This window comes from Gigantopelta aegis, chromosome 11 (genome assembly GCF_016097555.1).
Source record: "Gigantopelta aegis isolate Gae_Host chromosome 11, Gae_host_genome, whole genome shotgun sequence".
In the NCBI taxonomy this organism is placed as follows: domain Eukaryota; kingdom Metazoa; phylum Mollusca; class Gastropoda; order Neomphalida; family Peltospiridae; genus Gigantopelta; species Gigantopelta aegis.
The window spans coordinates 2,101,840-2,173,928 of record NC_054709.1 but is presented as its reverse complement, the minus strand read 5'-3'; the positions used below and the strand labels follow the sequence as shown (position 1 = coordinate 2,173,928).

General features: G+C 37.9%; 3 protein-coding genes across 4 annotated transcripts; all 3 read right to left on the bottom strand.

The window, feature by feature from the left end:
- Nucleotides 1–2,378: 2,378 nt before the first annotated feature.
- LOC121385487 (cytochrome P450 2B2-like) lies at nucleotides 2,379–13,062 on the bottom strand. The gene is made up of 8 exons (XM_041516186.1): nucleotides 12,690–13,062; nucleotides 10,630–10,852; nucleotides 9,384–9,477; nucleotides 8,545–8,704; nucleotides 7,589–7,725; nucleotides 6,101–6,197; nucleotides 5,225–5,425; nucleotides 2,379–2,554 (listed from the first exon to the last, which is right to left on the bottom strand). Exons 1-8 carry the CDS (start codon nucleotides 13,060–13,062, stop codon nucleotides 2,379–2,381), a joined length of 1,461 nt encoding a protein of 486 aa, XP_041372120.1.
- Nucleotides 13,063–29,406: 16,344 nt separating this feature from the next.
- Nucleotides 29,407–33,552, bottom strand: LOC121385236. The gene is made up of 3 exons (XM_041515819.1): nucleotides 33,444–33,552; nucleotides 31,604–31,950; nucleotides 29,407–30,483 (listed from the first exon to the last, which is right to left on the bottom strand). Exons 2-3 carry the CDS (start codon nucleotides 31,941–31,943, stop codon nucleotides 30,323–30,325), a joined length of 501 nt encoding a protein of 166 aa, XP_041371753.1. The 5' UTR covers nucleotides 31,944–31,950; nucleotides 33,444–33,552; the 3' UTR covers nucleotides 29,407–30,322.
- Nucleotides 33,553–42,487: 8,935 nt separating this feature from the next.
- On the bottom strand, nucleotides 42,488–67,842 carry LOC121385635 (protein kinase C-binding protein NELL2-like). Of its 2 annotated transcripts, XM_041516389.1 has the most exons (15): nucleotides 66,772–67,842; nucleotides 52,442–52,591; nucleotides 51,483–51,985; nucleotides 50,556–50,808; nucleotides 49,965–50,138; nucleotides 49,164–49,253; nucleotides 48,816–48,911; nucleotides 48,326–48,418; nucleotides 47,823–47,918; nucleotides 46,555–46,650; nucleotides 45,996–46,091; nucleotides 45,374–45,469; nucleotides 44,626–44,722; nucleotides 43,925–44,041; nucleotides 42,488–42,775 (listed from the first exon to the last, which is right to left on the bottom strand). In XM_041516389.1, the coding sequence occupies exons 1-15, from the start codon at nucleotides 67,250–67,252 to the stop codon at nucleotides 42,718–42,720; spliced, it is 2,496 nt and encodes an 831-aa protein (XP_041372323.1). In that variant the 5' UTR covers nucleotides 67,253–67,842; the 3' UTR covers nucleotides 42,488–42,717. The 2 variants fall into 2 exon arrangements, with proteins under 2 accessions (XP_041372323.1, XP_041372324.1); XM_041516390.1 differs by lacking the exon at nucleotides 49,965–50,138.
- Nucleotides 67,843–72,089: the final 4,247 nt, after the last annotated feature.

Sequence of the window (72,089 nt, the reverse complement as noted above, 5' to 3'; positions counted from 1 at the left end):
GCCCATATTTTCGAAGCCATCATAGTGCTTCGAAATCGTAAAACCGTCGTAGGTTGTGACGTCACTACAACACACGCCATAGTGACGTCATAGCTTACGATGATTTTACGATTTCGTAGGCTAAGATAGCTTCGAAAATATGGGCCCAGGGCCGTAGCTAGGATTTTTTGTTTGGGGAGGCAACTGAGTAGTTAATAGTCTAAAACTCCTTAAACGGTTGTGAAGAGAATTTTCTTTAAGTTTCTATAATTTTTTCCGGATTGTTTTTTCCTTGCCCCCCCCCCTCCCCCCCCCCCCCCCCACCCCCACCCCCACCCCCGCGCTAGCTACGGCCCTGTACTTGGAATTAATTTTCACGGGCTGAATGTGGAGTCTGCGACCGTAATATACTTGTATTTAGTATGATGTTGTTGTACAACGTACACAAGAGGTTGATTTCCGTCATATAATCATCTCAGTTTGGTGTTTTAAACACAATTATAACTAGCACGTAATGTGTAGGTTCTTTGGTATTAAATTTCCATGTATTTCAGTTGTATGCAAATGTAATTAAAAAACATAATGTAAAAACGTCCTGACCGTTTACTTGGTAAAGTTCATTAAATTGTTGTATTTGCGATATGTTTAGTTTTCTTAAATAAATTATGGTGAAACTATTTATTATTACGTAGCTCAGTGGTAAAGCGCTCGCTTGATGCGCGGTCGGTTTGGCATCGATCCCCGTCAGTGGACCCATTGGGCTATTTTTCGCTCCAGCCAGTGCACCTCGACTGGTACACCAAAGGCCGTGGTATGTGCTATTCTGTCTATGGGATGATGCATATAAAAGATCCCTTGCTGCTAATCGAAAAGAGCCGACCATGAAGTATCTGTGTGGTCCTTAACCATATGTCCGACGCCATATAACCGTAAATAAAATGTGTTGAGTGCGTCGTTAAATAAAACAGTTTGGTGTTTTAAACACAATTATAACTAGCACGTAATGTGTAGGTTCTTTTGTATTAAATTTCCGTGTATTTCTGTTGTATGGAAATGTAATTAAAATATATAATGTAAAAATGTCCTGACCATCTACTTGGTAAAATTCATCAAATTGTTGTATTTGCTATGTGTTTAGTTTTCTTCAATAAACTATGGTGAAACTATTATTAAAGGATTTTTTTTAATAATATAGTTTTCACAGAAGAATGCATGGGCCGATCTGGAGGAGGGAATTGAGACCTTTTAAAAGCTCAAACATTCAACAGCATCCTTTACATAACAGTTTGTTTACAATTTTCATTTTTGTGAATGTCAAAAGTTTATTGGGTGCCTTTGTCAGGTGTTGGTCCATGAGCCATTTTGTCCATGGTCTCCTCCCTAAAATACGGCTTGGATCCGCCCTTGGAATGTAATAAGTTAGTGGTATGCAGGCGCGGATGCAGGATTTCTGAAAAGGGGGAGGGGGGAGTCCAAATGTGATGACTGACGTCTATATAATAATCTCGTGTCTCCTTAAAGGTTATGGTCGGTTTTCAAAAGGGGGGTCCGGACCCTGGACACCCCCATCCCCACCCCCAACCCCACCCCATATCTCCCCCCCCACCCCATCCCCCACCCCCCCCCACCCCCCCCCCCCCCCCCCCCCCACACCCCACCACACCCCACACCCCGATCCGATACTGGTATGGTTGGATTCGATTGTAATCAGTTTAGATCAACGACTCTTCGTTTGGTTATCCCATCAGTTAGAATGTATATTTTATATTTGAACGCAGTAAAAGATTTGCATTATTAGAACTATCGATTTTCCTACGTTTATCTTGAATACCGTAATATCTCTTCAGTATGTTACCTTTATAATTAGGTACACTTGAAAAACCAAACCCAAAGCCAGCGGATTTCAACTGTTTGTGTGCTGGTGTTTGATCTTCTACTAAAACAGTAGGAATAGTTACAGTTATTAATCGATTATGGGTTTTATAATCGATCACCACGTGGCTAAAACTCAATCGATCGACTTTCAGTTATAATCGATCATCGGAACATCGTTGTATTGAATACACATACATTGTACTATAAAGATATTTATTAAAAGGAAGAAAATTAGTACACTTAATTGTTAGTAAACAAATTAATTTTATATTTTGCCCATGTCCTGTATTAGTCTCCGTAGGTATCGTATATATCAACCATTATATATACACGTTACTCCTGTAGATATCGCATATATCAACTATTATATAATTTATTATATACATCAGTCACTGAAGATACGTCACACTTCGAAGTTAATGAATGACGTTGTTCAATCGTTAATATTTAGATTTTCTCTGTCAGTATCGTCACTAGTGTTAAACTTAGAGGATGGTTCAACCTTCGTCACAGAACTGATGACGTCATCTTTGTGTTGCTATGACGTTGTATGGGGCGGGGCATGGTGCCGCGTCTCGGTCATATTCCAGGCTCAGTACGTCACTTTCCAACTTTGTTAAACTAAAATCTCGCAAGATGTTGGCGAAGAATAAAAATGATGTCATCTCAGAAAGGTGGTCCACCATCTGACTACCGACAACTGAAAAAAAATCATTATTATCAGTTTACGGGGAAATACTCCAATAAAATTAGATAGGGGAGGTCGGCTTTTTTTATTTGTTATTATTTTATTTAGGTCTCACTATACAGATGCAATGTGCCCAATATCAAATGAAGATTGCTAATAGAACGTGTTCTCGTTGGCACTAACCACCTTTGCGAACGTATATTATATAACTATTTATTTTCGTCCCAAAATTGAGAACATTTACGTCTCTCTCTCTCTCTCTCTCTCTCTCTCTCTCTCTCTCTCTCTCTCTCTCTCTCTCTCTCTCTCTCTCTCTCTCTCTCTCTCTCTCTCTCAAGTTTTAGAACGCTCTGTTCTTGACATCATTGAAGGAAGAAATGTTTTATTTAACGACACACTAATCACATTTTAATTACTGTTATAATGCGCCAGAAGAGAAGAAATCCGCTGCCACCACGCAATGGGCTACTCTTTCCAGTTGTGTGTATGTATGAGTGTGTGAGCGCGCGTGCGTGCTTATGTATGTATGTGTGTGTGCATGTGCGTGCGTGCGTGCGTGCGTGCATGTATGCATACATGTAAGTATGTATGTATGTGTGTATGTATGTATGTATGTATGTATGCCCACAAATGACTGTCAGGTCAGGAATTAACGTGCTTATATCAATTTAATGTTCAAGCACGCTCGTTGTGAGCACGATTTCTGACAAGAGCCAGAAACTGTACTGGAACGACAGGGGGGGGGGGAGTTAATATAAAACTGCACAGAATTCTTGCCACAAATACATTTCTATATATGATAAACTATTCTGAATCAAATAAATGCTCATTCTGCAATAAACTACCTGAAACTTTACAACATTTGTTTTACGATTGTGACAAGGTACGAGAGCTTTGGAAAAGTTTAGAAAATTGGATATTTCATGAAACGGGATTTCGCATTTCACTAACAAAACATTTAGTGATTTTTGGGATGATTGATGGAAAAATGGCCCAAAATATAAACTGGTTAATAATTAATACTAAATACTATATTTATACCATGAAAATACTTAAAAGAAATTTATGTATCAATGCGATTAAAGTTATTCTACGTAAAAAATTTCAAATAGAAAAATATATATATTTAAAAAATTGCGAATATGATAAATTTTATAACAACTGGTCCAAGTGGCTTGATCTACTAGCTTAAACAAAATACATATTGACACAGACGTATACAATTAACAAACTATATTCTTTAAAAAAAAATCGGTCTTTTACTCCATCCAAACGTTTATTTCTAGCGTTACACACCTGTCCAAGCACTCGTCTAGTTCCTTTATCTTCTACTTCTCATTTCCTTTCTTCTCTTTTTCCCTTTTCTACTTCTTTTCTACTGTCTTCTTTCCTTCCAAACTTTCTTTTATTTTTGTCTCTCATTCCTCAGACCAAATGTTATTTAGAAATAACGTATGGGCGTGTCAACTTAATGTTTGAGTTTTAAAAAAAATTATGCCTAAATCTCACATTTATGAAAGATTATGCTATACAAAAAGTAAATATTTTTGGTACAATATATATGTATGTATGTATTTATATATATAAAGCTAAACCTCTATTCTATGTACATGAATGTTAGTGTATATGTGTATTATTGTAAATGTTGGTTTAAGATTGTATAATATGTGTATGTATTATGTACTATTGTAACCATGTGTATATAATATAATTATGTATATTAGCTCATTGTAAGGCAATGATGCAAGGCGCCCCACCCTTGTCATTGTTAAATTGATCTGGGGGTAATAAAAAATGTATTTAAATAAATAATAAAAAAAAAAAAAAAAAAAAAAAAAAAGAATATATATAAAACTTTTTTTTTTTAAAGGTTAAAAACGTTTATACAAATGATTAAATAAAAAATACTTAATTGATGGTTAAATAAACTTTCTTTACAAGGACGTTGAAAAGGATTATACAAAAGGTTAAAAAAAAAAAAAAGGTTTCTACAAATGATTATGTAAAACGTAGAATATTGAGAAGCTTAATCGGGTATTTATGTGACAATGTCGGAGGAGAGGAGAAGGGAAGGTTCGCGCCATGTTCAATTATTTCCCCGGGCCCTTCCATCCACCACCTCCTCCACAGATGTAAATGTTAGGAAATGGAGATTGATGAATGACATCACCTCCATATTCACTATATCATGAGCCAGCATAAAACTATTTCAATTAGCCGTAAGGGATATTTTATATGCACTATCCCACAGACAGGACAGTACATACCACGCCCTTTGTTACACCAGCTGTGGAGCGAGCACTGGCTGGATTTATAACTGATGTCCGACGGTCTGCTGTGATATGCTGAACAGACGAAATACAGTGTCAGTTTTGAGTCAGTGGAAGGCTTTGAGCAAGTGAATTGGTGCGTTTTGGGTAAGAAGAAGGCTTTGGGAGAGTTAATGAGTAAGTTTTGGTGAGTAGAATGATTTGAGTGAGTAAATTTGTGAATGTGAGCTTTGGGTGCGTGGAAGGCTATGAGTGAAGGAGTTTTGCGTGAGTGGAATATTTTGAGTGAGTGAATTGGTGAGTGAGTGAGTGAGTGAGACGTCAGTGAGTGAGTGATTAAGACATGAGTAAGTGAGTGGGTGAGTGATTGAGTGAGCTAGTGAGTTTAGTTGGACAGGCCAATGAGACTCACATTCATCTATACGAGGGTCCGGTTCATTAACACGCCCAGCCGAGTCGACGTGACGTTCCGGTTGGAATCGCTCAGGATGGACACACGTCACTGGATCGGTGAGCACGGGTCGGAGGTCAAACAGAACGAGCGCCTCTCTCGGTATCGAGTGTCCGCCAATAGTTGTGTCTGTTGTCACAGTGTACGGCGAGGACAGCGTCACTGGAAATTACATGTGGCCATTATTATATAGACACATAAAAACACACTCTCTTCTTTACTTTTTCCTCTCTCTCTCTCTCTCTCTCTCTCTCTCTCTCTCTCTCTCTCTCTCTCTCTCTCTCTCTCTCTCTCTCTCTCTCTCTCTCTCTCTCACTAACCACTAACGATTAACAACTAACCCACTGTCCTGGACAGACAGCCCAGATAGCTGACACATATTTCCCACCCCCATCCTCCGCCTCCACCCAGTTGCTACTATCTTCTGACAGGTCCTTTAGAAGGAACATACTGAACCATTAATTCATCCATGCACCTCTGCAAACATTCAAAGAAACCTTAGTACTGCAAACTGGTGATTAACATATGGATAGTTTGATACTGAGAAGAGAGAGAGAGAGAGAGAGAGAGAGAGAGAGAGAGAGAGAGAGAGAGAGAGAGAGAGAGAGAGAGAGAGAGAGAGAGAGAGAGAGAGAGGGTAGAGAGGTAGGGTGGGTGTGTATTTGAAAATAGAAGAAGGAAAAGAGTTAAGAGTTATTTTGGTTTAACGACACTACTAGAATATATTGATTTATTAATCATGGGCTAGTATTGGATGTCAAACATTTGCAATTATTAATAAATGAATGTGTTCTAGTGTTGTCGTTAAACAAAACAAACTTTCTTTCTTCTACTCACTAATGTTTGCATAGCGTTTCACTTCAGAAATCGTTGCTCTAACATAGGGTAGAGCTGGTCTGTTGGAAAACCTTATTTCTTCGTTTTCTCCTACAATCTGAAATTGTGTTACCAATCATGTAAATGAATACGTTTAGTGTTATGTACACGTGCGTACAATGTATATAATACATCAACGATAATAGTTGTGGCTTGGTAAACTAATACGTTTAGTGTTATGTACACGTGCGTACAATGTATATAATACATCAACGATAATAGTTGTGGCTTGGTAAACTAATACGTTTAGTGTTATGTACACGTGCGTACAATGTATATAATACATCAACGATAATAGTTGTGGCTTGGTAAACTAATACGTTTAGTGCCATGTACACGTGCGTACAATGTATATAATACATCAACGATAATAGTTGTGGCTTGGTAAACTAATACGTTTAGTGCCATGTACACGTGCGTACAATGTATATAATACATCAACGATAATAGTTGTGGCTTGGTAAACTAATACGTTTAGTGTCATGTACACGTGCGTACAATGTATATAATACATCAACGATAATAGTTGTGGCTTGGTAAACTAATACGTTTAGTGTTATGTACACGTGCGTACAATGTATATAATAAATCAACGATAATAGTTGTGGCTTGGTAAACTAAAACACAATATGGCATAAGGACGTCTGGACTATTTTTAAATTATTTTCTTATAATTACAAATTTTCCGAATTTATACGATTTACTGTATTCTGATTGGCTGTCGTCATTAAAAAACCAAGCGTTATCCTTCCATAAACCTCATAAAAATACGTCATCACGGAAGACCAAGATCGAAATAACTGCACAACACCAACAGTCACTACACGTAAACAAAAGTTAATATCAAGGTCACTTTGCGATAGAAAAACACAAGACAAATCTGCACATGAAATTGTTTCATTTTTTTTTTTAAAGTTATAAATAAGATATATACACTGTTTTTGTTGATTCAATACTTATTTTTATTTTTAGCGGACAATTTCTAATAGTATGTATACATGCTTATTTACAGAACATGGTTGACGGTAAGAACGAAAGAAATTATTTTTGAGTGTTTTAGGGTACACTTCTTGTACTGTTTGTAATTATAAGAATTGTTTCTCATTTTTTAGGAATTTATCGATGTATAAAAGTCACAAATGTAGTATAAAATCGCTTCGCTACGCTACGCGATTTTATACCATTTTAGACTTTTATACATCGATAAATTCCTAAAAAATGAGAAACAATTCTTATATGGTAGGTATGAAACATTCTGTTGTGTATCTCCTAGGAGAGTGGCAGTCCTCCTAATTACGAACACCTCTTAGTGTCCATCAATCACCAATTTGCCTAACATCCTTTTGACTCTGCCTTGTGCAGATATACGATTTTGATATGGGAATAAGGTTATGTCGTTCAGATTTAAAACCATTTTATAATTAAGAAAATAAATTAAAGTCAATCTACCGTGTCGATTTCCTCTTGACATTTTCGTTGGACTTTCGGGTGAACTGTAACCAGCAGAAAAGCCCATTGGAGAACACACGTCACGTGGTTTGGAGCGGTTAACAACAAAGTCGACAGACTTTGCAGATACGTCGCCTCTGTAAAGAGAAATATTTTCATCTATAATCTCACTAAATGTTTTGGGGGTTGTACACTCCTCGTAGACGTATGAGTTGAAAATAGCGGTAATTATCTTTAAAATCACAGGCACGTGATAGACGAAATAGGAGATGTTAACCAATCCCCTTCCTCCCCTCTTCTCCCGTCTTCTCCCCACCCACCCCCACCCCATCCCCACCCGCTTTTCACCAAGGTAAGCTGTCTATAACATATTGACAAATATTAAACAAAACTGATTTTGTGACCCTCTATATTCAGTCATATTATTGTTATTTCGATTTGTGAAACCTTCGACTCCTTTCGACTCTATCCTGTACAAAGATACACTTTGGAATGCGGTAACCGTTTTGTTCTTTGGATTTTTAAGGTTAGGTGATGGCGTCTTTTAAATATATCACAATATTTGACTTTACTTTCAGACATATATACATGTTCAGATTTTAACTTTTGGTGATCGCATATTTTAAATATATCACAAAACTTGACTTTACTTTCAAACCCAGTTCTTTTCAGATTTCAACTTTAGGTGATGGCGTCTTTTAAATATATCACAATATTTTACCTTACTTCAGACATATACATGTTCAGATTCAACTTTAGGTGATGGCGTCTTTTAAATATATCACAATATCTGACCTTACTATCAGGCATATATACATATTCAGATTTCAACATTAGGTGATGGCGTCTTTTAAATATATCACAATATCTGACCTTACTTTCAGACATATATACATGTTTAGATTTCAACTTTAGGTGCTGGCGTCTTTTAAATATATCACAATATTTGACCTTACTATCAAACATATATATGTTTCTTCTTTCGAGCTGTACTTTGATGAATAGGTCAGTGAAGTCCCGGATGTTGTCACCTTTATATGAGGCTCTATGACTGGTCAGGATTGTGTTGACAGTGTCACGTGACTCGGAGTCTAACGTTAGTCGGCGATGCACGTTCTGAAAACCAAATACAATTGTCATTTAGTACACGTGTTAATATTTCAGGGAGGAATCTGGGAAGGTAGGTAGGTAGGTAGGTAGATATACAGATAAACAGGTAGAAAGATATATTAGACAGACAGACAGACATATATATTAGACAGACAGACAGGTATTAGACAGACAGACAGGTATTAGACAGACAGATATATTAGACAGACAGACAGATATATTAGACAGACAGACAGACATATAGATGCAAAAAAGTATAAATTCAATAACAAACAGCACTTGATTCCCCCACCCAAACCTGTGGAATTAAAATCAAACAAGCAAAAACACACACACACACACACAAAAACATGCACACACACACACACACACACACACACACACACACACACACACACACACACACAAAATGAAACAATAAAACAAAATTAATTAAAAACAAATCTCACAAAAAAACAAAAAAGAAACCTCACACAAAAAACACAAATAAAAATAACATTGGATAGTAATATAAGCAGTATGTTTTAACCGTTGGAAAGCTTAAACGGAATGATATATTTAAAAACAAAAAACCCACAGGAAAAGAAAAAAAAGAAACAAAAACAGGAACATGATTGGTTTTACATCCCCTTATAGAAAGCTAATAAGATTACTTTAACTTTGAGACAAGGGTGGGTATCCTCACCTCTTCATCGCTGGGTAGCACCCTGATAGAAGGAATAGAATCCTGGAAACAGGACTTGGGAAATAAAGTATTTAGTACGCTCCTGAATGATGATCTGAAACAGATACAAGAGAATAAGAATCAATATTCCTGGACCGAGGCCTGCCTCCCCCCTCCCCTCCACACACACACACACACACACATATACACACACACACACATACACACACATACATCACCACCACCATCACCAACACCAACACCACCACCCTCATTTCGATGACGAAAATTACGTTTTTTGTTCCTATTCTATATAAATAAAAACAAGTTTGTTTTGTTTAACGACACCACTAGAGCACATTGACTAATTAATCATCGGCTACTGGATGTCAAACATTTGGTATTTTTGACTCGTAGTCATCAGAGGAAACCCGTTACATTTTTCTTAATGCAGCAAGGGATCTTTTATATGCACTTTCCCGCTGACAGGAAAGTACATACCACGGCCTTTGACCAGTTGTGGGGCACTGGTTGGATGGATCCTGCGACGCAAGCACTCAACCGACTGTGGTAAATCCTGCCTCTCTACATAAATAAAGGTGAAAATATGGCTGTAGAGGCTGTACCTGTAACCCCCCCCCCCCCACCCACCCCACCCACACCCATATTATTGTCCCCTTACCCTCCCCCAACTCCTGATATTGATCATTCGGACCTAATATTGGAGCTGTAATGATTTGATACAGTAACATATCGCGATACGACGTCTACGATACGACTCGTCGATTTCTGACAGCCTTATCGCGATACGACATCTACGATACGATTCATCGATTTCTGACAGCCCTATCGCGATACTTCATCTACGATACGATTCGTCGATTTCTGACAGCCTTATAGCGATACGACGTCTACGATACGATTCATCGATTTCTGACAGCCTTATCGCGACACGACATCTACGATACGATTCATCGATTTCTGACAGCCCTATCGCGATACTTCATCTACGATACGATTCATCGATTTCTGACAGCCGTATCGCGATACGACATCTACGATACGATTCATCGATTTCCGACAGCCTTATAGCGATACGACGTCTATGATACGATACATACATATAATAAAATGGCCGACCCTAATTTTGCACAGTATAGATATATTTTTATTTATTTATTTTGACCCCAATTGAGACGTCACTGATAATATCTCCCATACCGTATTGGCTGTTTTGTCAGTTTTTTACAAAATGTTATATATTTACTTTGATCCCACTGTGACGTCACAGATAATATCTTCCATACAAGCATCAATAAGTTGTCCAAGCGGCACCCCGCTGCCTGGTTTCTTCTTCAGCTTCGCCGTAAGCAGTTTCGCCTGATTGGATATTTTCATTTCAATTCCAGTGGTTGGAGTTATCTGCTCCTGGTAACTGATTGATTTCTTCAGCATTGCAAACCAGGTGGCGTTATTGAACCATCTTTCCTCTATCAAAATAAAAGCAGAGGTAATTTAAAATTGGTAGGAGAAACTATATAAGAATTGTTTTACTGAGTGATATATATTTCGTAAATGACAAGAAAGTTTAACACATTTCGATATAAACAGTGATGTAATAAAGAAAACAGTATGGAAAGCAGATTTTTATGCAAATTAGTTTAAATGTCATGTCCAAATAAAAGGTATTTTGTAAAATTAAATTGATATATAAAAAAAGTATTAAACGACAACACTCTAGCACATTGATTTATTAATCATCGGTTATTGGATGTCAAACATTTCGTAATTTTGACATAGTCTTAGAGAGGAAACCCGCTACAGTTGTCCATTAGTAGCAAAGGATCTTTGGTATGATTCACCCCCACAGATAGGATAGCACATACCATGGTCTTTGATACGCCAGTCGTGATGCACTGACTGGAATGAGAAATAGCCCAATGGGCCCACCGACGGGGTTCGATCCTAGACCGACCGCGCATCAGGCGTGCGCTTTACCACTGGGCTACATTCCGCCTGGAACCTGAACGAGAAGACGTGTAATAAGTGTGTGTTTCGTCTAACGACTGAGTTAGAACACATCTCATACGTTTACGGTCGCAGACCCTAAGTTTCGACCCGTCAAAATCGACAATGAGTTTGGTTAATCGACAGACCTGCAGCGCAGTTGGATAAACGTTCAATAAAGTGAAAGGAAAGTCCAACTTTGAAATGGATAAAAATCTTCTTAAAAATAGTCTAGAGCTTGTCTCCATAACCGTTACTTCTCAGAGGTATGTGTGTTTTTAAAAATATTAAAAATGCATTTCGCGGCATTACGAACACCGGGATGACTAGAAACACTCGGATGTTTAAAAAAAACCTACTTTTATTGAAATATATTTCAACTTAGAGAACAAATATACAAAATATATAATAAATATGTCATTTGGGACCATGTGATCATGTACGTTATTTGAGACAACGTGAGTATGTTTGTATCAAAGTTTAAGATAAACACACAAATGAATACATCTTTACACAGAAAGACAATCGGGACCAATATCTTCCTTCGAGAGAGCGTCACGTTTGAGAAAACAGAGTTTGAGATAGAGTAATATCTGATTTCAGTCATTAAAAAATGCTTTAAAATTGGCGTTTTGAAAACCGTGTGGTATATGAGCACGTAAAACTAGTTACCTACCTACCTAAAATTAAAAAATTCGCCGTAGTGTTTAAACAAACTAGAGTCAGTCACTTTAAGAAGAATTAAAGAACCAATCTAATTAAAATTAGCTCCACTGGTTAATTACCTGTGGATCTAACAGCAGCCCGTTGGAGCTCATGTCCAGTTGACCTTTCATTCGACCAATCAAAACCTTACTTGCAAAACCATGCCAGTAATTTGAAAAGAATTTGAAAACATTCGGGATTATGCCGAGGGTATATGAAATGATTCGGGTGAATTACGAAGTATGCCGGAAACAAATTTCAATATAACATTTTGTATAAAAAGATTTTCAAGATGAAAAAAAAAACCGTGATGGTATAGCCATAAAATCTGTTTATGCTAGTATATAATCCAGAGTTTATTACTGCACTTTTCCCTCTGTTCTTTAATGTTGAAATAGACCATCTAGTTCGCCTATTGCATAAATAGTCTCGCCCAATATTTTTAGAATTTGTATGCTCCCGAATAACGCTATAAAAGGCGAAGTGTAATTGGTCGATATTTAAATTGTTATTTATAGATCAAATGTCACCTGGACATGGGAGTCCACGCAATGCTGTTAGATCTGCTGGTAGACCAGTAGAGCTAATTTTAATCAGATTGATTAAAGAACTTACTTCTGACAACGGATCGATGGAGTCGGTCCGTCGCCCACTGCCAGCTCGGTCGGCGACGGAAGACGTCTTTCAGGGAACACGCTTCTTTAAAAACACTTCTTCCGCTCACAACGACTATCAAATGCTTTCCGTAATATATTCTAAAAACACTCCCGTACCGCAGTCGCAGGTCTGCAAACGTATCGCTCAATGGTCCCTTTAAGCGGGAGTAGTCCCACATGTTTCCTATGACGGGCCAAGCAAAAGGGCCCGGAGGTAAATTTTTCGGCGTGGTGATGGAACAGTATAGCAAGTAGCCTACAACAGCACCAAAAACCAACACCGGCAGTGGTATTAAACCAATAGTTGTGATTATTTCTTGGATGATATCCATTATGATAATGTGTATGGTAGAACGTTCGCTTTTAAATATACGCTAAAATATGTCCAGTTGTTCGAGACAAATTGTTTCTATAGTAAAGTTGTCCTGTAAGTGGAAAATAGTATTTCTTGATGTTCCGATGAAATATTTATTATCAGCCCGTCCAGGATATCCGGGAACTGAAGTATGTCCTGTGTAAACAGACACACATGAGTGATTTTGTCAAGTCCTGTATCCTGTGAAAATAAATAAACATTTAGTGTTATTTCTTAAACAAGATAAAGCAATTATCAATGGTCAAGCGCGTATCTAGTAGGGGTCCAGGGCCCCGTTCCACAGAACAGAACAGAACAGAACAGAACAGAACTTTATTACACTCGTGGCCATCGTTCGATGGCATCAGAGGAATACATAAATAACATAGCATAAACAACATCAAGATGACAATATCTGAATAAAAACGAATAAAACATATATACACAATAGAAGTCTTAGGAGGAGCAGAATTGTTTGTTGATAATAACAATAAATTTACACAATTTCTTAAGGGTGCCAATATTTTTACAACTGAACAGCTTTTTAAATTTATATATATTTGGTCTATTTATGTAGTACTTTTTAATATATTTAGCCCTTTCCGCTGTAAATTTTGCACAGATAAATAAATAATGAAACTCATCCCCAACATCGTTTGTAGTACAATATATACATTTTCTATTTTCATATAATATGTTCCTCCACCTTCCTTGTTCAATTGGTAAAAAGTGATTGGCAATACGGAATCTAAGGAAGGTGGTGTACATAGTGTTATCCAGAATGTTAAAATAAGATTCAAACTCAAGTATATCTTTAAATATTCTATAGGTCAAACCCTTAGATGAGTTTGAGATTTCACTTTGCCAGTGTTGTTGAAATTGGTCTGAAAGTCTTTGTTTGACTAACTTTTTTAAACTTAAGACTGATCTAAAGGTCTGTGTATCCCAAATATTATTAAGACCAAGATTATAAAGAATATCTCTAATATATACTCTTCAAAAGAAGAAACGCAAAACCACATTGTCGTAACATTTGGAGAATTGATTTAATTATTGAATGGTGAGTCCGATAATTACCAAATGTTGCAGGATTGTTCACAATTCACTCTAGTCCATTGTGAGTAAGTGATAGGACACACCACCAAGGTCAAGGTCATCTGGAGTCAATACCGGGTGTGGCCTCCGCGTGTGTTGACAACTGCCTGGCACCGCCTGCCCATTGAAGCAACCAGAGTACGGATGACGTCCCGGGGGATGGTGGCCCACTCGGCCTGCAAGGCTGCTGCCAGCTCGGGCAGGGTCTGGGGCTGTGGTTGTCGCTGTCGGAGGCGTCGGTCCAACTCGTCCCATAGATGCTCAATTGGGTTCAAATCCGGTGATATCGATGGCCAAGGAAGGACATTAATGTTGTTGTTCTGTAGGAAAGCCGTTGTGAGACGTGCTGTGTGAGGCCTGGCGTTGTCATGTTGGAACACTGCGTTGGCGTTGGCCATAACTGGAACGGTGTGTGGCCGGAGGATCTGGTCAATGTAGCCCTGTGCATTCAGGTTGCCCTGCACGTGGACCAGGTCAGTTCTGCCAGTGTGTGAGATGGCTGCCCACACCATGACACTACCCCCGCCGAATCTGTCCACTTCCTGCACGCAGTTTGCCGCATAACGTTCACCACGACGCCTATACACGCGACATCTTCCATCATGACGTCGGAGCAGAAATCGGGACTCGTCACTGAACCACACCTGTCTCCATCGCAGTTGAGGCCATTGTCGATGAATCTGGCACCACTGCAGTCGGAGTCGACGGTGTTGTGGTGTTAAGATGACACCTCGAACTGGACGTCTGGCACGAATTCCTACCTCACGTAGGCGGTTCCGTACGGTCTGGTCGGATATCCTGCGCAAACCTGGTATTGCTGCGGCTGTGGAGGTGGCAGTAGTCAATCGTTCCCGAAGGTGGCGTATCCGGATGTAGCGGTCCTGCCCGGGGGTAGTGACCCGTGGTCGACCGGATCTAGGGAGTTCACGTGTTGATCCATGTTGCTGGTAACGGTCCCACAGTCTGGAGATGGTGCTTGGGGACACATGGAATGCCCTGGCAACGGCCGTTCTGGATTCGCCTGCGTCTAGTCGGCCGATGGCATTGTTTCTCTGCGGTTCACTGAGACGTGGCATGTCCTGGATTGTCAACTGTCGGCCAGATACAGAGGCCAGGCAAGCGAACACCCTGCACTTTTATACTGTCGGTGTTCATGTTGCACGTGCAGACAACGCACGTGCAGTGGTGACATGGTTTGCACGTGGCTGCGTTTTTGCGAATATTCACATTTTGGAACTTTATTGTACAGTAGCTGCGTTTTATCGAATGTAACCGTGGGAAAGTGTTTGGGACATGCAATGACCTTATATTCACAAAGCATGAACCGGTAGGAAACATAAAATCGGAGTTATAACCCATTTGTACCCTTTTGCGTTTCTTTTTTTGAAGAGTATATGTTATCCATTTATGGTTCATACCACATTGTATATTATCATGATATAATAGATGATAGATCTGTAGAGAGAGTTTGGTAGGTTTTCCCGTTAAAAGACGAGCCCAATAAGAAACCATACGTACAGATATTGTTAACGACAGTGGTTTCCTACCACTCTCCATACAACATATATACAGGTGTGCTCTTTCTTAAAGGTACTAGATAACGTAAAAACTGTATATGTACATTTTCTATTATCCGAGTATTCTCAAAACCCCAGATTTCACACCCATACAGTAATATTGGAACAACAATAGCGTCAAATAATTTTAGTCGATATTCAATTGACAAACAGCATTCATTCGATTTTTTCAAGATATAAAACATGGCTTTTCGAGCCTGTTGTACTAAATTATTTTTACATTGATTAAATTTGTTAGTTTTTTCGAACCATATTCCCAGATACTTGTATTCATTTACATTTTCTAAGGCAAAATTATCTAAATAATATACTTTAGTATAGTCCTTCTTGGTGCCTCCGAATATAATAATCTTGGTTTTTGAGATGTTTATAGATAATTTCCATGTTTTGCAATAAGAGTCATAGGCATTTAATATATGTTGCAGTTCCTCTTCTTTTCTTGCAAATAGGGCTGTATCGTCTGCATATAACATAGTAAGAATATTTATGCCCAAGTCCAGATATATGTCGAAGTCAAAAGCATTAATAGTAACACCTTTACACTGTTGCGACTTTAAGAACTCTTCCAAGTCATTTATAAACAATGAGAATAAAAGAGGTGATAAATGTTCTCCTTGTCTCACTCCTATATCACATGCAAAGTAGTTCGACAATTTACTCTCCTTTCTAATACATGATTTGATTCCACTGTACATACTATGAATGACTCTAAACATTTTCCCATCAATATTATACTTTAACAGTTTAGACCAAAGCCCTACCCTCCATATAGTGTCGAAAGCCTTTTTGAGATCGATAAAAGCACAAAATAATTTTTCCTTCTTCCTTTTTAGCAGTTCAATTATCGAATGAAGTAAAAACACATGATCATTTGTTGAGTAACCTTGTCTAAAAACCAGCTTGAGCTTCCGATAGCGTATCGCTATTTTGAAGATAATCAGTCATTCTATTATTGAGCACATTAGTGAACAGCTTACTAAAACATGATAATAGAGTTATAGGTCTATAGTTATCAACACATCCCACATCTCCGTTGTTTTTATATATAGTTATATATAATACCAATCAGCCATTCTTCTGGAAAATGTCCACTCTCTAAAATTAAATTAAACAGTATATTATACACAGGCAAGAACATGTTAATCGTGGTTTTGATGTGTTCGTTAATAAGGTTATCGTGACCAGCTGCTTTGCTATTTTTAAAGATGCTTAACAGCTTTTAAGATTTCATCGTCGGATATAGTCATATTTAAAATCTCATTTGTATCCACCGATGCAGCAATGTCATCTACATCACATAGATTGTCGTCATGTTCATCAATATAATAGTTAATGTTTTTAAAATGTTCGAAAAATTCTTCTATCGAAGGGCTGTTATTTGGTGTATCTTGCTTTCTTTTCAAAACTTTAAAAATACTTTTAGGGTCAGCTCAATCCTTTTAGAAAGGTCATCTTCTAGTTTCTTTTTGTGTGCACTGCTGTATTTTCTGATCGTATTTTTGTATTGTTTACTTGCGGACTTTAAAGCTTGCATACTGTCTTCGTTGTTTTGTCGTTGGTGCTTATGTTTTTCCCCGTGAAACGCGTTTCTTGCATTAACACAATCTTTCTGAAACCATGGCTTGTGAACACGCTTAACGCGTTGTTTCTTGAAGTGATTTTTGGGGGTTACGAAACCGAAAACAGCACCGGCGGTATTAATAAATAGTTTGTTAATCTGGTTTACAGCACTGTCGATAGCAGTCTTAGAAGTGTGAGTAGTGTTCGATAGTGTAGTCAGTATAGATTCAATGTCAGATTGCTTGATAGACTGTGTGAAGTTATTCTGCAGCGTCTTATCCAATCTGCGTGGCTTTGTCGGTGAACTCTGGCGTGGACTTACAGCTTGTGCCGTCGTGTCGTGAGAGTTACAATTGATAGTCACAGATATGGCACAGTGAATATCGGAATATAACCAGTCAAAATCACATACTTTAAAATTATGTACAATATTAAAAATTTCAGGCGTTGCTATCCCATAGTCTACTGTACTCACACCTTTACACGTGACTTTTCCTATGTATTTATCGTCGCCAACTCTACCATTTAAGATATAAAGGTTATTCATTTTACACATTTCAATTAATTTGTAACCATTATTATTAGGTTTACCGCTATCTTGGTTGTGTCTACTAGTTGGTGTACTTAAGGAGTCTAAAACATCGATATCATCTAAACAGTTAAACAAAAAAACGTCGTGACTTTCACTAAAAACATGTAACATTATTATCAACATGAACGTAATCAGGCAATAAACTCGTTCTGGAATTAAAGTCACCAACAAGAAGTAAACGAGTAGTCAATAATAACTTTTCTGATATTTCACAGTTTATTGTTTGAAATGTATCTTCCGTGTTGTATGGCGATCCTTCGGGCGGGATATATACAGCTCCAACTACTATGTCCGAATTGCTGCTAAGCAATTTTGATTTCAATTTAAACCATAAAATATACTCAGATTGGCTAGCTATAGTAAAATCAATATTATCGACATATTTGTTTTTCACCGATACACCAATTCCACCTGACGTTTTTAATGAATAACACTTTCTGTTATTCATTATGAAATGGTAACCTGGTATTTCTATGGAATCTAACTCAGTAGTTTTGGTCTCACAAAAGCACAATATGTCATAGTTGTTCACAAATGTTAAAAATTCAGGTATATTCAGCTTCGATTTTAAACCACATACATTCAAAAAACCCAGTTTGAGGTAAGCAGGTTCGCACACTGGAACGATTAACGGAAACCTAACGGATTCGCATTCCGGTCCCCCTCCACACCCCTATTTACTAATCGCTTCAAAGGTTGAAGTTTGGGCTTGGCGATCGTAACAGCTACGTTTGCTTGCCTGTTGTTCTGGCGATGTCGTTGAGCTTCTGTGTCGTGTCTGTCGGCTTGGATTTGCTAATACTGGGGTTTCCGTTGGGTAGATGCGTTTTCCATCAACAAATAACCTGTCCGCAACAAAAGAAACCCGCCGATTGTTTTGTTTAGCCTCCCTAAACAGTGGGAAAAGATGCCTTCGTCTCTCGACGATTTCATAGGGAAACTGTTCCATGATTCCATTTGGCTTTCCCTTTAGCATGTACGATTTCCTGCGCACAGCTTCTCGATCTTGATATCTTTCGAATCGCGCAACTATGGGTCTTGGTTTCGTGTTTACTACATTGCCTTCATTGTCTTTCCTCACTTTACCCAATCTATGCACTCTATCAAAGTAAAGCTGGGATGTGTCAAAGTTCAATTGATTATCAATGAAATCATACAAAACATGTTCAGTATCTTCCTTTTCACTTTCCCTTATTCCAGTGAACAACAAATTGTTTTTCATGGACCGTGTTTGTATGTCGTATATTGTTTCATGTAAATCAGAGTTATCACGGCTAAGTTTTTCCATTTGAATTCTGAGGACCTCCAAACGCGCATTTACATCATTCTTTTCATTTGTAACCAATTTCTCGACACTGGTAACTGCGTGCTTAATATTACACCGTTCTTGTTTTGACGTGTCAAACGAGTCGCTCAAAAATTGATAACTCTTCTCTAGTGTACCGACTCTATCTTTTGTTGTTTTCAGTTCATTGGTAAGTCTAAATACGGAACATTCAATATTTGATAATTTATTTTCAATGGCCGGTAAACAATTCAGTTTTGATGTTTGCTGTTCAATGTTGACCAGTCGGTCCATTAAGGTCCTCGCCCAAGCAGGCGGTGACAGAGCATTACTACTATCAATACTCACTGCTGGCTGTGGATGGGCTTGGCTTGGCTGGGTAGTGTTCATCATGTATATGAATTCCGCACCGCCTTGATACACCTCGGCCGCCATATTGCCTACATTTAATTGCCCATTCTCGTATGTGGCATTGTTCAAACTTTCGTTTTGACTCATTTTAGCAATTTTTCACTTCAGAAGATTCCCACAACTCTTTACATGGGTTTCACAACATTCAGTCACATCAATTATTTAAATTTCATACTTTGGATAGATAAAAACATTCAAAATTGTGAGACATCCTTGAGACTTCGTCTTGTCATCTTGACGCATGCGCCATCTTAACGACACCACAAGAACACATTGATTTATTAATCATCGGCTGTTGGTAACTTTCACATATATAATCTTAGAAAGGAAACCCGCTACATTTTCCTATTAGTAGCAAGGAATATTTTATATGCACCATCCCACAGACATGATAACACATACCACGGCCTTTTGTATATCGGCCGTGGTGCACTGGCTGGAACTAGAAACGATCTTAGCCCTAAGATTACCTTAAGCGTATAGCTACCTTATGCTCTTAAGTTGATCTTAGGGCTAAGATCGCGTCGTGGAAAGGGGCCCTGGGCCCAATTTTACTAAACATCGTAAGCCTAGTTTTGCACGTAAACGTGAATCTACGACCAAACCACAATTCTTATTACTATTATAGTACAACAAATATAGTCAGAAATACACATATTTCATTTTCTTTTGTCTTTAAAATACTCCAGCTTCCGTAATGATGTAATTTTCTACGTGAAATTAATGCCAAACACGTGTAAACGCACGACCGGTATAACTGCTAGTAGCAGACGTTACGATATTTAGTGAAATGGGCCCATGGGGCGTAGACTGGGGTGTCGGGTATCCGGACGACCCCACCTCTATCCCACCCCAACTGAGGCTAAAACTAATTGTTGCAGTATAACATTAGGCTATTCATATAATTGTCCAGGGAAAGGGTAGATTAAAGGGCGCGATATTTTCATATTAAGGCTAGTAGGTACTGGGTTCCTACCTCGGTACCGGCTCCCACTCACACCGAGTTTAACATATTAATCGTCGCTCGAAATTTAAGAGAGTTTTTGATTCCAAAAGCTTAAAGGAGAGAGAATATGTAAAAACCAGATATACGTTTTACATCATAAATGACAGCCTTCTACGTAGTCCGAAGGGACATAGAAAGTGTGGTTCTTTCTACGTCCGAATATTCTTACATACCCAATATATAGCTGGTATTCAAAACTTGTGTCACCATGTTTCAACCGTTTCTCAACCGAAATAGTGCAGTAAATGAACACACAAACCAAAAATGTATAACCTACCCTACTCGCTAAATCCCGATTGAAGTACTTGAATCTTTATTAATAAAATAAATCTTCCAACGACAAGATAAAAAATGTGCACGCCATTTTAAATTTGCTAAATAGAGGGAAGGAAGTCGCTCTGCACATTAATAAAAGTATCGACTTTATGTGCGCCCTGCATTACCTGCTACGTACACGATAGAAGTTACTTCCAACGTCTATATTGCTTCTTTTTACTTTTTTAGTTGGTATATTTCTACAAATACATAATAAAAAGTGTAGACATGTGTCTACATGTGATACGTCCGTTCTAGAATATTCCAGTAATCAGTGTCCACGCATTATCGACTGAGGTAGATCCCTGGACGCATATTTACAAAAAGGTGTAAAGTTACGTCTACGGCTAGCATTTACGTCTGCCGTAGATTTACGTTTACGTGTAAGAAGCACCTTATTTTCAAAGACGGTCGTAAATGTAAACGTGACTTAGTTGGACGTAAATCTACGATTGTAACTGTCTCATCGGAGAAATTAAACAAAAACAAAAAACTATGGCTTCCGGGTAAATAACAAACGAATCAATAACTTTACTACTCGGACGTACGTGCGTTTTTTAAAATATGAAAAATACTTTTTGTGAAAGAATAGAATGACCAGAAACACTTCGGTTCTACGGAAATGGATAGATAATCTAAACAATAAAATATAAGTAATGTTTGATTCCAGTGATCATAAACGGCTCTAATGGTGAAAAATATACTGTAGTGTTTTAAAATCTAGGGTTTGTCCCTTTAATATAAAGTGTAGCGTGAAAACCAGGATAGCAAGCGTTAGCTACAAACGGCAGGCTGAACGTACTTACCTCCATCTTTAAATTACAGTTTGAGTACGTAAATGCATATGTTGCTATGCATACTAAATAAAATAATATAAAAACATTAAATCAAATGAAAATAATAATTTAAAAACAACGAACCCTCCCTAATTGTGAAAGCCCATTTTCTGTAGCAGACTAGATAATAAAATCAATACAATTAGTTAAATCTATAGCTAAACAAACATTTACTGACATCTTTGTCTCCAAATACTGGTACTGAAATTTGGTGTAAAATATATATATACTTCTCATTCCTATCCACCCGCGTTTCACTATACACTATATACATCCCTATATACATCGTGGATTGAGAAAAGAGTTAACGTTTATTTCTCACCTTTTATGTTCAATCTCTGATCGCTCGTGTTTCAGACAAACATCTCTGCGTCCGACAGTCTAAACAGGAGTAGTATCTACACCACACGTGTACAGCTGGCGACTACGTCGTAAACTGTGTCCAGCAAACAGTAAACTACTCATTACCGTAAATAATAAGTGATAAACCACGGATACGCGACAGGTGTTTAATAATTATTATTTTCTCTGTGTGTGTGTGTGTGTGTGTGTGTGTGTGTGTGTATGTGTGTGTCTCCCTGTCCCTCTCTCTCCCCCACCCCCACTCTCTGTCTCCTTCCCTCCCTCCGTCCCTCTCTCTCCCCCACCCCCACGTTGTCTCTTCTCTTTGTTATATAATTTTGTGTAGCCGAAGAAAAACCTATATTAATGATTGTGTATTGGGTTTTACTGCCACTCCCAAGTAATTTAGGATAGGTACGGTCCTGTAAATATTAATTTACAGTTTAGTCGTTGAAACAATAATGTATGGTAGTAAATCAATGATCACACATAGAACTTTGCTTTAATTACGTGTGACGCGTGTTGTTGACAATAGTAACACGCGGTGTTCTAGTGAACATATACATCAGGGTTATAAATATTACAATATTTCAAATCAAAATACACTAGTTTTAATGAGAACGTCTAGACTGGATGCGTTCATTTGCAAAACACATGCGGGCAGCAGCAATAAAATAATTGTATATGGAAGGAAAGAAATTGTTTATTTAACGACGCACTCAACACATTTTATTTACGGTTATATGGCTTAGGACATATGGTTAAGGACCACACAGATATTGAGGGAGGAAACCCGCTGTCGCCACTTCATGGTCTACTCTTCGATTAGCAGCAAGGTATCTTTTATATGCACTACCCCATAGACAGGATAGCACATACCACGGCCTTTGATGTACCAGTCGTGGTGCACTGGCTGAAGCGAGAAATAGCCCAATGGGCCCACTGACGGGGATCGATCCCAAATCGACAGCGCATTAAGCGAGCGTTTTACCACTGGGCTACGTCTCGCCCCTAAATAATCGTATATGGTGTATATGCCCAAAACAGCAAGCTGCGGACGACTCAGTTGGGCCGCACGCACGCACCGCATTCACTCTATAGGAGCTTTTAAAGTAAATCGGGAAAAAATGGAGGGTTAAGCTGCTCGATTTAGATATTACGTAAAGTTGTTTTGTTTAACGACACCACTAGAGCACATTGATTTATTATTGACTGTTGGATGTCAAACATTTTGACACACAAAGTTGTGTTTGTTTTGTTTAACGACACCACTAGAACGCATTGATTTATTAATTATCGGCTATCGGATGTCAAACATTTGCTAATTTTGACGTATAGTCTTAGAAAGGAAACTCGCTACATTTTTCCATTAGTAGAAAGGGATATTTAATATTCACCATCCCACAGACAGGATAGCACTTATCACGGTCTTTGATATACCAGTCGTGGTGCTCTGGCTGGAACGAGAAATAGCCAGATGGTCCCACCAACAGGGATCGATCCCACATCGACCGCGCATCATGCGAGCGCTTTACCACTGAGCTACGGCCCGACACATTTTTACATATAGTCTTAGAGAAGAAACCCACCACATTTTTTCATTAGTACATCAAGGGATCTTTTATATGCACCATCCCACAGACAGGATAACACAAACCATGGCTTTTGATATGCCAGTCGTGGTGCACTGGCTGGAACGAGAAATAGCCCAATAGGACCACCGACGGGGATCGATCCCCGACTGACTGCGCATCAAGATATTACGTGATGCGTCTTTGATTACCCGAGTTCCTCACAAAACTTGTTATCCCGATTTTAGTAGAACTCCGCACGTTTTAAAGGGACTGTCCTGAGTTTGCAGCCATTATAAAATGTTTGCGATAACAGAGCCTTGTTGGCGACTACTATTTCATACTAAATACATGTTCTGGTTTAGAATACCAGTGTCTGTATATCGAATATGTTTGCGGTCGTATACTAATGTTTGCAGAACTCGGTTTATATATTTTTTCGTACGTACGAAATTATTGGGAGGTAAAATCCGGTTTGGGCTACTACAAGCATTAGGACAACAACAAACATCTTGTAAATACAGACACTGATATTTTAAATAAGAAAATGTATTTAATTTGTATTTTATGTCATCGAAAAGGCTCTATTGGTCGGAAACATTTTACAATGGTTGTAAACTCAGGACTGTTCCTTTAAGCAAAATATTGGCTGGTACATTGATACTAGTTCAATTTCAAAACCTTACTTGCAGAATCATGCCAGTGATTTGAAAATAATTTGAAAACATTGCGAATTATCCTGAGGGTATACGATATGTTTCGTGTGAATTACGAATGCCGTAAAACATGTTTTATTTTATGAAATAAATAATTTTGTTGATAATGTAAAATTGAAGACTGATAACCCACTCCGTAAGTATTGGTATGGTTCGCTGTATTGCGGCCAGTAAAATAGACACGCCCGATATTTTTAGAATTTGTATGCTCCCAAATAACATTATAAAAGGCGAAGTGTGATTGGTCAATATTTAAATTATTATTTACAGACGAAATGTTACCTGGACATTGGGGACTACGCAGTGTTGTTAGCAATCCGATTAAAATGAGTTCTACTGGTCTAAATAAGGCATTCGTAATTCACATGAAACATATCGTATACCCTCAGGATAATTCGGAATGTTTTCAAATTATTTTTCAATCACTGGCAGGATTCTGCAAGTAAGGTTTTGATTGGTGGACATGAGCTCCAACTGGCTGGTGTTAGATCCACATGTAATAGTGGAGCTAATTTTAATTAGATTGTTCAATTTACAGGATTTTACTGGCCAGGTGAGAAAAAAACAAACATTTTATGACGACACGTATCTCACCAATGGCAGGTTTGACCTTATTTAATGCGACATTTAGATATGTACACTTAGAACGTTGACAAGTTAAAGTTCCTTTTGTTTAATGAAACCGCTAGAGCATGTTGATTTATTAATCATCGGCTATTGTCTGTGAAAAAAACATCTTGTAATTTTGACATGTAGTCTTATAGCGGAAACCCTCTACAACTTCCCATTAATATCAAGGTTTTTTATATACATTTTCCCACAGATAGGACAGCACATACCACGGCATTTGATATACCAGTCGTTTGACCAGGTATAATTTGTAATTATTTTATTGCTTTAAGCTACAAGCGTATCATCACAGCAGATATTTACATACAATATATAATATATATATATAATGCACACAAGAGGATTCCATTGTCAAATTGTACATGGATCAAACGCTCGTTAGTATACTGCACAGGACAGCATATACCACGGTCTTTGATATACCAGTCGTTTGACCCGGTGAAACGCTCTTTGGTACATTGCGAACCACAGGACACACTACTAGTTCATACAAACCGTGGTTCTGTTCACGTGACTGGTAGCCTACGTAACTTTAAAAAAAAAAAAAAAAATGTTTTATTTAACGACGCACTCAACACATTTTATTTACGGTTATATGGCGTCGGACATATGGTTAAGGACCACGCAGATATTGAGAGAGGAAACCCGCTGTCGCCACTTCATGGGCTACTCTTTTCGATTAGTAGCAAGGGATATTTTATATGCACCATCCCACAGACAGGGTAGTACATATCACGGCCTTTCATATACCAGTCGTGGTGCACTGGCTGGAACGAGAAATAGCCCAATTGGCCCACCGACGGGGACGCAACTTTAAATTCACACGAATCGGTAAAATGTAGTGAACCTTTATGTTCCAAAATTAAAAGTTACAAATATCAGGATAATAGGAACTTTATTCGCTATGCAGAATTAATTCGTGTAACGAAACAATCGGTTAGCTAGATGAAGATCGCCTGAACCACGTTCCGGTTACCGTATATTTTCAAATATTGTCCCCGGCATCTACAGGGTGCATAACAGCAAATCAAATCTCATAGATGGCAATAAATAAAGTGGGGCTACAGCTGCGTATAAACTGTCTCATAAATATGACAATATCTCACCCCGAAAATAAATGGGAAAACAAAAGGCAGCTCATGACCAAGGGTGGGTCCAAAGGCGGGGGGGGGGGGGGGGGGGGGGTGTCCCCTCCCTCTAAAAAATTAAAGTATCTATTTTTGAAGAATTTATTTACAATTTTCATTGAAGTGTCCTCTTTAGGGAGTGCCCGTTTGCCCATGGTCCCCTCCTTAAAATGTTTCCTGGGTCCGCCCTTGATGACGCTAGTTTCGGATTTAACAAAAATGATTCCCCGCTGTCCTAATCACGGCCATGCTAATTCTCGTGACGCCCTACACGTTTCAAACAAAGTGGTGCTTGAGACTGATACCCGTTCAGATTAAATTAGTGTATATCAGGCCACTGGTCAGGTGAAACCACCTGTTACAAGAATGTCCCTCACAAATGTCAGGCAGGGCAGTGTTCAGTGTTTTATTTAGTCATGAGAACTTCAATCAGAGCTTGGGAAGACACCGTCTGCTCTAGTACACTAGTACTGATACACAAGTATTTGAAATTAGTTTTGTTTAACGACACGACTAGAGCACATTGATTTATCGAATAAATCATCAGCTATTGGAAAAGAAAGAGATGTTTTATTTAACGACGCACTCAACACATTTTATTTACGGTTATATGGCGTCAGACATATGGTTAAGGACCACACAAATATTGAGAGGAAACCCGCTGTCGCCACTTCATGGACTACTCTTTTCGATTAGCAGCTAGGGATATTTTATATGCACCATCCCACAGACAGGGCAGTACATACCACGGCCTTTGATATACCAGTCGTGGTGCACTGGCTGGAACGAGAAATAGCCCAATGGGCCCACCGACGGGGATCGATCCCAGAAGGACCGCGCATCGAGCGAGCGCTTTACTACTAGGCTACTTCCCGCCCTCGCCTATTGGATGTCAAACATTCAGTAATTTTTACAATATAGTTTTAAGAGAGGAAACCCACTAAACTCTTCCATTAGTAGCAATGGATCTTTTACATGCACCATCCCACAGACAGAATAGCACATACCACGGCCTTTGGTATACTAATCGTGGTGCTCAGGCTAGAACGAGAAATAGTCCAATGGGCCCACTGATAAGGATCGATCCCAGTATTAGATATAAATGCACACACATAACACAAACAGACACACATAAAATCATGACATAATTCATATATTATAAAAATGTTTTTTATTTGTTTAAAAATCACATTCATTCTTATTACATTATTAATGAATATAGTTATAGTTTATGAACAAATATCTAAACAAATGGGAACGTTTTAAAGTTATAACTCATGAACATGTTTAAAATATAAATAGTTTGTATTACTCAAGTGGAGTTCCCCTGCTGCATTTAACAAATTTGTGGATTTATGTTTAATTGGAAAAGGAATTTATTAATGTAAAAGAAAATGACACGACTACATAGTATCTATGATCTGTTTAAACATTGTTTAGTACATTGTAACTGCAAATATAGATAAGAATATTTTTAATATACTTTATGAACTGAAATGACATCATTTGAATATGTCTCTAAAAAAAAATTAAAAGCAAACTACTTTATAAATATAAATGAAACATTACATCTTACTAAACATACCATATGGTCTGTGTTACCTATAATTTAATGCCAGTGTTTGACAAATATATGAGAGTCACTAGCCCTCACAACAGCTTTGACTAGTGCCCTATGTATTTAGTAATACAGATTAGAATTTCCACTAGCCTAGGCCAAACATTCACTAGCTCGATCGAGAGCTAGTGCATTTGTCCAACCATTATTACATGTAGTTTCAAACACTTGAGAATGACAATTTGAAAATAAATATTTTGAACTGAAATGATATCATTATAAAAAACACAAACATTAATAAATCATATTAATTTGACAACTTAAAGGGAATTTCAGTGTGTTGCGACAGAATGCATATGAGGACAGACTCAGTACACTTATTTATTTATATATATTGGAATTATGAACTTCAATATGATGAAATGGAAAAAGCTTATTTTTCCAGGGCTTCTAGAATTTTTATAAAATCTACTATCCATAGGATCAGTGATTTATAAAAATGTATTAACCATTATTAAAAATTCACTAGCCCTACTTTACTTTAAGATATGTCACCTAAAGAGGGAGATGGAGCTTAAAAACACTAACGTGGGGGGGTGGGGGGGTCAAGATATTCATATTTACAAAATAGACTTAACTGCAACATTTGACAAACAAATATTTCACTAACCGTCGGGCATGGCAATAGTAGTTATTTACTAGCCCAACATTGAATATCAGGCATGGGGGCTACAATAGGTAATAGTTATTTACTAGCCCAACATTGAATATCACTAGCCATGGGATTGGGGCTACCGTAATCTAGAAACCCTGTCGGACATGGCGATAGTAGTTATTTATTAGCCCAACATTGACTATCACTAGCCATGGGATTGGGGCTACCGTAATCTAGAAACCCTGTCGGACATGGTAATAGTAGTTATTTACTAGCCCAACATTGACTATCACTAGCCATGGGATTGGGGCTACCGTAATCTAGAAACCCTGTCGGACATGGCGATAGTAGTTATTTACTAGCCCAACATTGACTATCACTAGCCATGGGATTGGGGCTACCGTAATCTAGAAACCCTGTCGGACATGGCGATAGTAGTTATTTACTAGCCCAACATTGACCATCACTAGCCATGGGATTGGGGCTACCGTAATCTAGAAACCCTGTCGGACATGGCGATAGTAGTTATTTACTAGCCCAACATTGACTATCACTAGCCATGGGATTGGGGCTACCGTAATCTAGAAACCCTGTCGGACATGGCGATAGTAGTTATTTACTAGCCCAACATTGAATACCACTAGCCATGGGAGTGGGGCTACCATAATCTAGAAGCCCTGTCGGGCATGGCAGTTGTAATTATTTACTAGCCCAACATTGAATATCACTAGCCATGGGATTGGGGCTACCATAATCTAGAAGCCCTGTCGGGCATGGCAATAGTAGTTATTTACTAGCCCAACATTGAATATCACTAGCCATGGGAGTGGGGCTACCATAGTCTAGAAGCCCTGTAGAATGTTTTCAAAAGATTATTATAAATGACGAGCTATACATTTTGTATCTTTTGTAGAAAAAAATATATATACATATATACATTGAAATTTGCTAAATATATACAGGGCCATACATTTGTACCCAGTGTAAATAAGTGAAGCTTATAGCCTGTACGATCAACTGCGCGATTATGACAATAAAACCAACGTGCAACTTACGAGTTTTCATTTTTATTTTGTTAACCCGTATATTAGTGGTGACAAAAATATTGCGTATGGTTGTTTAAGCTTAATTGGTGGGGGGGGGGGGGGGGGGGGGGGGGGGGGGGGGAGGGGGGGGCAACCCAAACTATGTATGTATGTATGATTTTATAAAATTTAATAGTTAAAAAAAGTTTGTTTGGGGGCCATAGACCCCCAACCACCACCACCACCCCACACACACACTACGCCACTGGACCATAGATCCAATTTTGTTAAAACAATATATAGATTCTCAAATATTGTCCACCTTTTAAATAATCTGTTACAAACATAAAACTGGTTTATTTGTGTTTAAATGTACAACTGTTGGTTTTCATCTTAAATTAACGCCTATTCTCATCTCTTTCTACCAGTCATATTTTAAAACTAACAACACAGTAGTAACATTTGCAGACTGAAAACGGGTTGGTAAAAATGTCTAAACCTTATTGTTCATTGTTTAGGATTTCATTACAACAATGTCATCTTTTTTTCATCTTGGTGTTATTTTACCACTGGTAAAGCAGCGGTTTCATTATGCGATTAGTCGCACTGTGATAACGACAAGTCGTGTCGGAGTCATACCGATTAGAATATTGTCCTATTTCTCACGACAAATCGCATAATGAGAATGCCGCTCAACGCAGTAGTAAAATAAAAAAATTGTTTTTTTTATATATATTTTTATATTTTGTTAATGCGAAGTCTTTGCAACTGTCATTCCACAACCAGAAATGCACTCCGCCGATTAAACATTATCCACCCCACGAAGAACCGGAACTGTATCTCTGTCTGAAGTGGTAATGTATCTGTGTGGGTGACGTCAGTAGCTGTGACATCAGTAATCAAAGCGGTAGTGGTGACGTCAATAGCTCTGTGACATCAGTAGGCGAAGCGGTAGTTGTGCCAGAGAACGAGGGCAATGATGAGGACGAGGAGAACGAGCATGGAGATGATTCCGGAGGCGGCCACGCCCTTCGCGTACGACCCGTACTTGGAGGCCTCGATATAGTTACAGTGGTTGTAGTGGACCTTCGACTGCTCTGAAACGATAGCAATGTCTGGTTAACAACACACCACTATACACAGTACGCTGTTTAAACAGAACCTAGCAGCTAATGACGAGGATCTGCACACACACACACACACACACACACACACACACACACACACACCCGTCTCGTACGCTTATAACTGTAACTTGCAGTCAATCCCACATTCTGTCCAGGGGCCCTATTTTCGAAGCCATCTTAGCGCTACGAAATCGTAAAACCGTCGTAGGTTGTGACATCATTACAGCGCACGCCATAGTGACGTCATAGCTTACGATGATTTCACGATTTCGTAGGCTAAGATAGCTTCGAAAATATGGGCCCTGGACAGGAGATCTGGCGCAAATTAGAACTCGTGCCCAGGATGGGCATGCCCGAACCTTCAGTGGATATGGGCATGTTAATAGTTTTCTTTCCTTCTTCCTTCCTAATTATTTCTTACAAAATCTGCTTCTTTTTTTTTTTTAAAGCACTAATCCCACATTATATCTCTGGTTATATACAGACACGCTAGTAGTGTTTTAAATTGCTCTACAATACGAAGGATTACCATTTTTTTAGGTCTCTCTCAGTTTATAACTATACCAAACCCCAATATTCGCAAAGTCCTTATAAAATATATTTTTAAAAAGAAACTTAACTCCCGTTTTATTAACTTTTTTTTAACATAACTAATCTACAGTCAAAACGAACGGAGGTAAAGTTGATGCATGTAATAATAATAGACATTTTAGAAGAAAAAATCAGATAAGTTTTGTCCTCTTCCATTAATATTCAAGAAGGAACGCCCTCCCTAAGCCTCTTTCTTTATCTCACCACCACCCCTCTATTTCTCTCCCTTCGTTTCCCTCTCAGCTATCTCTTCTTTGCTCTGTCTCTGTTTTTCTCCTCCTCCCCACCCCACCCCATCTACTCTCTCTGTCTCTCTCTCCCTCCCTCTTCTGTCTTACTCTTCCTCTTTCCCCTATTCTTTCTCCTTCCCTGCTCTCTCTCTGTCTCTGTCTCTCTCTCTGATTTATTTTAATGTTGTGAGTCCATCGATGGTGAATGACCCTACGATCCATCGCATCTCAGATTACAATACGTCTAATACACCATAGTGTTTACTTACCTGCCAATAACAGAGCTACAAGTCCAAAGATCGGGTTGAAGAACAGAGAGCAGAACGCGAAACCGAAGTTGTCTTTCGGCTTCTTCAATGGATTGGGCGCGTTGGCCACGACGGGCAGGACGTAGGAGATCTGCGACGGCGTGTACGTCGTCGTATACGTCGAGTACACAGACTTCCGGCTGCCGGAGATGTACGAACGACTGGTGCCGGAGATGAACGAAGTCCCGCCCATGCTGGGCTGGGAGGGGTATCGGTGCATCTCGATCTCGCTCCCCGTCTCAGACCACGCCTCACCGTGGGAGTCGGTGAGGTAACCAGCGGGGTAGCGTGACACAGACATATCCAGGCTACAAGAAGAAAGGAAGGTAATGTTAGTTATAACCAGCGGGGTAGCGTGTCACACACATCTCCAGGTTACAAGAAGAAAGGAAGGTAATGTTAGTTATAACCAGCGGGGTAGCGTGTCACACACATCTCCAGGCTACAAGAAGAAAGGAAGGTAATGTTAGTTATAACCAGCGGGGTAGCGTGTCACAGACATCTCCAGGCTACAAGAAGAAAGGAAGGTAATGTTAGTTATAACCAGCGGGGTAGCGTGTCAAAGACATCTCCAGGCTACAAGAAGAAAGGAAGGTAATATTGGTTATAACCAGCAGGGTAGTGTGTCGCGGACATCTCCAGGCTACAAGAAGAAAGGAAGGTAATGTTTATTTTGATTAGCAGCTATTAGGTAAGTAATATTATGTAATCAGATAACTTCTTACAAAAAAAATATTTTACATGTATTTCAGCATGTGTAATACACAAAGACTTGAGACGTGTCCACTTCATATAAAATCTCTGAATTAACGAAACCACTAGAGCACATTGATTTATTAATCATTGACTATAAGATGTCGAACATTGGACAATTCTTATATACAGTTTTATTGAAAATACACTACATTATAGCAGTAGCAACAAGGAATCTTTCATGTGCACTCTTGTCACAAACAAGACAGAACATAACATGTCCTTTGATATACCAGTTGTGGGACAGTGGTTAGAACGGAATAAAGGATAAAAGAGAACAGGAAAACAAGCTTTTCGATCTACTGTTCAAAGCTCTACTCTTAACAGATAAGGGATCCTTTTGCAGGGCCGTACCCTGATCAAAATCCTGGTGAGGGGACTACTTTTTTAAAACAAATAAAACACTATACAAATTGAACCCTAAGATGTGTATGCTATTTTCTGAAGTAAAAGAAAAAAGTGAGATTTTCGGGGGCAAATGACCCCCCTCTACCCCTGCCCCCCCCCCCCCCCCCCCCGTAAGGTACGGCCCTGTTTTGTGAGCTTTTTCATAGACAGAATTCAACCCGTTCCCCTCTATATCAAGGCTCTAAAGACTAACCCTAACCCTTTAACTAACCTTAACCACTGAAAGGGGGGTACGGGTCGAACTCATGCCCAGGAGGGTACACATCATTTACCTTTGATTTGCAGTTGTAGGGCACTGTAAGGGATGGGGTGTAACGAGTTCATGGACATTTAATGATTCTCCGACTCATCGCACATCAGGTGAAAGGAGAGATGGAGTGAGACAGAAAGAGAGAAAAAAAAAAGATACAGAGAGACAAATTCGCGCTCACTGAGAGATTGGTGTACAAAAAATGCTTGCTGTATCACGCGAGTTTGTTAACCCATTTCCTGGTTGAATTAGATAAACAGGTAAAATGGCGGCGTCCTAGTTTAGCGAGGACGACATACCTGTACAGTTGAACTGACTAAACGTTCGTCTGTTGTGCTACAGCTTACAAGTGAATATTTGTACAAATGCAAAAAGCATATCAAAACTCACCTTTTTGATAAAAACCCGAAAGATGTCGAATATTTTGATTAGAAAAGCAGTACACCTGTTCGGCGTCACATCAAAGCAGGGATACCTGTTCAAAGCATGTACTACTAGCTGGACAACTAGCTGTTGTTAAACTGGCAGGCGTCAGCTGTCCGTTAATAGCGAATTCGCAAACATGTAGGTCTAAAGTGTAAAATAAAAGAGGTACTTAAAGTACAACAAAGTATAAGTAAAAACAACAACCCCACACCCAAACCAACCAAGATAATGCATCATAATGCATCGCACAACCATCACCCCCAAAATGAATTATATACATTGTTTAACGCACTTCCTAAATTTTAACGCACTTCCTAAATTTTAACGCACTTCCTAGTTTGAGGGCAAAGCGACAGAGAGAGAAAGAGAGAGAGAGAGAGAGAGAGAGAGAGAGAGAGAGAGAGAGAGAGAGAGAGAGAGAGAGAGAGACAGACAGACAGACAGACAGACAGACAGACAGACAGACAGACAGACAAACAGGCAGACAGGCAGGCAGAGATACAGACAGATAGACAGACATACAGACAGATAGACAAACAGATAAACAGACAGAGAGACAGACAGACAGACAGACAGAGACAGAAATAGACAGAGACAGAGCGAGAGGAAGAGATTTGGAGGAAAATGAGATAAAAAGAACGGAAGGAGTGATAGAAAGAAGGAGGTGAACTAGGGGAAGACTGAAGGATAGACATACAGATGAAAATATTTTACATCTCTTGGTTTGTGGCTGTTTGTTTCTAAACCATCTGCTTTAACATAATTCGAAGTTAAATGTACTGTAAAGCTAATTTTATGAAACAACTCTGCAGCAAACTACAATAGAGGTTTAGATAGTAGTAGTGTTTGTCAGAAGGTCACACTTGAATAAATTACCTGGGTACTGAGTCAACGAGTGACCTACATACCTGAGAAACATACACTCAATCCCGTCGCTTGTTACGATTTGTCACAAGGTGTTTCTTTTTCTTCTTTCTTCTTTTTTTTTTTTTTTTTTTTTGGGGGGGGGGGGGGGGTTGGGGGGGGTATTTTTATTGTTGTATTTGGTTTTCTTTTTGTGTGTTTTTTTGGTGTGTTTCTTGGGTTTCGTTTGTTTGTTTGTGTGTTGTTGTGTTTTTTTATTTATGGTTTTTTTTTATTATTGTTATTCGTTTTGTTTTTTTAAAGTAAGTAAAGATCTTTGTTCTAAATAAAAGGACTACATTCAAATGCCGGTCTAGGATCTTTAGCGGGGGGGGGGGGGGGGGGGGAGATAATATTAGTTCGATAGCATTCATTCATTCATTTTTCCAGTTATCCAATTATTTATTCATTCAATCAATCAATTATTCACGCATTCAGTCAGTCAGTCAGTCAGTCAGTCATACGTTCATTCATTCATTCATTCATTCATTCATTCATTCATTCATTCATTCATTCATTCATTCATACGCTCATTTATTTATTCAGTCAGTCAGTCATTCATCCGTACGTTCATTTATTTATTCATTCATTCATTCATTCGTACGTTTATTTATTTAGTTAGTCAGTCAGTCAGTCATTCTTACATTCATTTATTTATTTAGTCAGTCAGTCATTCATTCGTACGTTCATTTATTTAGTCAGTCAGTCATTCATTCGTACGTTCATTTATTTAGTCAGTCAGTCATTCGTACGTTCATTTATTTAGTCAGTCAGTCATTCATTCGTACGTTCATTTATTTAGTCAGTCAGTCATTCATTCGTACGTTCATTTATTTAGTCAGTCAGTCATTCATTCGTACGTTCATTTATTTAGTCAGTCAGTCAGTCATTCGTACGTTCATTTATTCATTCACCTATTCATTTATTCGTGCATTCATTCATTCGTTCTTTAGATCGATCGATCGATCGAATGTTGGTTTATTTATTCGTTCGGCCGTTCACTCATTCATTCACTCAGTCGTTCAATAATTATATAACCTTTATTTCTCCTAAGGTGTTTTTTTTTTTCTTTCTTTCTTTTCCATACAGTATTTTTTCATGGTAAGAATGTTTGTTTAACGACACGATAGGTTATTGTTCGAATCTACTCGGTGGACCCACCCAATCACACCTCCTGCCCCTCCCCCACCCAATCACTCCCCCTGCCCCTCCCTCACTCAATCACACCTCCTGTCCCTCCCCCACCCAATCACTCCTCCTACCCCTCCCCCACCACCGTTTATAATTGCCTGTCGCCCCGTAATACAATATGCCAATTGTGGGTGCCAGTTGTGGGTGGCTTCCTAATATTAACTCCTGGGTACGCCACAGCACATACCATGCACAGGCGCAGGGAATTGGTTGGGACGGGAAAAACTCAATGTGTCTGCTGAGGAGATCCGATCCAAAGACCCAGACACATGAGGATAGTGATTTAGACCAAGTTAGATCCCATCCACCGGGTCGCTGGTAAAAAAACACACAATATTTTGGGGAATTCTTCCGTCCCAATGAATGCTCCACGACTGGTATATCAAAGGCAATGGTATGTGTTCTTCTGTCTGTGGGGAAATACATATAAAAGATCCCTTTCTGCTAATAGAAACTTACAGCAGGTTTCTTCTAAAGACAATGTAAATATCCTCATATGCCGTATACTACGGCTTGGGTATAAATAAAGTTCAGTTCATCAAAGATTTGAAATCCTGATCCAGTAGGTGATGTTTAACTAGCCTATTGTACATACCTAGTGGTGCTATTAAAGAAAATGCAATAAAACCCGATGTGCCATGCGTTGCGCCATACTATTCATTCGGTAATAGAAGAGAAAACGTATTACATACCAAGTTAAGACACAGGTGTAGTCAGTTAAAAGCAGACTTATATCGAGTTGGTCTTAGCATCGATTCCTTGTGCAGTTGTGGATATAATTTTGAAAACAATTATCTCTTTTTTTTCTGTGAATGCATTTTATATGAAAGGCAAGGACGCACTCTCTGGAATTCATTGCAAAGATTTCAACCAATAGATTTACAATTAGTTTTAAATGGTAAAAATACTCTTAAGTGAAGAAGATAATAAAGAAATATTGTTTTCATGCACATAAGTATATAAATGAAACAAAACGTTTCCCTTAATTAGTAAATAAAGTATGGATCTTTAAAAGTATTACTATTTATTTATTTTATTGCTATTATTAGCGTAGCCATTACGTAATCATTGGGATGCCTTGTTTGTGTTTTTTGTTTTCAATTATCAAACCTGCTGTCTAATTATAGAACACATAGAAAACTTTATTGCGTCTCTTTTTTCTGTTTCCTTTATTCTTTCTTCTTTCTTTTTTCAATAATATTAATTTCTGTTCATATTTAAATTGCAAAAATATATTACTGTCGTAATATGTATGTATTATGGAGAAAGCCTAGTAAGTTGTATATCGTGTGCCTAATCCATTTGTTCTTTAAAAGCAATAAAATATGTTTCAATCAATCAAACAAAATTAAAGTTTGTTTTGTTTAACGATATCATTAGAGCGCATTGATTTATTAATCATCGGCTATTGGATGTCAAACGTTTGGTAATTGTTTGTTTAACGATATCATTAGAGCGCATTGATTTATTAATCACCGGCTATTGGATGTCAAACGTTTGTCTTAGAGAGGAAACCCGCTACATTTGTTCATTAGTAGCACCATCCGACAGATAGGATAGCACATACCACGGCCTTTGATATATCAGTCGTGGTGAATTGGCTGTAAGAATAAATAGCCCAATGGGCCCACCGACGTGGATCATTTCTAGACTGACGGCGTATCAAGCGAGTGCTTTACCACTGGGCGACGTCCCGCCCACATATTGAACGAAACTGCTGGTAAAGGAAACCTCATTTGGGTCGGGCATTGCATTACATTCGAAGGGTGTACAGGGGTGGGGGTTCGCTGACTACGTACATTTGAATAAACTTAACGTCTATTATTTCTTAATTAGTCACTGGGGTCCCTGTCTGAGCGTACGACGACGAAGAAGAAGAAGAATTCTCGAATTTCAAAACATTATTGATATACACTATATAATATGTAATCCAAGCTTCTAATTATATTCAGTGTACTTATCAGCATGGAAGATAGATGTACGTGGCACCGTACATAGAGGGAGAGGCTAAATCGTAGACACTGAAAGTCGTCAGCCAGTGAGAGTCTACTGAATATTCATGAGCAAACGGTTGATAGAGGGAGGGGCGTAATGACCGAATACAAAAGGTGTATGGGAGGAGGTTTTTAAAAAATCCAAGGTTTTCTGCGTACGTATATCATGGATGGTCCCTAATTATATTATTGAAAATAATTTATTTCATTTCAACTTATTTTGTGCTTATATTCAATAAGGTTCAAGCACGCTGTCCTGGGCACACATATCAGCTATCTGGGCTGTCTGTCCAGGACAGTGGGTTAGTTGTTAGTGAGAAAGAAGAGGGTGCAATGGTCTTACACATATCCATTGAGTCGTTAAAACTCGCTCTGGGTGGGAGCCGGCTACGAACCCTGTACCTACCCGCCTTATCTCCGATGGGTTAACCACGACACCACCGAGGCCGGTACCAGGCTGTGAACCCTGTACCTACCAGCCTTATGTCCGATGGGTTAACCACGACACCACCGAGGCCGATACCGGGCTACGAACCCTGTACCTACCAGCCTTATGTCCGATGGGTTAACCACGACACCACCGAGGCCGATACCGGGCTACGAACCCTGTACCTACCAGCCTTATGTCCGATGGGTTAACCACGACACCACCGTGGCCGATACCGGGCTACGAACCCTGTACCTACCAGCCTTATGTCCGATGGGTTAACCACGACACCACCGAGGCCGATACCGGGCTACGAACCCTGTACCTACCAGCCTTATGTCCGATGGGTTAACCACGACACCACCGAGGCCGGTATTAAAAACCACCGTGGCCGATACCGGGCTAAATAAAAAACCGAGGCCGATACCGGGCTACAGCAACCTTCATAAAGGGGGCATAACTGTTGCAACACGACACCACCGAGGCCGGTATTACTGTTGCAAGGGGCATAACTGTTGCAACACTGAACCGGGATAAAAGCTAGTTCTTTCCCTTAGAAAGCTCTTTGTACCATGGGTATCGCTGTAAAACTTTATTTCACGTTTTATATTTATTTTTAAATGATTTGTCTATTTTATATTTATATCTATGTTCTATGGCTTTTTTTCTGTAAAAGCCATGAAAGATAATATGATATAAATATAAAATAGACAAATCCTTTAAAAATAAATATAAAACGTGAAATAAAGCTTTACAGAGACAGAAATATTCGGTCTACATGCATAGGGCCTACTGCCAGTTGGCGATAAGAGTTCGTTTGTTGTATTTCCATAGATCTGTGTTTCAGGAATAATTATTAGGACACTAAAGGCGGCACTACACTATACGAGTGCATCGTACCAGAATAGCAGATTGCATCGCAACAGATGAAATCGTAATATTGTCTCGTCACAATCTGCTATCCTCGTACGAGACACTCGTGTAGTGTTGTGTCGCCGTAAGAAAACTAGAGTCTCAACTTCCCCTCCCTTCCACCCCTACTACCACCACCACACACGGAATAACTTATCCACTCCCCCCCCCCCCCCCCCCCCCCCCCCCCCCCCCCCCCCCCCTTAGATATCGTTCCTACGGGACTGCCGAGTGATTAATATACTAGATGTTGTTTAGTCTGCAGAGTCTCCCGTATCGGCAAACGAGTATTAGTTCCGACTAAGGCCCAAAACGCACAAAAGCTGGGTCTGGATCTGGCGAGTATGGTATCAGTCGAAAATTAAACGCAACAGACGACATAGAACATGCGCAACATTTTCACATTGCCAGACTGGTAGCTGTAGCCTGTGCGAGCCACATTTTAATGTTTTTTCTTAATAATCAACAGGAATATATATCAAAGTAGAATTCTCATAATTATTGTTGGTGTTTATATATACTCAACAACGAAAGTTTAGCTAATGTTAAAAGAAATGGCATAACATTTATAAATTAACCTATTTTTATTAATTAGTATTCACATCTGAAATGTTTACTATTTACAAATAACATAAACTCATCAACCTTTGCCTTAACACAACAGGAGGACCTGGTTTTCTTTTAAGTTTATTCAACCATGTTAAATTTAGACGTCATAATATATATTTGCGAAACATTCGTTGTTGAGTATATATATATATATATATATATATATATACACACACACACACACACACAAAGAAACAAGTTAAGCACCCCCTGTATTTTTCACAATGACTTGTCTTACGAGGTTTGGCGTTGAAAGCCTGATAACATAACCTCGAAAAACAAATGTGTTTTGCAAGAATACATCTTTGACAGTAAGAAAACATAACAAGTGTATCCAATTTTGAAATTTTAATCATGATTCTGAGAAGAATTCCAATATGCTGTATTTGAGCCAAAAACTGAGGCACAATAAGTATGGAGGTGCAGAGTTAGAAACACAAGTCAACATCATGATTGATGATGAAAAATGTCATTTGAAGTTCACAGATGACATTCATGACACAAATCATCAATAACGGGTAAACCCACCACGTGCCCGGATGACAGCTTCCACCCTTCGTCTCATCCCTCCAGTAAGTCGTCTGATCTGCTGCATGGGCAACTGCTGCCATTCTCGATGAAAAGCTGCCTCTAATTGTGCCAGAGTCTGTACAGCTGGGGTCAGTGCCTGTACTCAACGCCCCAAGATGTCCCAAACATGCTCTAGTGGGTTTAGGTCAGGACTCATGGCCGGCCAGAGCAGGGTCGTCACAGCTTCAGTTTGGATTAAAACTGTTACTGCTCGGGAACGATGTGGCCTAGCTTTGTCATCCATGTACAGAGGTCTGGTGGCGAGTGGGTGGTTGTCAAAATGCGGCACAACAATTGGTTGCAGGATGTTACGAATGTACCGATCACCATTGAGGTTGCCTTGGGTGGTGACAAGATCCAGCTTACAATTATGTGATTTTTATGTCTCCAAACTCTCAATCGGCCATCTGTGACATGGTGCAGGAACCGGCTTTCGTCGGACCAATGAACTCTTCGCCAGGACCTCTGATTCCAACCTCTCTGGGCCAAACACCACGCTAAACGGCGTCTCTCATGATAATTAGCAAGAAAGGGACGCGTGATGACCCTTCTGGCCTTCAATCCTCACTGTTCTGGCTGACATCCGTCTATTGGGTAACCATTGGCTCTTCAGAACAGGAGACGTAGCAAAGGGTTGATGACGTACGAGCCGAAGCAGGGCCCTGCCCTCGCGCTGTGACGTCAGGCGCGGTCTCCCTGACCGTGGGAGATCCTTTACAGCATTGGTACGCCCGTGTTTTCGTATCGGTTTGCTGATTATGGTGTAATGATACCCCAATTGACGTCCTATACTTTTGAAGGTAATGCCGGTCGCAAGCATACCAATAATATGCCACCTTTGGGCCTCTGATAACCGTTGACGTGCCATATTCAACGATTAAACTTCAACAATGCAAGACAGTGATGTTAAATGGCAACAGTTGCAGTGTATTGATACTGCATTTTGAGCAAAGCATGGGTGGCATGATGGACGTGCATGTCGTTCTGTCGTGGGATGTCGTAGTTGTCATTGTACTCTCCTGTTATTTCAATGGAACACTATTCCTGACATATTCGTCACGTAATTTGCAGTTTTTACGAATGGGGCTATTTCAGTACTAATTACATCTAGGAGTACTTAACTTTTTTCTTTGTGTGTGTGTATATATATATATATATATATATATATATATCGTTAAAAAGTGTATGTTTATTTCTACATGACAGGCTTGTTTCGTGGGAGAGTTGAATTGCTCTCACTCATCAGATGTAGATTTAATTAAATCTACATCTGATGAGTGAGAGCAATTCAACTCTCTCACGAAACAAGCCTATCATGTAGAGATAAACATACACTTTTTAACGATATATCTGGCTCCCACACGGTTGAGCACTCTATAAAATAGCGTCTTTCAACTCGAAAACGACTACTATTTTAAAATATAATTTGTTATATATATATATATATATATATATATATATATATATATATATATATATATATATATATATATATATATATATATATATAACACAAATTATATTTTAAAATATGAACACAGTTACTCTATATTGAAAATATGTAACAGCCACAGACGCAGACGTCGAAATACACCAGACATGGTATCTTTGCCACACTCGGTGTGTTTTGGGTCTTAGTACAACCAAGCCGTAGCATACGGTCTGACGTCATGATTACCTGAGTAATACTTCTCTAGGTGTGTCTCTCAATCTCTCTACCCCGATCCCCACCCCGTCTCAATACATCTTCTTCTCTCTCTCTCTCCCGTCTCTCTTAATATGTCTCTTTCAATAGAACCGGCCTCGGTGGCGTAGTGGTTAGGCCATCGGTCTACAGGCTGGTAGGTACTGGGTTCGGATCCCATTCGAGGCATTGGATTTTTAATCCAGATACCGACTCCAAACCCTGAGTGAGTGCTCCGAAAGGCTCAATGGGTAGGTGTAAACCACTTGCACCGACCAGTGATCCATAACTGGTTCAACAAAGGCCATGGTTTGTGCTATCCTGCCTGTGGGAAGCGCAAATAAAAGATCCCTTGCTGCTAATCGGAAAGAGTAGCCCATTTAGTGGCGACAGCGGGTTTCCTCTCAAAATCTGTGTGGTCTTTAACCATATGTCTGACGCCATATAACCGTAAATAAAATGTGTTGAGTGCGTCGTTAAATAAAACATTTTTTTCTTTCTTTCAATATATCTCTCTCAATATCTATTTCAATAGCTCTTATACTCTCTCTCACTCTCTCTCTCTCTCTCTCTCTCTCTCTCTCTCTCTCTCTCTCTCTCTCTCTCTCTCTCTCTCTCTCTCTCTCTCTCTCTCTCTCTCTCTATATATATATATATATATATATATATCTTTCATGTCACAAATTATATACTCGTAACAAAGCACAAACTCTTTCACTAACAAAATAAATAATTTATTTTAAAATATACAACAACAATAAATAAACAAAATATGTTACAAATACTCTAAATACTTTAAACGGTACCATGTATAATGACTGACAAAAAAACAACAATAGTAAATCAGGACTGGTGAAAGACATTTTGTGTAGATAATATTGATATACAGGCGTGAGGTATTTCTTCTTTGGCTATCTAGGTCAGATGACGTCACAGAAAATGATGTGGTCAGACGCACCGATACGCTGTTCTGTATGTTTCTCTTGCGATCGTGACGTATTTCAACCTAAAAGTAAACAAAAGCATCACATTAGAACATGACAATATTAACATTAAGTAATATAATGATTTTTGGATTGGGGGATAGGAGTTATAAATAGAACTACTGATAAATTTGGAAATAAAAGAGGCACGTTATGGGAGATGGAGGCAGGAAATCCTGTTTTTCAATCGCATATGATGACACTTTAAACTGGGGGGTTTTCTGGAGAATTTCCTTGTCAAGAGGTGGGCAGAGCTATACTTAGCGATGCGGCGGTTAGTGAGCAATAGCTCTCGGCAAATACAAAATGGTGCCCTTTAATGGAAGTGGTGCCCTTTAATGGAAGTGGTGCCCTTTAAGTCTAATAATGCTCTGTTTATCTAGCGGAATAATGCCTATTGTGTTTTGAATTGTTTTTGTAGTGCCCCCACCCCTTCCTTTATTTTAGATTAGGAACGGCCCTGGTGACCATGCCCCCTACTATTCACTGCGCCTCTACCCAGACGTGTTAAGCTATACTTTTCTCTTTTCACTTCAGAAAGAACCAGAAGAAGTTAGATATTATACATTAAAGCGACATTCCTGAGTTTGCTGCAATTTTTAAGACGTTATCGACTAACAGAGACTTTTTCACAACTGTAATTACATATCAAATATATTTTTCTGAATAAAATATTAGTAGCTGTATATTAAACGTGTTTCTGATCGTTCTAATATTGGTACTAGGTTGAATTTCATTTTATTTTCTAAACAAGATTTTTTCGTACGTACGAAATTATTTGATGACAAAATCCAGTTTGGGCTACTTACAAATATTAAGACGACCAGAAACACATTGAATATACAGACGCTGATATTCTAAACAAGAAAATATATTTAATATGTCGGAAACATCTTACAATGCAGCAAACTCGGGAATGTCCCTTTAAATAGGCGAATGCAGGGGAGGATATCGGGAGGGGGGAGGGTCGTAACCCATCCACCCACCCCATCCCCCGCTTGGGTTTCCTGGGTAGCATGAATCGAACTCCCTACAGAACAGACCCCACCCCCAGTACAGTATCCTGCACACACGCCTAGAATAATACTCTCTGCCAGTCTTACTAATTTTCAATGTATTAATACCCTTACAAAATCTGGAAACGAAAGTGAAAGTATCAAGTAAACAAGTACCTTGTTTTCACGCAGGTCTTCCATCGCCAAGGGCCACACCTAGAAACGTACTCCTCCCTGACCAACCGCTTGTACCGCAGTGTGTACGGCACAGAATACTTCTCATACTTGCAGGTCCTGCAAAATAAATAATAATTATTAAACAAACAAATCATACTAAAACATTTAAATATTATATTTCTTGGTAGAAAAAGAATAACAATAACAGGTCCATATAGGTAGGAACAGTATCTTGAGTATGTAGGGACACAGTCTCTAGTGGAGGGGGGGGGGGGTGGACAAGCCATATTTTTTATTATTATATAGAGGGCATGAAAAACGTATATTTTCGCACTATCCCCCATCCCCATCTCCAGTTTCTATGGACATCAATACAGCATTTACATTATATTTACTAATTAACTTGTAAACAGATTACCCAAGAGCTCTTAAATTCTGGCATCTACAAGATGGTGACATTCATATTTAGATTACATTATTAAAATTACTTTTAAAGTGAATTATTATTCACAAGAAAAGAGCATTTTACACAGTATAAAAACCGTTATAGTCAAAACATGAATACTTTATAGGTCATTAATTGATATTGGTAAATATCATAGATAAGGCATGAATGCATTTTAAGTTACTAGCATTTGATAACGTAACGAATACACACGCACAGGCATTAGATCACGCATGCCTACTTTTAATCAACTTACCTCTGTTCACACCGGTGACCTTGAAAACCTGAAGGACATTTGCACTGGTTGTTGCGTCTACACCTCCCTCCGTTTAGACAACTGATTGTGCATTTTACTGAAACAGAAAACAACATATTTTTTATATTGATTTAAATATTTGAAGGCACATCTTCTACTTTTACAACATTTCAAAATTATTTTTAATAATCAATGTTTCTTGATGCACACGTTATCCAACTTACGAGGCCCTCTCCTAATTACAAACATTAAATTGTACAAATAATGGCGACTGCAATTTTCAATAAATGTTTCTTGATGCACAAGTATTCCAACTTACGAGGCCCTCTCCTAATTACAAACATTAAATTGTACAAATAATGGCGACTGCAATTTTCAATAAATGTTTCTTCAATGACACCCTAGCAAATGACTTAGTCAGCAACTATTAGATAAAAAAAAACATGAGAAGAAAACAACTGCTGCCATAGTAGATTATTAAAAGAGTAAGGAGAGCTGTCGTATGCATTTCCCCATAGACAGGATAACACATACCATGGCCTTTTATAGACCAGTTATGACGTACTGGCTGGAACTGGGGGAAAATGGAATTGGTGAATCTTAATACTGAAGATGTTGTTATGGATAACACTATTTTTGTTATGTTACGTTCATATAACTGTTCAAGCACGCCTATTCTGGACACAAACTATGTCTTCGCCAGAGAGTTCAGCCCCAAGCAGGGATATGTTAATATTTAGTTACACACCTTTCTGACACCTCCTGCCATAAAACCCGGCAGGACACGAACATTTGTTGGGTCCGCTGCAAGTTCCGCCATTTTTACATTTCTTTTGGCACTGAACTGTAAAACAAAATATTAATTAATTAATTGGTGATCAGCAGAATGCGTTTAACTAGCGAGCATAGCATGTTAACGAATTTAGCTAGGTCATACAAGACGCTAATATTTCATAACGCTAAATTTGGTATATTGTTTACAATTTTTATCAATCGATGGAATTATAATCAGGATGCTACATAGTTTAAAAAAAAACCCTGTTTTTAAAGACACTGGCTCCTGATAATGTGTAATATTAACATGACATGCTCCATTAGTATGTTATGATAGGAGTATTCCTAAATGTAACATTAATATAGTATTACACTGGTATAAGATTATCGTTACATACATGCATGTAGGTGTAATATACAACACGAATGCAATACTAGTATATATATATATATATATATATATATATATATATACAAGGGTATTGTAAATATGCTAATTAAATCCTAGATCACATGTTTACCATGTTTAAAAGAGAGAGAGAGAGGGTTATATTTCAAAATACTGTAGAAAACTATGTATATTAAAAAATACTTACATCTTTGACAAAGTGGTCCAAAATATCCATGCCTACATAAACACACTCCGGGGGCAAGACACTTCCCCTTGTTTTGACATCGAGGTCGACATTTAGCTGAAATCAACAGAGAAAAGATGAAAGAAAAGAAGTCTATTATCGTAACCCTATAAATGTTTTTATATTGACCCTCATTCATTATCCATTGTTTTTTGTTGTTGTTTGTGGTGGGGTTTTTTTTATTTTTTTATTTTTTTTTTTGGGGGGGGTGTTGTTGTTGCTTTGGGAGGGGGGGTAGGGATGTTTGTTTGTTGTTGTTTTTAAATGTTTTAAATTTCATTAAATTAAAGTTCATATTTTTTAAATATGCAAAGTCTAGTCACTTTAATTTTAAATTTTCTTTTTTGAAAAGATGAAAAACAATTTCCGAGCACAAGAAACAGTTTGTGACATAACCACTTAATTAAAAAGTACAATCATATGATTTCCATAAATATGTATTCTTGTAATTTTCCTCCATTATTTTAAAGGAATTTATCCAAAAGGTCATGGATGTTAAATATAATATTTTAATGCTGACCTTTCTGACACCGTTTCCCGCGAAATCCTCGCGGGCATGCGCACTTGTTAGCAGCCACACATTTCCCGCCATTAAAGCATCCTTTTGAGCAAATAGCTAAAAACAGAAGAAGAAGAAAAAAACCTTTTAAAAAACACAAACAACATAAAACCGAAACATATACATGTAAAATGAATACAAAACATTTTTGTTAAGAGATCATAAAGATATGTAAATGAAATTCATTTGTCTTTAAGTATGGAACTTCTTGACAAGGCAATTTCTCCAGAAAAACTAAATTATTCAAAACATTTAGCAAAATCTCACCTACTACAGTCATGTACAACTTTTCTCCTTTGTTCATTCATTATTCCTGTATTCGTCTACCCATTAAATCAGAAACCCCACGGTGGTTTGTGATAGAAAGGGTTACCCCACGGTGGTTTGTGATGGAAAGGGTTAACCTCAAAGTGGTTTGTGATAAAAAAAAAAAAAAGGGGGTAACACCAAGGTGGTTTGTGATAGAAAGGGTTAACCCCAAGGTTGTTTGTGATAGAAAGGGTTAACCCCAAGCTGGTTTGTGATAGAAAGCGTAAACACCAGGGTGGTTTGTAATAGAAAGGGTTAACCCCAAGGTTGTTTGTGATAGAAAGGGTTAACCTCAAGGTGGTTTGTGGTAGAAAGGGTTAACCCCAAGGTGGTTTGTGGTAGAAAGCGTAAACACCAGGGTGGTTTGTAATAGAAAGGGTTAACCCCAAGGTTGTTTGTGATAGAAAGGGTTAACCCCAAGGTTGTTTGTAATAGAAAGGGTTAACCCCAAGGTTGTTTGTGATAGAAAGGGTTAACCTCAAGGTGGTTTGTGGTAGAAAGGGTTAACCCCAAGGTGGTTTGTGGTAGAAAGCGTAAACACCAGGGTGGTTTGTAATAGAAAGGGTTAACCCCAAGGTTGTTTGTGATAGAAAGGGTTAACCCCAAGGTGGTTTGTGATAGAAAGGGTTAACCCCAAGGTTGTTTGTAATAGAAAGGGTTAACCTCAAGGTGGTTTGTGATAGAAAGGGTTAACCCCAAGGTGGTTTGTGGTAGAAAGCGTAAACACCAGGATGGTTTGTGATAGAAAGAGTTAACACCAGGGTGGTTTGCGATAGAAAGAGTTAACACCAGGGTGGTTTGCGATAGAAAGAGTTAACTACAAGGTGGTTTGCGATAGAAAGGGTTAATCCCAGGGTGGTTTGTGATAGAAAGAGTTAACCCCAGGGTGGTTTGTGATAGAACAAGTTAACGACACTCACCTGTGGAACAGTCTTTTCCCGTATAACCTTTCTTACATCTGCAGACGTTATGCCTGGCACACCTCCCGCCATTATAGCACATCATAGAACAGACCGCTGGAACACAAGAGAAAACAGTTGTATAGTGGGTGAAGATGCCATCATTGGAAGCAGTGGTATTTAAATTTTAAATAAACATTTTAAAGGGACCGTCCTGAGTTTGCAGCCATTGTAAGATGCTTCTGATTAACAGCCTTTTTGGAGACTAAAATTACATATTAAATACATATTCTTCTTTAAAATACCAACGTCTGTATATCCAGTGTATTTGCGGCCATGTGCTATGTTTGTAGCGGTTATTTGTCTTCATAACATATATATATTGAAAATGAAAATTTAAAAATAAAACGATGTTACAATTATAATGATTATATTTAAAATTATGAGTGAAAATACCATTAGCTGAAGAACAAAAATTAGACTTAAGACAAACTTTAAGAATTAAGGAATACATAATAACATACGTTTGCATCTTGGCTGTAAGTAACCATAGGGACACGAGCACTTTCCCGGGGAAATACATCGCCCTCCATTTCTGCACTCCGGTTCACAAACAGCTGTAAGTAATTAATTAAAACATATACATTATTAATTTTGAAATATAATAATAAGCCGCCCTGTGTAACAGAAAACGTATTCATTTCCAACTACGATGTTATAAAGAAACAATCTGAAAACTATTCTCTTTTATATTATGTTATTCCTAAGGAGAATTTTTTTGAAAATAAAAGTTGTTAATATGCTCTCAAACAATACAGCCCGACATACACACACAAACAGACAGACAGACAGACAGTCAGAGACAGAGAGACAGACAGAGAGGGAGAGATAGAAAGATAGACATGTAGAAAGACAAAACCAGTCGAACAGTTTCTAACAACTGACTAACGACTTAGCAACCATTAAATTATTTTTAGTTTCTGCTCAGATATTTATTAGTGTAGGCCTACTTACGTGTCTCGCATGTTGATCCTGTGTAAGCTAGTGAGCATGCGCACAAGTCTGGCCCAACACACTGGCCGCCATTTTGACAACCGGAAGTACAAATTGCTGCAAAACAAAGAAATATAATGTTATCAATATACTGTTGTGTGTCACAAACACATTGTAATCTAAAAACACGATTTTATTGTTGTTGTTTCTGTTGTTGTTGATGTTATTGTTTTATTGAAATTTTTTTACCTCATGTACGCTTTTCATTGCTTTGGATTGGATTGCTTTGCTTTGCTTCGCAATTATAACAAACTGAATATGTAGTTGTTAATTACTAACACAAATGTTCAGTAAACCAATAATACTTACGAGTTTCACACTGGTCACCGTGGTAACCAGTCAAACACCGACAGACACCGTGACTACAGGTACCTCCGTTTTCACACTGTTTCGGACAGCCTAAAATTAAAAAAAAAGAAAAAAAGGTGAATGAACACATATTCAGTTTTTAAAGAACGAAATCTTAAAACATAGTTATACAAATACTTGACTTGTTTTGTATGTTAAATCGTGTGGCATTCAAAATGCTGCAGTATTACTTATACAGTGTACCATGCAACCCCTCTAAATCGGACACCCTCGAGACCAAGTAAAACGTCCGGTTACGTTCTGTATTAATTTTACAAAAGGGTCCGCCTTTGATGGAATTCCGGATTACAGAGGGTCCGGTTTTTTTTTAGACGTTTCAATGTATTTGTAGAATGTATTTAAATAACAGTGGTTTGTTTTGTGGTAGGGTAGTGGTGATGGTGGTAGTGGTATCCCCTTCCCTCCCCTTTATTTATTTATAGCCCAAGATACTCCACCGATCAGTTGATTTGGACACAGGCGTAAGAAGCAGAAACTCAATAACAACAAAAGGTTTGTTTTGTTTAACGACAACACGAGCGCAGATTGATTTATTAATCAAACATTTGGTAATTTGGACAGTATAGTCTTAGAGAGGAAACCCGCTACATGCTTCCATTAGCAGAAAGGAATGTTTTATACGCACTTTCCCACAGACAGGATAGCGCATACCACGACCTTTCATATACCAGTCGTGGAGCATTGGTCAGACCAGGAAAAAATCTATCCCCAAAGAAGACAAAATGCGCAATGATGGTGCACCTTTGCAATCTTGTGTAGCACATGCTCGCCTCTCCGTTTCCAAGACGTGGTCGTGACTACAGCTGTGTGCGCTGCCCACGTCGTCGCTGCAGTACAGCACCCTCGATTGTCTCCCTTGACCACAGGTGGCGCTGCAGTGAGACCAGGATGACCAGTCAGAACCATGCTGAGTAACTGCAACCCAAATGTATTGCGTCACCTTTAACGGATAAGTTCCAGATCAAATTAACTCTCACTGTCTGTGTATGTGTGTGTGTCTGTCTGTCTGTCTGTCCATCTCTCCCCCCCCCTCTCTCTCCCTCTCTATCTCAATCTCTCTCTGTCTGTCTGTCTCTCTCTCTCTCTCTCTCTCTCTCTCTCTCTCTCTCTCTCTCTCTCTCTCTCTCTCTCTCTCTCTCTCTCTCTCTCTCTCTCTCTCTCTCTCTCTCTCTCTCTCTCGTGTTTTTCAGTTGATGTTTTGTTGTTTTATTATTATTGTTGGGTGTGTGAGTTCTTTTTCTTTTCTTTTGGGAGGATGGTGTTCGTTGGGGTTTTGTGGGGGTTTTCTGGGAGGACTATGTTGGTGAGGAAGATTTCTGTTCGTTATCATACCTGGTGATGTAGTTGTTTTCTTTTCAATAGACCGTGTCGCGCCGTCCGTTATGGTGTCTGTCGTTTGTCTAATGTTGTCATTATCATCTCTGTCGTGTTTCTTGTCTTCATTTACAATGACATATTTGCCGTCATTTTCATCAGTCCGGCGCTGGAAGTTGTCGCCATCTTTAAGCACATTTTCGAACTGTTGGTGGCACTGTTTTTCGGCAGCAGTCGTGTCCTCGCTTAACACTAGCTGTTCGATAGCTCCCTGTTAGAAGAATTCATATCAAATAACTTATTTCATTATTCTTAATTTATTTTGGACATTATTACCAGCTAGGCTCACGCACGAAATTCAGTTTCCCAAAGGTTAATGCTTTAATGTGTGTGTGCGTGCGTGCGTGCGTGCGTGCGTGCGTGTGTGTGTGTGTGTGTGTTGTGTGTGTGTGTGTGTGTGAGAGAGAGAGAGAGAGAGAGAGAGAGAGAGAGAGAGAGAGAGAGATAGAGAGAGGAGAGAGAGAAATAGTGAGTGACAGAGAAAAATATACCGATATGGAGGGACAGAGAAATTGGAGAGAGAGAGAGAAAGAGAGAGAGAGAGAGAGAGAGAGGGGGGGGGGGAGACAGACAGACAGATAGAGACAGACAGACAGAGAGACAGACAGAGACAGACAGACAGACAGAGAGGGACCTATAGATTACTTGGAACAGTTACAAATATCTACTACGAGGCACTGCACTGTATGTCACCAGTATCCACATAATAAAAAGACAGGTTTGGTTAAACAGTCGTGACCTTGATCTAACAGGTGGCATAATAATTATAGATCACAGGGAAATAAATATGTTAATTTATTATTTATCACAGTAATAGCGCAAATGTAGGCATCCTTTTTGCATTTATCAGGACAATATATATATATATTTAATGCCATTACTTACCCTAAACGGTTGACCATTTCGAGGAAAGTATGGACCGACTGCAATCATTAGGTTTGTCCCGAATGTGGAGGTTTTGCTTCTCTCTAGAGTCCTTGACATGACGTCATCGCAGTCATAGAATAACGTCACTGTATCGTCCTTCACGCTGAAAGCCACGTGGTGCCACACATTGTCCGTGGCGTCGACGTCAAATTCAAGGGAGGTAATCCGACCTTCGTGGTAATCCAAATACTCGAACTTGATGCTCGTGCTGAAATGTATTCCTATTCTTTGCCGACCTCTGATGTCGTTCACTGTCAACAGGTAACCACGGAAACCCGGGGAGAGTTTCGTCGTCAGCACGAGACTGAAGTCACGCGGGAAGGTCACATGATAAAGTGTCGACACTGGGACGAAGAGTTTCGCCTGAGGGGTGATCAAATACGCGATCGATCGGTTGGGATGTTTGTAAACTCCAAACGGAAGACGCTTCATCTTGAAATTATCAATTAGATCAGAAGAACCTGCAAAAGCGAAAAAAAACCCTTTAAATTCTGGGAGTTGATGGTTGTTTTTGGTTTTGGTAAACTGTATACGGGTAGGGATTGAAGTGAAATTGACAAGAAGAAAGTGCCTCCCATGAGTCTGAGAAAGTCCGTTATGAGTGATAGTTACATTAGTAGTTGCCATGGTAGCGCTTATTGACACGCCTTCCACACTCCAGTTGTATTATTGTCAGTATATTTGCATGATACGCTTCATTAGTAAATTGTTAAAATTTATTAACATAACATATGAAAACAAACTAAATCAGTGACATTGGTACACTGGTGTGTGTTAACGTTAAGTCATCAATGTTATAACTCACACCCCACCTCAGCCCACCCACCCACTTTGACCGCAAACAAAACAACAACAAAAAAAACAAACAAAAAAACCCACCTATTTAAGAAATTAAAAACATCAAAAAATATACTGACCTTTACACGAAAACGTATTGCACCTTCTTGAGCTAGAATTCGACCCTTCGCATTCACTCTCGCTTTGTCTCGTACAGGTGCGAGATCTCGTTTGGGTGCCTCCATTACAGGGGGCGCTGCAGCTACTCCACTCCGACCATGTGTGCCAGCCTGAAAAAATATAAACAGCATAGATATAGAAAGTTCTAGGTTCGCATCCCGGTTCTGCCTCCCACCCAGTGTGAGCTTATAATGTCGTAGTGAGTAGGTGTGAGGCCACTACGCCGACTTCTCTCTCACTAATCACTAACAACTAATCACTAATTCCTGGCCTGGAAACTCAGCCCAGATAGTCGAGCTGTGTGCCAAGGACAGTGTGCTTGAACCTTAATTGGGTATAAGCACAATTAATGGCTTATGGAGAAAGCCTAGTAAGTTGGAAAACGTTTGCCTAATCAATTTGTTTTTCAAAAGCAATTGAATGTTTCAGTAAATAGCTTGAATCCGCTTAATTGCATATTCCAATAAATTGCGAAACAAAAACAAAGGGTCCAATTTACGAAGACTGTTTCTCTTAAACGCAAATGTTTAGACAACGTAAATGTATGTAGTTGCACGCCTGTAAGACATAAGACAGGCTTTGGAAATTCAGCTTAATATGTTAATATTCGGAGTATGCTAAAGGCCGGAATTGTACTAAAATCAAGGGAAATAACTCTTGTCAAGAAAATCAATTTTAAGACGAGGTCAGGGCATAGGGCTTTACGTGCACATTCAGAGCACGCTGTTGTAGCGCACGCCTTTAAGACGAGTTGTTTCAAAGCGTATATAGCGAACTGGTTGTAATATGGAACAGCTCGCAATGTTTATCAAATAAATTTAATTTTGTACCTTTTCTTATTGGAGTGGTTGGAGCTTTCGGGGGGTTGGGTGATTTATGAGGGTGGAAGGGCTATTTAGTGTTGTTATTTTTTAACATACTAGTATAGCATTGTACTTTTTGAATTAATATTTCCCCACCTGTAAGATTAGTCAACCGGTCTATAAGGTTCTGACGTTAAATGGGCGTCATCCATGCGTGCTGATATACCCGTTGTCCTATTTAATGGAGGTTACATTTTCTAAAAAGTTATCTAAATATTAAATGGCACACACCAAAACAAAAAAAAGAGTTCATTTTTTTAAGTTTCAAAAGACTAATTTGCTTTGCGAGGTCTTTATTTTTTGTAAATGCATTAATAGACATTGTAGCCCGAAATGAATTACTATTGTTACCAAGCCTGTATACGTGCCTGGTACGTAGCGGGCTTATCAGTCTAGGCTTACTTCCAATCGCGCTCAAAACCAGGACGTTTTTAAAGGCACATTCCTGAGTTTGCTGCATTGTAAGATGTTTCCGACTAATAAAATAGTTCTACGATTAAACTTATATATTAAATATATTTCTTGTTTAGAATATCAGTGTCTGTATATTCAATGTGTTTCCTTTTGTCATAATATTTGTAAGAAGCCCAAACTGAATTTTGTCTTCAAATAATTTTGTAGGAAATAAACTAAAATTTAACCTAGTACAAATATTACAAATATTACAACGATCAGAAACACGTTTAATATACAGCCACTACTATTTTATGCAGAAAAGTATATTTGATATGTAATTACAGTCGTCAAAAGTCTCTGTTAGTCGATAACATATTAAAAATTGCAGCAAACTCAGGAATGTCCCTTTAAAATATAAATTTCATATTTTTAAAGACGCAATCTCACTTCCATATCGTTTAACATATTTAACTAAAGTTAAAGTTTGCTTTGTTTAACGACACCACTAGATCACACTGATTTATTAATCATCGATTATTGTTTATCAAACATTTAGTAATTTGGACATATAGTCATAGAGAGGAAACCCGCTAAAAAAAACATTCCATTAGTAGCAAGGGATCTTTTATATGCACCAACCCACAGACAGGATAGGAAATACCATGTCCTTTGATATACCAGTCGTGGTGCACTGGCTGGAACGAAAAATGGTCCAATAGGCCCACCGATGGGGATCGATCCTAGACCGACTGTGCATCAGGCTAACGCTCTAGGCTATTGAGGTCACGAATATTATGCTGCTTCATACTATTAAAAAGCTGTTACTGACCACCCATCATAAAGATGGAAAAGAAAAAGAGGCTTGAATTTTCACAATTTTCGCGACGAAAAGACGTTTATAAACCTCTTTAATAGATATCCTCTATCATACTGGTCTTCGTATTCCGGTTTGTGTGTGGTCTCCGTGTGAGGCCTAATCTGGGTTCTTAAAATGAAATTCTGAACTTAAATTAAATCTCAGTTATAAAATCAGATCATATTTAAAACGTAAACATTTACTAGAAATTATTTTTGTTAGACGATAATTTATTCAATTATGAATAAATATGTTTTATATTTTTATATAAAAAAATGTTTTTATTTCACGCATTTAGGGCCTTACGCAGATCATCAGTGATGACTATTTTTTTTATTTGCTCTCGATTATCTCCCTTAGTTTGGTAAACCATTTAGAGGCGGACAAGATAACAAACCAGGCGGGATCAGTCGGTTTAATACATTCTGCTGTACCGTTGTTAGACTGTTGTCGTTGCGTGCTGCGCTCAATAGCTTTTATAACATACCACGATAATAAAAAGATCGGTCTTATAAAAATTGCCGCTCTCGAGTTAAATAGCGAGATATCATATTTCGTTGTTCCTCTCGTGTGTAACGTAGACGTGGGATCAACGTTTTCGGTCTGTTTGGCAAATTTCGATGTTGGGAACATCATTGTTTGTGTGTCAGCGGTCAATGGCGGACAATAGCGAACTATGGCGAACAATGTCGAACAATGTCGAAACTTTGACCCCTCGTGTCTGCAGTATGACGGTGTTTGCGTACACAAACTCTTGACAAGATTTGGGCCTTTTTTTTCTTTTCAAAATCGGTTTCTATCTGTCTGGGTTTTCTTCTCTTTTTTTCTTTTCTTTGCTTTTCATTTTTTTTTTTTTTTTTTTTTTTTTTTTTTTTTTTTTTTTTTTGTCTCTATGAACAGTTATTATTTGCAAAAAGCAATTAAAATGGGGGGAGGATTGATACACAATAACTTGCTGAAATAAGATACATAAATCATAAAGAACGCGCGGTACCGATTCTATTCTCTACAGTGGGGGTTACCGCGGTGCGCTATTTCTCGTGTAACTTGTACACAACAATGACACTACTAGTAAATTCAAGTCGTTCATCCGCATGGCATACGCGATTATTTATATCACTTTAATTTACATTAAACATTTTTCTCACTTGACTTTACATCAAGGATTCTTTTATTTGGCGTTAAAAAGTTACCGTCATCTGTTGTGGAAAATCAGTCGTTCACGTGACGTGTTCGTTCATTCGGAAAGACACAGCAGCGTTTACTTTGAGGCAATCTAATTAAAGCAGATCTTACTGTCAACACGACTATTAGATCGCCATCAGAAGATCTGACAAAAGGCGGGGTGTCATCGTGTGTCCAGGTGACCTTTCTGTCAATCAATCAAAACACCTCTAGCATAATGTTTTCAACGCTAAGTGGTGCGATAAAAAATTTGGCATGATTTCATCGGAGAGATTAACATCCAATAGCCGATGATTAATAAATCAATGTGCTTTTAGTGATGTCGTTAAACAAAACAAACTTTTTTTCATCAGAGAGCTGTTCAACCACGCCTGTCGTGGACACGACCTCCGACTTCGCTTGTATTCTATTCAAGGCTAAGCAGTCAATCAGTCAGTCAGTTCTGTTCTGTTCTGTTTAATAAATCAATGTCCTCTAGTGGTGTCGTTAAACAAAACAAACTTGTTTTAACAATTACGACACCAAAGTTGAGAGTGTGGACAAGAGGCTGTCGTGTCAACCAATCGGATCGCACGGCGTTAAGTGCGCACCGCGGTGGAGGGATTTACAACTGATAACATCGCGCCGTTAATGCGCTAGAACGGTGGCCAGAAGGGTTGTGCCTTTTTAAACGTTTTGGGATTTGGTGACGTTATCGAGTCTCGATCAGCAAAGATGAACACCCTGGTCGTGTTTGAGGCGGTCCTGAGATTAGCTTGTGGTTTCGGAGCAGTCTAAGTGCATGGCATCTCAGCAAATTGTGGAGGGAGTAGGTACGCAAAATAAAATGTCTACTACCTTTCTGCAAACTAACAATTAAATCTTAAAATCATAAATCATTTTTAATACTATTAGGTTCTTTGCGGGTGTTTTTTTCTTGTTCTTCTTCTTGTTCTTCTTCTTGTTCTTCTTGTTCTTCCCATTAGAGGGGATTTTTAGGGTAGGTTTATTGGAGGGGGGGGGTTGGGGGGAGGGATGAGAGACATTTTTGCCCGAATTAATCAAAAGTGGCCGAATCTGGATTATAACGTTTATTCATATTAGCATTATTGCCAGACAGCTATATATGGTTGCATACGAATCGCCACGCATTTTTATGGAGAGAGAGAGAGAGAGAGAGAGAGAGAGAGAGAGAGAGAGAGAGAGAGAGAGAGAGAGAGAGAGAGAGAGAGAGAGAGAGAGAGAGAGAGAGAGAGAGAGAGAGAGAGAGAGAGAGAGAGAGAGAGAGAGAGACAGACAGAGGAGGGAGGGAGGGAGGGAATTTTTCCCGCGGATTATTTCGGATATACCCCGCTGTCAGTATTAGTGAGTGCGGCGGAGATGGGGGAAATTAGCTCACAATAACACACTACTGGAGCGAGCTGGTCACCTAGACGGCACAATGGGACGGCGCTCTCTTCTGACGGGGGAAAGCACGCGCCCCCGCTGAGCAGAAGATATAGCTGGAGGTCACGAGAAGGTCTGGCCGACGACGTCTTCTCAACTAATCAAAGTGGAATTTACCGGTGCGTGATCACACTAACTCGTGTGGCGGAACACACCGCTCAAGTCATGTTAAACACAAGCCTAAAACATCCTCGGTGAGGCTTGAAAAAGTACTCCGTGTAATATAAAAGCCTGTTTACAAGACTCTTGGCTTGTTTTTCAAGTGGCCATTGCGAAGCTATCAGTTCAAAGCTTCGAGTCCTTATATTAGAGTTAATAAGAGTCCATCGAGAATCAGCGGAAAGGGGTGGATTCTGGAATTTGAAAGAGGGGCTGTGTAGTAAGCTTAATACAAGATGACGCGCGTGCATAATAGCTGTTGGTGCATGGTATTGTGGTCTCTTAGAGTGCGTCGTGCGGCCCAATACCTCTGACTTCAGCACTCGAGGTTTCTGTTAGGGTTACCTCACCCTTAGTCCATATCAGTCTAGCCTCTATCCAGTGACCAGTCCAGCTTGCGTGTCCCTAACAGAAGCCAAAGCTCCTGCTGGCATAGCTCTCTGTGTCACTGAGACATACAAGCCCTCTCACCACGTCAAGGAATGAACTATGAAGGGGGTCCTGTTTGCGATGTCTACGTTTTTGTTAAATATAATAACAGTGATATACATTTGTATAACAAAACTGATATATAGGCCTACATATTCAAAAGGGGTGTGCACTCTCCTGACCCCTGCACCACCTGTAATAGTTGTAGGCCTATTCGCCACTGAGGGCAGATCTGATCATAAGTGTACGAGTCCTGGAGAAAAACTTAAAATTCGGGCGAAAAAGAGAATTTTTTTGGAAAAATAAGCTGGCCTGAACACTTTTCACCGTGTATTTCCATCATTCTACCCACAATATTAGGTGTATTCCATATAAAAATGCGTGGCGATTCGTTTGCAACCATATACAGCTGTCTGGCAGTAATGCCAATATGAATAAATGTTGTACTCCAGGATTCGGGCACTTCGGTTAATTCGGGCAAAAATTGGCCTGCCCACCCCCACCCCACCCCACCCCCCACCCCCACCCCCTACAAAAATGGGAGTCCGTACGCCTATGCGGCTGATCCTTGCTGAAAATTGCAATGTACTGACAGATTTGTGTTATTAAATAAAGTTAACATTATATCTATTAATTTATACTGTTCTCACTACTAACCTACAAACAGATTGGTTATCGAAAATTGCCAATCTGTTACATTGAGTGTGCTCTAGCCTTATCCTCACATATAAAGAGGATAATGGCACACCACGCTCGAGCTTTGGACTCTCTCACTAGGGCCTATCGTGTTTAACGGGCCGGGCTGGGGGTGGGGGTGCTGGGATTTTAAAAAAATCCGAAAATAAATGTAGGCATAAGACTAAGGTTTGCGCCATGTGGTCATTACACTTCACAATGTAATACGTAGCTCTATATTTAAAAACAAAAAAACAGTAAATTAAAAGCGCAGACTGAATAGTTGAATTTTTTGTGTTAAATCTACGGTTCACATGTAATGCTTTTAAATACGTTATAAGACTTTCAGACCGCACAAATTATATACACTACGCTGCGTTGTCTGGTTAGGTCAGTGTGCACGTGCGTGAAATGAACGTTTCAGAGTTATTAATGTGCACCCGGATATGACGAATTATTATTCATCGATCTTAAACTACGTCATTCCCAAGACACAAATTTAATTTTCCGACTGACCAATCAGAATGTCCCATGGGATGTGTTCATTTCTTAGCTGCTATCGGCTTTTTCTTTTTCTTTTTTTTTTTGCATTCTGACTAGACACACAAACATTTAGAAGAAGGACAGATAGACAGACAGGCAGTCAGGCAGTCACGCATACATATTTTAATGAGGCGGGTGGTTTGGCGGTTTGGTAGAATAAACAAATGGACGAATGGATGGATTATAAATTAATTAATTAATTAATTAATGGATTATGAGTGAATTAATGAATGAATAAATTAATGAATGGATTATGAATGAATGAATGAGTGAGTGAGTGAATGAATGAACAGACGAACGAATGAAAGAAAGCGCGAACGAATCAATAAATCAAGCAGTCAATACCTTGACAACAAAATATATTAGCAATATTTTTATTTCAGGCATGTTGTTTGTTTGTTTGAGGTTTTTTTGTAATGTTTAATATGTTATATTTTGAGCACAGCCACGTTTGTCACTTTCACAAACAAAAGACGTCGCATCATAATTATAGTGAGTAAAGCATATTCGGGTTTTGTCGGGTCCTCTCGGGATTTGTCGGGTCGGGTCCGGTGGGGTCGGATTTTGTCGGGTCCTCTCTGGATTTGTTGAGTCTTGTCGAGTTGCCTAATGTCCATCTGGTCTGAATCGTGTTAATCATAGGGTCTGGAGTTGTGGAGATCACAGCTAAACAATTCACACTAATTACACCTGTCAGACGCAAACCCCTCACAAAACTGAACAAAACCCGTCTCACCCGCCCTCCATTCAAACCCGAAAACCCCCGAGAAAAAAACGTCCACAGTTCCCTTTTCAATTCCACGGTGCGCGTGCAAGACACGTGATTATACGTCGCCGCCAATGATTGTCAAGACGAGTTCGATTTAAAGCAAGACGTGAAATTACGGGGAGAAAAACGGAGAGACTTCATCATCTGTTATTAAGAAAGACGGAAAACAAAAGGTTTATACCTACAGGCCAGTGCGCTAAGAGACGACCCGCTAACGTGGGATATTTCGCCGACGTCTACGTCAAATGATCGGTAATTTTCGTCGGTCAATAGCCCTTGGCCAGTGATTAAAAGGAGTTACCCAGTTACAAATAGACAATTTATTTACAATCGTAATGGTTGCTGCAAGCTACTGGGGTGGCAGAATCGTTGAGAAGGGTGGGTAACCGCCGGAAGAGTAAACGACATGAGTATTATTATAACAGGTGAAAATGGTCTCCATAGGTGCTGATGGCATGATATAAAATACTACAGGTGTTAAAAATCACCTTTGTTAGGGGGAAACGTAGATTTAGGTATTATCATTTTATTGTTGTGGGGGTTTTTTTAAATTATTATTATGTTTGTTATCAGTTATAAAATGAAGAAGAGGTGTAAGCAGGATCAAATGTTATGGCAGTTTTATTTGCGTCCTTTAAAGGTAGCGGTTTACATAAATAAATACATAAATAAATAAAGCTGTAAAAGTTATGCACTACCCCCACTTTCCCATCGCCATCCCCTCGCCTCAACCCTCAGTTGAGTGCGAGTGCGAATAATTTTTACATGCTCATATACCACTAGAGTAGAGGGGCCTGTCTCTGGATAGCCAGGGGCTTGTCTCGAGACAGAAAACATTTTTGAATTTTACATCTAAAAATTAAATAGTGGGCCTTTAAAATTTTGATGCGCATCTCTAATTAATATAATTAATAAAAAAAATTCTACTCATTAAATTTGGTCACTAAATTAGATCGAGTGGTCAAAACGAAATTAAATAAGATCGGTGGCCTGACCCCTCAGTTGAAAGGAGAACTAATATCACTGATCCCTCAAGGTATTGCCATCTTCGACTCTTCACTGTAAAGTTTGATAATGAATAAAAGGGGAAAAAACTGTCTTAAAAGAAAAAGAAAAAAAGACGACGATGATAATAGTCATTAAATAAACCAGGCACATTTTATCTGCAACAAGACGAAACTATCAACTTGTAAATCCTAACTCGATCCCTCAGATGATTATAATAGTAAATAATAGCAGCATAAATTAGCTTACGTCACTCGTCGCATAATGGCGGTGACCGAGGGATTAGACGAATAAAGAACATTTATGGCTGTGTAGGCCCTTAGTCGCTATAAAAAATAATAAATTTCACAGCGAAATGTATAATTTATGCAAGTGTTATTGTAAGAATTACTGAAGGATTTTTTTTTCTTTTAATTTTTTTTTAGCTTCAACAAAGGTATCTAAAACATACGATTTAACTATAGCTGTGGGTATGAAATTCAATATATATCTGCGTCTGTTAAAGAATCTTGATTTTGCATCATACACTTTAGGGGATGATTAGGAACTGATTTCTTTGGGGTTGGGGTTGGGATGGGGATGACGATTTTAATTAGCACTCACCACCAAGTAAATAAAATGCAACAGACCCAAAATTCCTAGATACAAATCGGGTGTCTTCCCTTCGTATGCACTCCTCCACTCCATTTACTTGTAATGTTAGAATACGGTGAAGTGAGATTGTGAGTTTATAGAAACTGTAGCTTATTATGTTGTACATGTATCAGTAAATGTTGTAATACGGTGAAGCGAGATTGTGAGTTTATAGAAACTGTAGCTTATTATGTTGTACATGTATCAGTAAATGTTGTAATACGATGTAGCGAGATTGTGAGTTTATAGAAACTGTAGCTTATTATGTTGTACATGTATCAGTAAATGTTGTAATACGGTGAAGTGGGATTGTGAGTTTATAGAAACTGTAGCTTATTATGTTGTACATGTATCAGTAAATGTTGTAATACGATGAAGCGAGATTGTGAGTTTATAGAAACTGTAGCTTATTATTTTGTACATGTATCAGTAAATGTTGTAATACGGTGAAGTGAGATTGTGAGTTTATAGAAACTGTAGCTTATTATGTTGTACATGTATCAGTAAATGTTGTAATACGGTGAAGTGAGATTGTGAGTTTATAGAAACTGTAGCTTATTATTTTGTACATGTATCAGTAAATGTTGTAATACGGTGAGCCGAGACTGTGAGTTTATAGAAACTGTAGCTTATTATTTTGTACATGTATCAGTAAATGTTGTAATATGGTGAGCCGAGACTGTGAGTTTATTAAAACATTTAATAAACTCATAATTGTATTTGTGTTATTGGGTTTTTTGTGGGTTTTTTGTGGATTGTGAATTCATTAAAACTGCAGTTATGTTTATATTTTGCATTAGTAAATGACGTTATAATAACATGGTGATGCGAGATTGTGAGTTCATTAAAACTGTAGGTGTATTTGTATTTTGCATTAGTAAATAACGTTATAATATTATGGTGATGCGAGATTGTGAGTTCATTAAAACTATAGGTGTGTTTGTATTTTGCATTAGTAATTGACGATATAATATGTCGATGCGAGATTGTCACTTTAAACGTTTTTTCTGGCGGTCTATCTCACACATCAGAAATTTGATCGGGAGATCGCATAGCGTTATAAATTTAGCGGGCTGTTAAACGGGTGTTTTAAAGGCTTTCCTGGCGCCCAGACCGTCAGTTTGGCCACCTCGAGCACCTATCTGGTTTTAAAGGAGGGAACAGTAGCAGGTTAAAGAGATACGAGCCACTGTTCGGCAAACTAAAATACAAATTACGCATTAGCTCACCCTTTCTCTTTCAATGAACCGTTCCAAAATGCGCCAAAATTAGTTTAAGAAAATTTGCGCGTATATTTTACTTTTTAACTTAATCCTATGGGATATTCAAAATTCAATAGCAGTAAAACTGCCCCCATCCTTTACCGATCCCGGTCAGGCTGATGGTGTTCTCTTGCACTTGCCAGAGCGGGTGGTCCCTTCCTCCCACCTCATACCCTTTTTCTGTCCTGGACGGAGGTGCCGGCCCAGGCTAAAACCTGCGCCCATGACAGGCGTGCGCTACAACAGCTTGTTCTGAATGTGCACGTTAAACCCTATGACCTAATCTGACACGGCTAAAGATACTTTCCCCGGTCTTTAGTCATTAGTCAGTTCGGCAAACGTAACATTTTAAAAAAAATTATTTCGTTTAACGACACCACAAGAGCACATTGATTGATTGATTAATCAAAAGATGTCAAGCAGTTGATAATTTTGACGCTGGTGAAAAGAAAATGTTTTATTTAACGACATAGCTAGATCATATATAGTCTTAGAGAGAAAACACGCTACATGTTTCCATTGGCATCAAGGGATCTTTTATATGTACTTTTTTTTACAGACAGGATAACACATACCACGACATTTGCATATATCAGTCGTGGGGTATTTGACTAAAATGCATAGTAAGCTATGTACTACAAACATTAGGATGAACACAAATGAAATGACTATACACATATTCATATTATTAAATAATATGTAATAATAATAAATGAAATTATAAAAGTGTCAATAATATACTTGGTGACAGTGTTTAAGCTAAACTCAAAAGCATATCAGCAATTTGGGAAATTTGGTCATAAAATCTGTAGTCAAATTCAAATTACAGTTAGTCAAACAATCAATAAACAATTTAAATCGTTCTTTTTTTTGTTTTTTTAAAAATGGTTTTATTAATTTTTAAATCATATTTTGTTGGCGATTTGACAATGAAATATAAAAGTTATCTACATTTGTTGTTGTTGTTGTTGTTTTGTTTGTTTTGTTTTTTTTTTTTTTTTTGTTTTTTTTTTTTTTTTCTTTCTTTTTTTTTTGGTGGGGGGAGGGGGGTTAGTGTTTTGTTTTTGTTTGTTTTTGTTTTGTTTGGGTTTTTTGGGGGGAGGGGGAGTGTAATAATATGAATATGTGTATAGTCAAGGCATTTCTGGACATCTAATATTTGTAACAAGAAGCTTAGTGTGAATTTTTGCACACAATAATTGTGTACGGAACTTTTTTAAAATTAATATTCACAGTATATTTCGACCTCTCTATCCATGGAAACGTTAAAATAGAATAAGTCCATTATTAACAAACGATAACAGTGCATCATCACCGTAATTGCACACGTTAAAATGGTTATGTCCTAATACAAAGAAATAGCTTTTTATTTCTTCATCTTGGAATTAAAACAGATACTCTCTGTTTTTCGCTGTTTAGAAATAATATTATTGCTCTACTTGCGCTAATGATTTCTAGATCTGAGAAATAAAACATTTTAAGTGATGAAATATTAAATTCCGTTTTCAGAAATTACTGCCGGTTTGATAGTCTGTTTTCGCCGTTTAAAAATAATATTATTGCTCTCTTTTGATGCTTAAATATATATATATATATATTAATTTGCGCCAATAATATATGTATGTAAATATTTGTAAGCTTAAAATTATAATCACTTATGCCACTGATACAGCGAAATTTCGATGCAGTAGTTCGAAGGCGCTGCGAATATTGAGAGGTAATAATTTGTTGTTTTATTTTCGTTTTTGTTTTTGTGTTTATTATTGTTGATTTTTTGTTGTTGACACGTTTAAAAACTACGATTTCTTTGTTATTAGTAGGTGTTTTAATTAAAATTATAATTTTTATGATTAATTTTATTAGTGCTAATTCGGATCAATGTTAAAATATGCTGAAGTTTCATTAAACAACCCCCACCCCAACCCAGCCTTTTCTTTGTCTATAATATCCACTGTGTCACAAAACAGATCTTGTATACTTTAGTACGTAGATACATTGTTGATATAATTTTAATAGCTTAACCTAGTTCGTGATCACAAAACCCTCGCGGTTTTTCATCTATCATGCTGCCACGAGTAAGCAGTTCTTTTCAAAATCTGTGTTCAAGTCCACTGACATTTTGTTCATCTCGAGGGAAATTTGCGTGCTGGAACGTATTCCTATTTTTACACTTCGTATCATCTTATTTTCTGGTTCACTAACAAACGGAAATTGAGATTCCGATCCTTCGATAAAGTTTCATTAAGTCTTTCACAAACCGACAATCTAAAATCCATTACTGCACAATTATGGCGGAGGGGTGCAACATACAAGAATTGAAAAGTACGTCTTTGAGATCGGGAGATATCGCAATACATCGTTTCGCGTGGCTTCGGCCGTTTACGCACGCAATTTTGTTCATTTGTAAAACTGTCAGTTACACATCAATTTGTAGAACGACAATCAAAATGATTTTGATGAAATTTGATCAAATGTTTAAAGGGATATTATTGGCTAGATGGGTTGTTCGGTGCATTTAACACTAACAGCCATTTTCAGCATTAATACAATAATAAATTCTGTCCCGGGACAGACTTCTGGCTATCCAGAGATCGGCCCGGGGACAGACATGCTCAAAAATTCAGTGGTATATGAGCATGCTTAAAAATTACCTGACCTGACCTGACAATAATAAATTTACATAAAATAAAATAAATAATAATCTATAATATATCTGGCTTATACTTTCTTGGGTATGATGTAGATATTAACTTAATTTTATTTTATTTTATAAGACATGTGCTATTTTTTGTTCCATTTAAAGTCAGGTTAAAAGTTTAGAATTTGTATGTGATTTTTAAACAAACAGCTAACAAACAAACAAACAAATAAATAAATAAAATTTAATAAATAAATAAACTGTAATAAATAAATAATATATTAAATAAATAAATAAATAATATATTAAATAAATAAATAAATAAATAAATAAATAAAATGTAATAAATAAATAAAATGTAATAAATAAATAATATATCAAATAAATAAATAAATATATAAAATATATAAATAATATTAAATTAATTAAAGGGACATTCCTGAGTTTGCTGCATTGTAAGATGTTTCAGAAAAATAAAATATATCTACGATTAAACTTGCATATTCAATATATTTTCTTGCTTAGAATACCAGTGTCTGTATATTCAATGTGTTTCTGGTCGTCTTAATATTTGTAAGAAGGTCAAACTGGGTTTTGTCTTCAAATAATTTCGTACGTACGAAAAAACAATATTTTAGGAAATAAGATGAAATTTAACCTAGTACAAATATTAGAACGACAGAAACACGTTTAATATACAGCCACTAATATTTTATGTACAAAAATATATTTGATATGTAATTACAATCGTTAAAAAGTCTTTGTTAGTCGGTAAGATCTTAAAAAGTGCAGCAGACTCAGGTATGTCCCTTTAATTAATTAATTAATTAAATAAAATAAATAAATAAATAAATAAATAAATAAATAAGTGACAATTTGTTTTCCTTCAGAATGTGTTGGTTGTATTTTAGTTTATAATTTGGGTTTTTTTTGTGTTTTTTGGGGTGTTTTTTTTTTTTTCTTTTTAGGAGGCGTCCATTAATGTTACTAGTGTTATTAGTATATATCGTTAACAGATTTTCATTATGAAAATTGTTAAACTATTCGAATTACTATATTAGCTGCAGCTGGGTCAAAGATATCAACCGTGTACTACCACAATCATATCAAAATACATGTTAGATTGAGCTAATAGTTTTTAATATTGAAAATAAATGTATACAATCATTAAATCATTAAAACTTAAATCATTTAAAACAGAAAATCGGAAATTTTAACAGAAAATCATTAAATTCATAAGCGTACGAGATGGAGGGGCAGAGGGGAGCAAATCCTCAAACTCGGGCTAAAACAATAGAGATATTCGAGCAAAATGAGCTGGCCTGAAAACTTTTCACAATGTATTTCCATGATTCTACCAATACTATTAGTTGTAATCCATGTAAAAATACAGAAAATAGGACATGAATATAATTAAGTACTTATTAAACACGACACTAAATTTCAACTTACCTAAATAATCTAGCACTTGCTGTTCGTTATCTTTCGTCAGTTCCGCGGTCGCCCCGAATATATCGTCGTATTTCGCCGACAGCCGTCCCCGATACACGGTCAGAAAGAAGATGTAACTGCTGCCGACGTCGACGTCAGCATAACACATAGACTTATCCCCGAAATTGCTGACTGTGTAGACCTTGCTATTTCCCAACACGGGTGAAATGGTGTTGACGACGTCGCCGCCTTTGTAGATCGTCAGAAGTTGGATCTGTGCGGCGTACGTTTCCGAATCGGAGCGGGTTTCTTTGAATGCTTCTAAGACGTAGCCGCTCACGACGATGTCTGCGTACTCTGTTCTCTGGTACACCGTCAGGGGCGTCCACCCGTTCAGCAGCATGATACAGGCCAATGATAATGTGAGGTTCTCCAAAAGAATCAAACAACCGAAAACGTAGGCGGTAGACTTATGCAAAGACGTGCTCTCAAAAAGCGCCATCCTAAAAAAGGGAGATTTATAGCGATCATAAATCCGATCAGACGATATAAAATGTAGGCCCTATAATAATTGTAATCCAGTGATGTGTTTTTTTAAAATCGCATCCTTGAAACCTTTCTTCTGGAATGCTGACTAATCATCTTCGAAATCAGGAACTTAAAAAAAAATTCTCCCTTTTTTTCTTTCCTTTTTTTTTTTTGTTTTGAAGGAGGAGATTTCTGTAATAAGATCAGTTTTTATCTCCCGCCTCTCACAATTCTAGTGAGTCCTCGATACCACTTCATTCACCGTCAACCTCGTATCGCATCCCTACGTCTATTGAGTGAGAGATCGGCAGCCCTCGGTGGGTGATTTCTCAAGTGCGCTAATAATAATAACGTTCGGCAATCTCCGGCGTCTAACTGAGCAGTTCGTCTTTACGGTCCCACCCCTTGGGTGTCGTGCTGGGTAAATGACTGAGGTCCACTTCGATCGTGGTTTTAAAACCCGGCCCAACAAAAGACCGGTCATCGAGACTTGTAGACGGTCTCTTTGGTTGGTAAAAACAATAAGCCATCGTTAGACAGAAAAATGTGTACGGCTAAACGCTAAATAGAAGTGGAGGGATTCGAGACCAGGGCGCCGATGGGTGGGTAATGCTCAAATAGTTGATGGGGAAACAGTAGCGCGAGCCTCGTTATAATCTGCTACGTCTGCCGATTGCCGCCAAGTCGCCGGTCGAGCTTCTCGGAGTCTGACGAAGTGACTGGGTGGGCGAAAGCGAAACAATGAGACATTAAATAAGTCATTATTACCTATTTGAGCAGTAGTTAACTTAAAACGGCCGAAACGAAAATTTAATGATTCTTTCGGTAAAAGTTGCAGACGATCAGCTGGCGGGAGATTTGGTAAAAATTAACTACAGTGCTTGCTGAAATGGATGTCTGAGATTTGTAAATGTTTAAGTGTGCGTCTGTTCAATATCATTGTTGATGGTTATTTTTTTATTATTTGTGTCTGTTTGTTTGTGTTTTTGTTTGTGTATTTGTTTGTTTGTTTGTTTATTTGTTTGATTTCTTTCAACTGTGATGAGAAGAAATGAAAGAACTGATCGAATTGTAGACAAAATTTTGTTTACTACTAGCTTAGTAATGTTTGTATTTCATACAAACTTGTAATGTTGGATAGAATGGATGAATGTTTCATGACACCCCAGCACAGAAATAGAGATTGTCAATTAGGTGTCAAACAGAATGGATTATTTCCATTAAAAATATTAAAAACAGAATGTCAATAGTCAAACTGATTGCCAGTAACATGGTTCGTCCGTCCGTCAACTTTTCCCGTGAAATCTATCTTCCCCTGTAATTTAGTTTGAATTGTTCTAAAACTTGGTACAATGAACCTCTTCTGGGGCAGTATCCACAAACTAATAGAAAGATATTTTGGAAATTTTGAATTTTTATTAAATATTTTTAAAATTTAAATTGAAAATTTGAGTCTATCTTTGGTTAGTTCTGAAACTTGGTACTGTGATTCTCTGTGGCAGTCTTCACAAACTAAAAGAGAGATATTTAGGATTTTAAGATTTAAAAAAAATAAAAATTTAAACATTTTAAATAGAAGTTTAATATTGAAACTTTAAAAGGCTATTTTCTCCTAGAGTTTTGATAAAATAGTTCTGAAACTTAGTATAAGTATTCTCAGTGGCAGTCTTCACAAACAAATAGAGAGATATTTTTGTAAATTTGTAAAACTTTCAAATAGAAATTTTAACATTTAAAATTTATCTTTGGTTAGTTTTGAAACTTGGTACTGTGATTCTCTGTGGCAATCTTCACAAACTAATAGAGATATATTTAGAATTTTATTATTTTTAGATTTTGTATTAAAGGGACATTCCTGAGTTTGCAGCAATTTTTAAGACGTTATCGATTAACAGAGACCTTTTAACGTTTGTAATTACATATCAAATATATTTTTTTTGCATAAAATATTAGTGGCGGTATATTAAACGTGTTTCTGATCGTTCTAATATTTGTAATAGGTTAAATTTCATTTTATTTCCAAATTATTATTATTATTATTATTATTATTATTCGTACGTACGAAATTATTTAAGACAAAATCCAGTTTGGGCTTCTTACATATATTAAGACGACCAGAAACACATTGAATATACAGACACTGATATTGTAAACAAGAACATATATTTAATATGTAAGTTTAATCGCAGAACTATTTTATTAGTCGGAAACATCTTACAGCGCAGCAAACTCAGGAATGTCCCTTTAAATTTAAACATTTTAAATAGAAATTTAATATTGAAACTTTAAAAGGCTATTTTCTCCTAGTTTTGATAAAATAGTTCTGAAACTTAGTATAAGTATTCTCAGTGGAAGTCTTCACAAACAAATAGAGATATATTTTTGGAAATTTTGTTATTAAATATAAAACTTTTAAATAGAAATTTTAACATTAAAAATATGAGTCTATCTTCTGTTAGAATTTTTATAGAATAGTTCTGAAACTTGCTACTATGATTCTCTGGGCAGTCTTCGCAACCTAATAGAGATATTTTTGAATTTGTATTAAATTTATGTGTGTATATTTGTTTGTTTGTTTATTTGTTTGTTTGTTTGTTATTTTATTGATTTCTTCCAGTTGTAATTGTTTAAACTTTTCTATCTAAATGTAAAACTATATAAATGAATTAAGTGAACATTGCAAAAAAAGTGATTTATTAAAAAACAAAAACATTATTCTTCATGTCAAAAATTAAATATACATATATGAATTTTTTCTAAATAAAACCACTTGTGTTAAAGGTACATATATATTTACAATTGAATGTTAGCATTACTGCCAAACAGATAGACTATATGGAGTTGCACACGAAATATTACGTATTTTTACATGGAAAACAATACATAATATTGTGGGTAGAATGATGGAAAAACATAGTGAAATGGTTTTAGGATAGTTCATTTTGCCCGAATATCTTTATCGTTGTTGTTGTTAGTATTTGTGTGATCCCTATCTTTCCATCAGTAGGCCACTATATGTTCAAGTTCATTCGATTTTGTTTAGTTTATTTATTTGTCTGTCTGTCTGTCTGTCTTTCTGTATGTATGTATGTCTGTATGTATGTATGTTTGTTTAGAAAGAAAGATCAAGATAACCGGATAGACGGAAGTACGGGTAGATGGTTGGATGTATGGATGTATGGATGCATGGTGGATGGATGGATGCATACACATGCATGGATGAATCAATAAGTGGAAAATATACGTAATCTAATTTATTACACATCATTTATATTTTTCCAACCTCATACTTATATGACCTGATAAAACATTGTCATATAAGCCATGGTTTTTAGCTATTCATCAGCGGAGCTTTTCTGACAAAGATTTGTCTGGCGTTCTTCCGCCACTCCGTCAATGTTTATCTTCTAATACAGTTTTGTTTGAATTGTTCTCAAACGTGATACCATGATCCTCTGAGGTATTCTCCACAAACTAATGGAAAGATATTTTGGAAAGTTTTAAATTTATTAATTTTTATTAAATATTTTTGAAATTTAAATTGAAAGTGTGAAAGTCTATCGTCTCCTAGAGTTTTGATTGGTTAGTTCTGAAACTCGGTATTATGATCTCTATGGCAGTCTTCACAAACTAATAGATAGTTTGTTTTGTTGTTTTTTTATTATTAAATTTAAACATTTTAAATAGACATTTATTTTGAAAGTTTAAAAGTCTATCCTCTCCTAGAATTTCGATTGGATAGTTCTAAATTTTAAATAGAAATTAACTTTAAAGTTCTAAAACTTGGTATTATGATTGTCTGGGGCAGTCTTTGCAAACTAATAGCGATATTTTTGAATTTTTATTAAATAATTTTTATTTTTTTAAAATTCAATCATACTTAAACTTGATATAAATATTCTAAGGTGATCTTTACAAATTAATGAATTGTATATTACTGAGAAAACTGAAAATTAAATGGCTGGTCGACCACTTGTTGGTCTCGTTGTTTTACTTAACGTTGTTGCGGGTTTTCTCCCTTTTCCCTCTTTTCTTTTTTGTTTTTAAATTCTATGCTTCCACCATATTTACACAAAATAGTTTAGGATACGATTATAGTTAAATCGTTTTGATTTCCGCCAAATCCATGTAAATAATCTAAAGTAAAGATTGGTTTAGCTTTTCTGTGGATTATCGCCGTCTCGCCGCCGAATAATGAGGATTATTTCTAATTAGACATACAATTAAACATGTAATGTACACAGACTTTACTTAAACGCCCACCGGCATCGGTGGTGTCGTGGTTAAGCCATCGGACTACAGGTTAGTATGTATAGGGTTCGCATCCCGGTACCGGCTCCCACCCAGAGCGAGTTTTAACGACTCAATGGGTAGGTGTAAGGCCACTACACAACACTCTTCTCTCTCACTAACCACTAACAATTAACAACTAACCTACTGTCCTGGACAGACAGCCCAGATAGCTGATGTGTATGCCCAGGACAACGTGCTTGAACCTTAATTGGATAAATAAATTAAAATGAATGAAACACTCTCCGTCATGGACAGAACTCTGGCGAAGTCAGATGTTGTGCCCACGACAGGCGTGCTTGAACAGCTCTCTGATGGAAGCATGCCAAAAATTACCCACAGCCACACAATGTACCGGGATGCGAACCCAGTAGCTACCAGCCTTAAGCCAAGTTCAATTTCTTTATTGCTTTAACTTTTTACAACTTATTAGTATGGGGCGGGGCGTAACCCAGTGGTAAAGCGCTAATTTGATGCACGGTCAGTCTGGGATTGATCCCCGTCGGTGGACCCATTTCGGT

Bases quoted from the DNA above. Each gene is read 5' to 3' on its own strand.
- LOC121385635 (XM_041516389.1), bottom strand. From the start codon at position 67,252: ATGGCGCTTTTTGAGAGCACGTCTTTGCATAAGTCTACCGCCTACGTT. The intron at 49,254-49,964 runs GTGCACCATCAT...TTTTAATTTTAG, and splicing joins TGCTACACAAGATTGCAAAG to GCTGTCCGAAACAGTGTGAA. The intron at 48,912-49,163 runs GTAAGTATTATT...TTTGTTTTGCAG, and splicing joins CGGTGACCAGTGTGAAACTC to CAATTTGTACTTCCGGTTGT.
- LOC121385487 (XM_041516186.1), bottom strand. From the start codon at position 13,062: ATGGATATCATCCAAGAAATAATCACAACTATTGGTTTAATACCACTG. The intron at 10,853-12,689 runs GTAAGTTCTTTA...TTATTTTGATAG, and splicing joins CCATCGATCCGTTGTCAGAA to AGGAAAGATGGTTCAATAAC. The intron at 6,198-7,588 runs GTAGATTGACTT...ACACAATTTCAG, and splicing joins GTCAAGAGGAAATCGACACG to ATTGTAGGAGAAAACGAAGA.
- LOC121385236 (XM_041515819.1), bottom strand. From the start codon at position 31,943: ATGTCTGTGTCACGCTACCCCGCTGGTTACCTCACCGACTCCCACGGT. The intron at 30,484-31,603 runs GTAAGTAAACAC...CTATCGTTTCAG, and splicing joins TGTAGCTCTGTTATTGGCAG to AGCAGTCGAAGGTCCACTAC.